The sequence below is a fragment of the Homalodisca vitripennis genome, unplaced genomic scaffold (genome assembly GCF_021130785.1).
Source record: "Homalodisca vitripennis isolate AUS2020 unplaced genomic scaffold, UT_GWSS_2.1 ScUCBcl_8414;HRSCAF=16520, whole genome shotgun sequence".
Classification (NCBI taxonomy): Eukaryota; Metazoa; Arthropoda; class Insecta; order Hemiptera; family Cicadellidae; genus Homalodisca; species Homalodisca vitripennis.
This window is the reverse complement of record NW_025784599.1, coordinates 1-59,690: the sequence shown is the minus strand read 5'-3', so window position 1 is coordinate 59,690 and position 59,690 is coordinate 1. Positions and strand designations below refer to the sequence as shown.

Here is a 59,690-nt window from a genome sequence, read left to right as displayed (position 1 = left end):
CCTAGACCATTATCATATCACTTTATTTAAATCGTCTTTGTTTGAAGTTTATTTTTTGACGATGGAAGGATTGCGAAGGAAATAGGATTTTCCGGACATTTGCCATAGTTCATTGATACTTCAATGATACTGATTATTTTTTAAATCGTCTTATCACTAAAGCAAATAGCACAGACAATTTTTTCTTAAGTTTTATGATCACTAATTGAAAATTACATGTCATTATTCAATTGGAGCACCATTTAATTCCGAGTCTAACTACAATCCTTACAGTAATGTGATATTTGATGATTTTCAAATTATGCTGGATTTTCAAGTAAATTTAATTTTGTAACCCTACAATAGGCCATATCATTCTCTTTGTGTCATCTCCAATGTTCAACTGGAACAGCAACGTCTTATCGGTATACCCTTTGGTAGTATACCCTCCATTTTTAAACCCCTTGTCGTAAAGACGTTTAAGAGCACCATACAAAAAATAATTACAGAAAGCGCCGCGAGATGGAGTGAGCGTGAGCGTACCAGACCAACCGACTATAACACCCATCCCTCTTCTTGCACACTCCAAAGGGTAATGTTATTTATAGCACATAATAGACCCCACTTCCGGTCACCGCTCCGGCTCACCCGGACTTCATACTTCCGCCGCGCCAGTGTTGCCATGAACTTTATTTGTCCTTATTTATATTTAGGCCTTTGTATTACGCGTCGTAAACGGTTTAAACAGCTTCGCGTTCTCGCTGAACATTTAAGAGAAACCGCGAACAGTTTCCCCATCCTGTTTTTCGCCAGTCTGTTCTGATTTAAATTCCAGCAAAATAGATAACGACCTGAATCCTGCAAGAGATTTCAAACAAAAACTGCACGATGATACTGATATAAAAAACTGGAACTTAGATCTCCGGAATTAATGTCAAGAATAAGTAAAATAATGCTATCAGCAAAGTTTTAATTGATTCTACGCCAACATGTTGAACCAAAACTGGCAGAACCATTAACGCACTTCCGCAAGACATATTAATTAGCCAACCATTACTTAATAAAAAGTTGAAACATATGCTTAATAGTTACTGAAATTCTCATATTTTCAATAGTACTTTCATCACATTTATTTTCACCACAATAAATATAAACTTGAGAATATTTTTTATGTTCAAAGAGTGTATCAACAAAAAATTAGTACGACGTACAAATATTAAGTAAGTACGGTATTAATGCAAAGGATAGGGATGTAGATTACTTACTAGATTGATACTTACTAGATATATAATCAAAAACGTTAACCACTAAACTGGCTGCCTCTACTTCAACAGTGAACCGCCTCTGTCTTATTAATAAGAATGAGGACTTTTAGTACTTTGGATCAATCTAGAGATGAACAGGTAGGGAGAGTTTGTCAACCCTAGCTCTGTCTTATTATTTATGGGAATGAGTACTTTTAGAGGTTTGGATCAATCTAGAGATGAACAGGTAGGGAGGGTTTTGCAGCCCTAGCTCTGCCTTATTTATAGGAATGAGTTCTTTTAGAAGTTTGGATCAATCCAGAGATGAACAGGTAGGGAGAGTTTGCAGCCCTAGCTCTGCTTTACTTATAGGAATGAGTTCTTTTAGAAGTTTGGATCAATCTAGAGATGGAACAGGTAGGGAGGGTTTGCAGCCCTAGCTCTGCCTTATTTATAGGAATGAGTTCTTTTAGAGGTTTGGATCAATCCAGAGATGAACAGGTAGGGAGGGTTTGCAGCCCTAGCTCTGCTTTATTTATAGGAATAGGTTCTCATAGAAGTTTGGATTATGCTAGAGATGAACAGGTAGGGAGGGTTTGCAGCCCTAGCTCTGCCTTATTTATAAGAATGAGTTCTTTTAGAGGTTTGGATCAATCCAGAGATGAACAGGTAGGGAGAGTATGTCAACCCTAGCTCTGTCTTATTTATAGGAATGAGCCCATTTAGAAGTTAGGATTATTCTAGAGATAAACAGGAAGGGAGAGTTTGCAGCCCTAGTTCTGCTTTATTCAAGGGAATGAGGGCTTTTAGTAGTTTGGATCAATCTAGAGATGAACAGGTAGGGAGAGCATGTCAACCGTAGCTCTGTCTTATTTATAAGGAATGAGCCCTTTTAGAAGTTTGGATTATGCTAGAGATGAACAGGTAGGGAGGGTTTGCATGGTTTTAGTAGTTTGATCAATTTAGAGATGAACAGATAGGGAGGGTTTGCAACCCTACCTCAGCATTACTTATAGGAATGAGTTCTTTTAGAAGTTTGGATCAATCCAGAGATGAACAGGTAGGGAGAGTTTGCAGCCCTAGCTCTGCTTTATTTATAGGAATAGGTTCTTTTAGAAGTTTGGATTATGCTAGAGATGAACATGTAGGGAGGGTTTGCAGTTCTAGGTCTGCTTTATTGAAGGGAATGTGTTCTTTTAGTAGTTTGGATCAATCTAGAGATGAACAGGTAGGGAGGGTTTTGTGACCCAAGCTCTGCTTTATTTAAGGGATTGAGGGCTTTTAGTACTTTGTATCAATCTAGAGATGAATAGGAAGGGGAGTTTGTCAACTCTAGCTCTGTCTTATTTACTGCATTATTTATAGGAATAGGTTCTTTTAGAAGTTTGGATTATGCTAGAGATGAACATGTAGGGAGGGTTTGCAGTTCTAGGTCTGCTTTATTGAAGGGAATGTGTTCTTTTAGTAGTTTGGATCAATCCAGAGATGAACAGGTAGGGAGAGTATGTCAACCCTAGCTCTGTCTTATTTATAGGAATGAGCCCTTTTAGAAGTTTGGATTATTCTAGAGATAAACAGGTAGGGAGAGTTTGCAGCCCTAGTTCTGCTTTATTCAAGGGAATGAGGGCTTTTAGTAGTTTGGATCAATCTAGAGATGAAAAGGTAGGGATAGTTTGTCAACCTTAGCTGTGTCTTATTTATGGGAATGAGTGCTTTTAGAAGTTTTAATTATGCTAGAGATGAACAGGTAGGGAGGTTTTGCGTGCTTTTAGTGGTTTGGATTAATTTAGAGATGAACAGATAGGGAGGGTTTGCAGCCCTAGCTCTGCTTTATTTATAGGAATAGGTTCTCATAGAAGTTTGGATTATGCTAGAGATGAACAGGTAGGGAAGGGTTTGCAGCCCTAGCTCTGCTTTATTTATAGTAATAGGTTCTTTTAGAAGTTTGGATTATGCTAGAGATGAACAGGTAGGGAGGGTTTGCAGCCCTAGCTCTGCCTTATTTATAAGAATGAGTTCTTTTAGAGGTTTGGATCAATCCAGAGATGAACAGGTAGGGAGAGTTTGCAGCCCTAGCTCTGCCTTATTTATAGGAATGAGTTCTTTTAGAAGTTTGGATCAATCTAGAGATGAACAGGTAGGGAGAGCATGTCAACCGTTAGCTCTGTCTTATTTATAGGAATGAGCCCTTTTAGAAGTTTGGATTACGCTAGAGATGAACAGGTAGGGAGGGTTTGCATGCTTTTAGTAGTTTGGATCAATTTAGAGATGAACAGATAGGGAGGGTTTGCAACCCTACCTCAGCATTACTTATAGGAATGAGTTCTTTTATAAGTTTGGATCAATCCAGAGATGAACAGGTAGGGAGAGTTTGCAGCCCTAGCTCTGCTTTATTTATAGGAATAGGTTTCTTTTAGAAGTTTGGATTATGCTAGAGATGAAACATGTAGGGGGGGTTTGCAGTTCTAGGTCTGCTTTATTGAAGGGAATGTGTTCTTTTAGTAGTTTTGGATCAATCTAGAGATGAACAGGTAGGGATAGTTTGTCAACCCTAGCTGTATCTTATTTATGGGGAATGAGTGCTTTTAGAAGTTTGGATCAATCTAGAGATGGACAGGTAGGGAGGGTTTGCAGCCCTAGCTCTGCCTTATTTATAGGAATGAGTTCTTTTAGAGGTTTGGATCAATCCAGAGATGAACAGGTAGGGAGGGTTTGCAGCCCTAGCTCTGCTTTATTTATAGGAATAGGTTCTCATAGAAGTTTGGATTATGCTAGAGATGAACAGGTAGGAAGGGTTTGCAGCCTAGCTCTGCTTTATTTATAGTAATAGGTTCTTTTAGAAGTTTGGATTATGCTAGAGATGAACAGGTAGGGAGGGTTTGCAGCCCTAGCTCTGCCTTATTTATAAGAATGAGTTCTTTTAGAGGTTTGGATCAATCCAGAGATGAACAGGTAGGGAGAGTATGTCAACCCTAGCTCTGTCTTATTTATAGGAATGAGCCCTTTTAGAAGTTTGGATTATTCTAGAGATAAACAGGAAGGGAGAGTTTGCAGCCCTAGTTCTGCTTTATTCAAGGGAATGAGGGCTTTTAGTAGTTTGGATCAATCTAGAGATGAACAGGTAGGGAGAGTTTGCAGCCCTAGCTCTGCTTTATTTATAGGAATAGGTTCTTTTAGAAGTTTGGATTATGCTAGAGATGAACATGTAGGGGGGGTTTGCAGTTCTAGGTCTGCTTTATTGAAGGGAATGTGTTCTTTTAGTAGTTTGGATCAATCTAGAGATGAACAGGTAGGGATAGTTTGTCAACCCTAGCTGTATCTTATTTATGGGAATGAGTGCTTTTAGAAGTTTGGATCAATCTAGAGATGGACAGGTAGGGAGGGTTTGCAGCCCTAGCTCTGCCTTATTTATAGGAATGAGTTCTTTTAGAGGTTTGGATCAATCCAGAGATGAACAGGTAGGGAGGGTTTGCAGCCCTAGCTCTGCTTTATTTATAGGAATAGGTTCTCATAGAAGTTTGGATTATGCTAGAGATGAACAGGTAGGAAGGGTTTGCAGCCCTAGCTCTGCTTTTATTTATAGTAATAGGTTCTTTTAGAAGTTTGGATTATGCTAGAGATGAACAGGTAGGGAGGGTTTGCAGCCCTAGCTCTGCCTTATTTATAAGAATGAGTTCTTTTAGAGGTTTGGATCAATCCAGAGATGAACAGGTAGGGAGAGTATGTCAACCCTAGCTCTGTCTTATTTATAGGAATGAGCCCTTTTAGAAGTTTGGATTATTCTAGAGATAAACAGGAAGGGAGAGTTTGCAGCCCTAGTTCTGCTTTATTCAAGGGAATGAGGGCTTTTAGTAGTTTGGATCAATCTAGAGATGAACAGGTAGGGAGAGTTTGTCAACCCTAGCTGTGTCTTATTTGTGGGAATGAGTGCTTTTAAAAGTTTGGATCAATCTAGAGATGAACAGGTAGATAGGACTTTTATTTCTAGCTCTGTTTTATTTGTGGAAGTGAGTGTTTTTCTTAAGTTTTTTGGTCTAGAAATGAAGAGAGGACTTGTAAGCTCTAGCTCTGCCTTATTTGTAGATCTGAGGATGAAACACTTCTTAAGGTGACATTGTGTTTTTGTCCACATGGAACTCAATAGACTGTTTTATAACATGGCTTCAGCATCATGCGAAACTAATACAACTAAAGTAAAGTTTATTTCTCTTTACGCTATTTCTCCAGGAGTTCCGCTTTATTAATAAATCGCCTCCTACAGCTGATAAAAGTTAAGAGATAATAATGTGTAGATAAATAGAACTATGAAAATAAATAATTTTCCAAAAGAATACTGCAACATAATTTTTTTGTTAGAAATTTCCCAAAGAATACTGCAACAATTTAAAAATTTTTTTTGTAATTAATTTTTGTTGCAAGAGAAAATTTGGTATATTATTAGAAGTTTTATACATTCCTGACAGGAGGCAGGCTTTTACATTGTTTCACCCATACACTCCTGACAGGAGGCAGAGGACACCGGAAGGGTGTCAAACAGTAATTGGCAGCGGTGGGCAGCAGACAGCACAATGGTCAAGGTCACACCCACATACACCACACACATTACCTACAGCACAGGATGAAAGTCGATACCAGGGATTGCTGCCAGACACTCCTACACAGTGTACAACTCGTGTCCTTGGCGTTACTCCGTACCTGCTGTGTGTGTGGTGCTCTCGCAATAACTAAATTTATTAACTTCCTCAAAGTTTTTTACTACAATGCATTCTGGGTAATCCACATTATACCAATGTCGTAGTGGGAGCTTTACTTGTTCGTAACACCACCCAATATGGAATATGTTCAGACCTCAAAGTGTTTTAAGGCATTTTTATTTACTACAGTGCTTGTGAGTACTTTTTTCCAAGGTAAATAACATTTTCTTGAATCGGCAACCAGGAAGGCACTTCTAGATTATGGTTGGTTCCATGTTCACTGTGCAGTAAAGGTCTAATGGGAGATACTCTTCTTCTTCTTCTATGGGGCGACCTATTGCCATGCACTTCCGCCTATTGCGCACCCCACAAGCACACCATAAGGCCGACTACGGTTTCAGCAGTTCTACAAACCGCCGAAAACAAACCGATCAGGTCCTCCTGGGGAAATTCCACCACCCTTGTCCAGACTACCAAAGATGGTGTATCGTTCCCTTGCTCATGTTACCTTCACTGAGAACATCATGCATAGTGTCATGCGAGCTGTATTAACTGTTCTCGCAACCCGTGCAAAGGCGCTTAGATAGATTTTACTGTACCCTACTCTTTGTACTCTATAAAAAATATAGGTGAAAGAAACATATAATTTACTATGAAACCATATGAAACTTAATTCACACCGAACTGATGTTTAAAATACTGAAACACTAAATATAATTTTGTTATGGTAAGTGTTTAAGAGAAACTTTTTATTGCAGTGACAGTAAAACAGATTCTAGTTTTTGCACAAGCAAATATACGTACAAATATGATGTATTTTTATTTATAATACAAAGTTTGTATGCCAATTCTCTCCTGAGTACTTCTAAACTTATATTGCAACATGTCATGGTTCTGAATAGAGTATAGGCAGAACAGGAAACAATCTATGATCTTATCTGAGAGGACATGACTTATCTATCTGTTATTAGAATTCCTCAGCCTAAACATGACAATAACAGATGGCTGGGGATAAGAGCAAGGACTTATAAACAAAGTCAAAAGTCAAAGTACTCATTGGTTTGGTGGAAATGTTAAACTCTTGTGGACATATTTTGTATATGCATAATTATTGTGTTTATAACCTATAATTGCATACTGTAAAATATTTTTATACTATTTGTTCTCAGTGTCGATTTGATGTTTCTTAATTAAGTATAGTATGTGTTATGGTATAAAGAGCTGCAGGAAAACCTATAAAAAGTGATGACTGCAAAACATAAATTTTCGATAAATTTATTTGTTTATACATTTTTAAATAAATAAAAATCCATTGAAATTTCGTTACGCCACGACAAACACCACATAAAATAGAATACAAAATAAGAAGTAAACTGAAATACTATGGGTTTGTTGTTGGTCTTTTTCAGAAAATAATGCATTCTTTTTTGGCCAGAAATACCCACCAACACTTACTGCAGTTTAAAAAAGAGCAAACAAAAATCAAAACCTTTCCAATTTTAAAAGAACTAAGTTGTGGAGTTTGCTCAAGAAAAATGGATTTTGCTTTGGAAAATGCAGCAGACAGTCTTTATTGTTGAAAATAAACGATTTATTTGTTTGTTGTCATTCTTACTTATGATCGATGGCAATTTGGGGAACAAAAGAGAAATATTGTTTTTATAAATGAATGCCATGGGTAAATGTTCGGTAAGTGACTTTGAAAAAAAAGGAGAGAGATCAAACTATCAAAAAACAGAAAGATGCTTTCTTAGCTGTGCTCATGAGAGGTTTGAAAGACCCAACTCTACGAGAAGTTTGTCATTGTGCAATCACAAAGGAGGGACAAATCAAAATCAAAAATCACTTTATTGTCGTATAAATCTCATGATCATTGACAAAGTCATAAATACAGTACATTCTGGTAGCCAAGTCCAACATAGATAGTTAAAAGTTTCAACACAGTGGCTTTGTTGAAAACTGCAGCTTGTATTTTTAGCAAAAGAAGAAACAGCCGATTTCCAGGCTGAAATAGAGATTTTGCTATTATCAGGAGGCTACTCTGTCCTTATCTACTAGTGTTATTAGGCTATATAAGTAGATAAATACATAATATAATTATTATAAATAGAAAGAATTAAAATCAACATTTATGAGCACTCACGTGGTCTGAGCTCGAATCTAAGTACTATCTCGAGGGACGTTTTTATTCTTTCACGCCAGGTGGCACTGGAGCCCAGGGGCATTTCCGATTGGTACGTCAGATAATTGGAAATACCCCTGGCCATCAGTACGGACTTCGGTGGCGCACCATCCCACACGTAGTGAAAAAAAAAACATTCCTTGAGATAGTACCCAAATTCTAGATCAGATCATGTCGTAAAGGTTAACTTTCACTTTGGTACTACTAGTAACACATTTATAATAACCTAATCTAAACCTACTTATATCGCGTAGTAACAAGTAATAAATGAGGACAGAATGACCTACGGATAATACCACATTACCATAAAAACACCACAGAACGCATTGTGGAGAAACAAAACTGCACATAATGCATAATTGGTTTTATGCCCATTACACCAGAAAGGACACATGCTTACATCACGTTTGAGAATTTCCAATTTTAACATTTTAAATAGTTCAGAAAACGTTAAATACAAATTTAGTGCAGTGGATGGATTCTAATATTATAAATAAGAAATAAGTGATTCTGTACAGAAAGTTCTTCACCCATGAGACAGAAAATTATTAGAAAAAATAGATACTCATTATAAAATATCATTATAAACCTATTTAATAAAAAGAAATACATTCTGTAATACTCTTTTTGACACTAGTCTTTTACAGAATTATATGAAAAATACAAACCATATGATATATTGAATTCCTTTTTCTTTTATACTAATATTACCGGTGTACCTTTCTAATGTACTTACTTACTTACTCTTACTTACTCCTGTGGCCACTCGAAAACCCAGATGGTTTTTGACCTCGCCAACAATGTCTCTCCAACTTCCTCTATCTTGAGCCACTTCCAGTGTAGCGCCCAATCGTTCTTAAATCCTTCTCCACCCAGATCTCTCTCCATCGCATCCTAGGTCTGCCCAATGGCCCTCACTCCTTCTGGTTCCCCTCGCCAACACCTTCTTTATCATTTTTATCTTCTCCCCTGCGGGTAACATGGCCCATCCTTCTCATTCTTTTACTCCTGATCAGTGCAAATCACATCGGGATCTTGGTATATTTCTCTTAACTCTCTGTTCTTCCTGATCCGCCATATGTCTCCTTCTTGAACTGGTCCAAAAATTCTTCTTAGTATTTTGTTTTCAAAGGTTTATTAAACTTTTTTTGGGATTTCTTTGTGAGTGCCCATACTTCTGACCCGTACATCAAAACTGGCAAGATCATGGTTTTGTAAAATTCTTAATTTAAACTTTCCTCATTAATAGTTTGCTTTTGAGAAGTTTTGCAAGGCTCCAGTATGTTCTATCTGCTGCTGCTAATCTACATTGGACTTCAACTTCTTCTCTATTGTCATGTGTTATCGTCACTCCTAAATTACTTAAATTCCTTTGTAGCCTTGAATTCATGGTTGAGTACTTCTAGCTTTTCTCCTTCCTGTTCCATTCTTCTGCTTATTTTCATGTAGTGCGTCTTGTCTTCGTTTACTTGTAATCCTACTTTTGCAGCCTCAACTAAAAAAGGCTTCTACTAGTCTGTTTAAGTCCCTCTTTCTCTCAGCTAGAATGGCTACATCATCTGCAAATGCCAGGATATTGAACTTATCTCCAATTTTACTCCTTCAGGCATCCCCTTTATCTTTTTTAGTGCTTCTTCCAGAGCAAAGTTGAATTAGAATTGGTGATATTCCATCACCTTGCCTCACTCCTGTATTTATATTAAACAAGTTTGTGTACTCCTTTCCCACCTGTACTTTTCCTTTGGAGCTGCTTACACAGAGTCTTGCTAGACTTATCATTTTTTATTTGGGATACTAAACCTTTTCAAAATGTTCCATAATGTAACATAAAGTAACTCCTTTCTAATGTAAGCCATTGTAAACGAGAAAAGTACAACTCGCTAGTCACTTTACATTCTACACTCAAGGTTGGCAGACAGCTTGAGTTGGGATAAATGCATTTTATTTGAGAGTGGGAAATTTTTATTTTCTACAACAGATATTGGATCTGAAAAATGGAGAATAAAATAGATTTGCATAAAAAATTCCTTTACTCCTTGTTTAGAACTTCACATTTTTAATTTCTGGAAACAAAATATACACTAATGATACTGAGATATGTATAAAGAAAGGAAAAAAAATAAGACACTATACTAAAAGTGGGAAGTGTTGGTTTAATGTGAATTTTGACATCAGCACGATTTCACCCAAGTCCACTTAGTCTTACGTGTTGAATGGAGACAATAAGAACACTTCTTCATTTAGATTACACTAGGATGGCTGCGGGGTAAAACATGCAGACCTTTTTAGTAGCCTAGGTATCTCTGATGTTGAAACGAAGAGTTTGTTTTGAACGTCTTAGTTTACGACTTTCTTTATCTCTTCAGAGACTTTAAGAAAATTTAAAGTCTGAAGACTATAAATATGGAATGTTAATATATAACAAATGGACATTTCATTTTTTAAATAACTAAAACTGTTAGCACTGTTGGGCTAACGAAATGGTATATTTTTAGAGACCATACAAATAAAATACATAAAAGAAAGTGGATTTTAACACCAAATAATCAGCATTACCAGTAAGACCACCTCGAATGTGAAGTGTGATAAATGAAGACTTTTACTCACCAAGTAATTGAATGTAGCCTGGCTTTCGTTGTAGTTGTAACTCATTACGCACAAATCTTAATAAATTTGCACAATCATTACCAGAGTTCTGAGGTTCACAATCACAGCCTGTTTATTAGTGAGTTTATTTATCTGAAACAAAAATTTAACAGTTGATATCAACATATCATTGTACAATAGTCATTAAAAACTACAAAAACATAACAGCACAAGGTTTCAAAAATGTTAATGTAAGAAAGTCACTTTCCCGCTACAAAACCTAAATAATTGCAACAGCAAATATCCATTTAATTAATGCTTATCCCTATTGTTTATATACAAAACATGTTATAGTTTAGTTAAAACTCAACTTGGTTGAACTCTTATTTAAGTGAACATAGACCAAGTAAAGATTTAGTGAAGAAATAAATGTATCTTAGTGGAAAAAATATATAATAGGCTAAAAAAATGTATGATAAGAGTCAAATATGCTAGATAAGTATAATGGTTGAAAAGATATTGCATTGAAAGCAGTTCTTTGCATATCACTCATCAGTGTTATAAAAAACGAGGTTACTCTCGATAAGTATAAATTTTAAAGAGGTTTTCAATATGGAATTGCAGCCTTGAATAAATGTCCCTGACATTCCATCAGTAACTAAGTCTAGTGATTTATAGAACTTTATACACTTTTTGTTATTATGATTTATCTTAGACTTAAAATTAAAAAGATAACTCTAAGATATTTACCAGTATGTCATTTTAATTTACATATTTGCAAATGTTTTCAGGCATTTTCATATTTATAATCGTCAATGAGACCAAAATGATGGCAATGCATAACCCTCAAATTGACCACCTTAGGAAAATCATGACTAGGACTCACAACTTCACACACCTTTTTTTTGTGATTTTTTAAATTATTAATTTAACCCTCTTTGCGGCAATCAATGGTTATCCATTACAGAACAAGTGCTGACTTTAATTTCGTATACATAACAACATGAAATTAAACTTAATTTTAAACATGAATGTATTGACTTGATTGAAACACCACATAAAATGTTAGGAGATATCCTAATGTTAGCTATCTTTTTCTTACTTTGTTAGTTTTATGTTGTGATGTCATTGCATGTTGAAGTATGACTTGTCAGCTATTTTGACAGATCAATTGTTTACTTGGCTAACAAATGTGAATTGCATTGTGTTTATTCAGTAATTTATGGTGTAATATAGTAATTTACTACAATAGAAGATTTTTTAGCATATAAGTTTGGCAAAATGTCAAATCTTTGACAATTCATTGAGAAATAAAATTATACATACAAGATGAAACCTTTTCATCTGTATTTATATTTGTACGGTTAGAGTTATCTAAAAAAAATACTAACATTAAATTTTTTCAATTTTATGCACCTTAGTATAACATTTTATTTGTAACTTTTGTACCATTCTACTTAATGCAACAAATCTTATATCTTTTAGAACCTATAAATGCCAAAGTTAATGGCTACTAAAGATTTTTCAATTTTTCAAAATTATTTCAATTCTAAAGCATAAGCCACCTTGTTTTTTGTATTTTTATATAATTTGTTATGAATAATTTATTAATAATTTTGACATGGTACAATTTTTCACTCTCGGAAAACAATTATATATAACATAATATATATATATATATTAATTGTAAGCTTCTATTTTTTAAGTTTTTTTCAATAATCAAAAGCCTGTCCATAGGAGTGAAATGAGTACCACAAAGAGCGTAAAACATAGACCAATTCAATTGATAACAGGTAGATGTACTTTTCATTTCAGATACTTCATAAAGCAACAAAAGATAAACCTTTTGAGATAGAGAAGAAGGCATGAAGAATACTATCGTGACAGTTCAGAGAGATGTACCATTACATCCTGTGTTGCAACCACGATTGCAAAATGTAAGTTACAAAGATTCAATCCTGTTAATATTTGTATTACGTACCTTATAAAATTCAAAATAAAATCAACAAGTGTGCATCTTAAATAAAGTGGCTAATGACCAAAATGACACTGGAATTCTTGAATATGACAAAATCTATTAACAAGAATTCTAATGAAATTAACTTAACTTAATAGAATACACAACATTTATGAAATTCTTATGTGGATCTGTATTTTTTGCAGATCTTTGCTTGTAAGAAGAAAAATGAGAAATTTCAATAAGGCAAGAGGATTCAAACTGTAAAAATTGTTACTGCTACCAGTAAGAAAGCTAAAAGAATAGCATTACTTAAGCTATCAGCAGAAGCTATAGAAGACACAAGTTAATAATGAAGATTGAAAACAATCCGAAAGATCAGAATAAATCAGGGGGTAAAGAAAGAGACAAATGTTTAAATCAAAGACAAGAAAGAGCCGTGAAAAAAGCCTTCAAAGCGGAAAACTGAAATCTTGCTTTACAAAATGGCTTCTAGTGTAGAAGTGCCATTTAAATTTGCATACTGAAGTAAAATAAAACAATACAACATCTTTTCTTTCCATTCTGACACAATGATAAAATGAGTATATGTTAAAGTGCGCTCACAACAATAACTTTTTACATTGAACATACAGAAAATCACCACTCACTAGCACTACAAAAGAATTAAACTATGGCTATATTTTTAAATGGCTATACAACTAAATCTAACCACTATATTTGTAAATGGCTATACAACTAAATCCAACCATCAGGAAAAGCAACGTCGAGATGCTCGAAGAAGTTACATAGTAGCTAACAAGACTGAATAAACAAAGGAAAAACAATGACTAATCTTCACAATAGAGGTAGAGACTATGAATACAATTATCCATGAAGGAATAAACTATGGTCGAACAGGGAAAAGTGTTGAAAACTCTTAATTATATTTAAATGCAGTTGGTAGACACAATATTTCTGCTGAAATTCTCACATAAAGATTGATAACCCTGTTAATCCCTTCTCTTAAACCTACCCCTCCTTGGTTTGTTGTTATTTAACCCAACAAAAAAAAAACCTGAATCATCCCATTCCTTAACATTGATGAACAAATTGAAATATAACCTAAAATAAAAACGTTAATAACTATTATTGTGCAATAAATTCGTGATATCTTCAAATTCTTTTTGGAATTGCAAGTATATACTTATTATTTTGTGAAATTGGTACAAGTAGTTTAAGATGTTTTGGGTAACGTGACTAAAGTAATTATCCAAAGTAGCAATTTTACTTTAAGTACGACAATACAAGTTAATTGTACACGCAACTATATTAAGAATGTTTTTGTATCAATGGTTTAGGTTATTCTGATCGGTAATTTGGTTCATTGATTTGATTGTCGTGGTGATGGCTGGAGTATAGTAAGTGGGCACCACCACAATCGAATTAGGGTATTAGATTATCAATTAGAAATATGTAAGCTATTGAATACAAAAATATTCTAATTACAGCTATTGTATTTACAATTAAATATTGGTAGCCTTTTTTGAGAAGAGACCTTGATAAATAGCCTACATACGTATTAGATTACCATTATCAAAAAATTCATAATGTTAATAAAACTTAACAGAGTAACTACATGTTGCACTGTTTTGATTGTTACATTTTTTAAATACACATAAACTAGGTAGGTTTTTAGAGATCATTAAATTATTACGGTAGACTTTAATATGCAGCCTACACTTATTATTTGATTGCTATTATCAAATGGTTTGATTGTTTTTACCCAAAGAAATTATTTTATATTAGGGCCTACAATTAATTTATTTAACTTAGCATATGATTTCAACTTATTCGTTAACAATAAACAATAAGAAGTAACTAATATTTTGAGACTTTGAAAATGGCGATGAGTATGAGGAAAATATGTGAGATATTTCTCAAAAGGGACAAGATTTGTTTAAGTGGCTTCAACGTGTGGGTTTCGCGGGTAGGGTACGATAAGCGGACCTGATTTTTTATATCGAAGAATGTAATCATCGATACCTAATATTCGCATCTTAAATCCAAGACTATCAATCGATATAAAAGTGTCTGTAGTCCGCAACAACAAACATATGTTTTAAGTTAAAATGTGAATTTAATATTAATAGTGATCAAACAAATTATTATAACCAAAATTAGGAAAAATGAAGACGACCATATTTACTCCTCTCACAGTTACATTTGTTTCTTTCCCACAAATTTCACATAATGGGTTTTTCTGTACGAGTCCTACATGTTGAAGCCACGGAAAACCTGTCTAATCACCTTTCAAAGCAATGTTGTGTAGTTTTCTAAAATTGACTGCCATTCTTATTAATCAAATGTTACTTATGTAAAATTGAAATATTACCTTACGTAAATTTTAACTTGAAGTGTTTACAGCTGTAGATATGGATTATTTAAGTTAATTGTACAAAGTAGGATTAATTAGTATCGATTGATTTTATCAATGGTTATGATCGAGTAATATATCGTACCCTACCCGGTTTGGCTCCTGGTAACACATGGGGAGAATTATTTCCTCCATTTCACAAAAGCTATTTTACTCAATGATATAAAGCTGGGGGCAAGTTATAAATATTGTAAGGTTTCTTTGATATCTTAGTCTAGGCCATAGTTGGTTTGGTGTTTTGTAACGTTATATTATGAAGTTTATATTTTTAAATTGTAATGTACAAGATTCTTCTTGTTACGGTAATTTATTATAACTCTTATTGTGTACGAATTTTACATATCAAAGTTGGACAAATAACGATTGTAGGAAGGTTGCTCATTAAAATCTCCCCAATTATTATTGATTTAGATACAAAAACAGCTGAGCTATACTGTAATTGTAAATAACGTAATTTGATTTTACATTTTGGCTTTGATAGTTTAAATGATCATGAATATCGATGATTTGATAGTGGTGGTAGCAGCTTATTATACCGCATCTATGATGACTGCTTATTGTACCGGGACCCGATATTTATAATGGTTTGATTTTAAATATCAATATTTATAACCTCTTATGGAAACATGAAGTGTTAAGATTGTTTAACCCTTTTACTGCCGACGTCCGACATATCGGACGTCAGCATTTTTGCCGAAAACGCCAACGTCCGATATGTCGGACGTCTGTTTTTTTTATTGTTTACTGGCTACTGTTATGTTCAAATGCCGAAATATTTGGTATTTTGGTTGTTTAGGAGGAAAGGATAATGAAAGAAGCCATTTGAAGAACTTTGGATTTCTATTTTTCGTCGTCTTTGACTAGAATTGACGAACTACCTAGACAGCTGTCAAAACCAGATGATCGGGTTAGATTACTGAAATCTTCGTTCGTTGTTGTTTACAATGTTATCGAAAGTTTTTTTGAAGTGTTACTTTTGTTGATCAAGGATAAAATGAGTAAAAGAGTTACATCTAACTCTCCTGTGAGTGAGGGGAACAATAATTAACAGTCTAATCGATGGTGGTGTACAAGTGCAAGACGAACTGAGTGACGATTTCCTTCAGAATTTGTCAGATTCAGATGCCGAGAACGATTCTGATATTAGTGTTAGGGCTATTGATGACAATCAAAGTGATGTGGATGACACTGATGACGATGACGATCCTGACTTTATCTTACCATCAGATAATGAGGGGGATATGGCACAGATAAGTTTACCTAAACTTCCACTGGTAGGCCTAGAGGAGGCCTACCAGTTTTGGGAAAATCCTCATAGTGCAGCTATGTTTCAAGGTAGCACCTTCAAATTTGGTATATGTTCTAAGCAATTGCTCTAGTTTATAATGATATCATGCTCAAAATTTTAGTATAATTTTAAAAAATAAATTATCAGATTCCAAACACAATTTTTATTTTGTTATTTATTTTTTATAAACATAATTTTTAAAATTAAATAATGAGTTTGTTTCAAATTAAAATTTCTTTTTATTATTTAAAAAACAGCATTTAAATACGAGTAAATAAAGTAAAAATTCATGCAAATCTAATGAAATATAAAAAAAGATACAGCATTTTTTGTAAATGAATGCACAACAGCGATTTTCCCCTTGGCAATTTTGACTGGTACAATAAAAAAATGGCCGGCAGTAAAAGGGTTAAGTAGGTGTCCCAAAACCCAATATTTACCAATTTATCAACTAATTTATTATTGATTACCTTATTAAATTTAATAATGTTGTTAAGTTTACTTCATGGTATCCAAGTTGAAACAGGCCTAGTTTAGTTGGAAATGTCTAGAAAGGTTTAGTCCTTATTTCAGAATATTATTGGTCAAATACTAAACAATTAGACTTTATGACTAAATTTAAGCCTATAGCAAAATAAATGTTAAACGTTTTAGGGTAGTAAATTTTAACTGAAATACAAGATGGCAAAGCCAATTGACCATAGCTCAAAAAGTTTGACAGAGGGCGTTACTTACGTTTCTTATTGAGCAAATGTACCTTGAAGTTCTGTAAAAGTCATACATATAACACTAAAATATCATGAAGCACCATGAAGATCAGTCAGATTAGAAACTTAATAATTATTTTAACTACAATACAAACTAAACAATAACTTTACCCCACTAACTTATTACAGAAATATCTCACGTCAAAAAACAACATGCAATGGAGTGGTTGCTTTCTGTGATTCATCTGGCATACATACCACTACTAACTAGATACTGTCTTGAAACTTTACTCAGGATACATTCATACTATACAATAAAAGTTTATCATTACAATGAACAGATTCCTCAATAATTATATAACACCAGTAATAAAAATATAATTTATTAAAACGTCATCCAGTTACTCTTTTAAGATTTTTAATGAAATATTATTTATTTATCTAACATTTCGATTGCAAACCAATAAAGTTGTATTTATACATAAACTATATAATAAACTCTGGTATAGTGAGGCAATAAATATATTTATGATATGTGTTTCTTAACGGAAATTGTAAATAAATTGTAATTTATTTGTATTAACAGATGGTTGTATATTAACCATTTTGATTGTTCTACATTAAATCTGATTTTTTTAAATGGATTTAAGACGTGCTACTTTAGCCCTATGGTAGAGGGAAGCCTTAGATAGGTGGTCGGCAACTATTTTAATATTTTCTGTGTGCACAAAGAAAATATTAAAAATGCTATGAGAGCATTTTGTTGCAAACAAACAATTACACAGGCTGCAAGGAGAATGCAGTTGAAGTTCTAATCCTGAAGCCTATCACTATTGTGATAAAGAAAAAACACAAATTAACATGTTTGGTGGTGGATGGTGCATGTGTCGTGTGGTGTCTGCTTGAGCCAAGTTACTTATCAACATAACCTTAACTAATAAAAGTTCATCATTGGCTTTGTGCATTTTATTACAATTGTTTATGAAATATTTTTAAAATGGGAGTTACTGAGTTTCAAGGTGTTATAATGGCCGGTGGAAAAGGTTCAAGGATGACTGAATTGACAGCTAAAAGACCAAAATGTCTTCTTCCAATCGGAAATTTTCCTATGGTCTGGTATCCCATACGCTTGTTTGAAAGATCTGGGTTTGAAGGTAACCATATTCTAGTATGAAAATTCTGAAGAATTTTTACTTTCTAACATGTTACTATTAGTTACCTTCGTGAAACTGCCTGTAGATTCCATCCACGGAAACAAAAAGTATTCTGGCCTTGTTCCTGAACTAAACCCTCACGAAATCTATATTTGTTTTTAAAGGGAAGATAAATAGTACACATAGATAAGAAATTGTATTGAGTGTATTTAACTAGAATTCTAGAACAGATTTAATGGTACTTTTGTATTATCAGAGACAACAAAAGTTTTGTATTTATACTTTTGTATTTGTGGAGATTTTCTCCCTTGGATCTAATAAAACTAAATTATTAGAGAGAGAGAGAGAGAGAGAAAGCAGACTTTATTTTTACATACTGAAAAAATTAGTAGCTAATTATATGTTATTATGATGATCGGTTCTTGTTTTCTGCTTCCTAAAAGGAAGCGAGGATGCCTCTCTGTTCCTATCTATTATTTATTATTTGGCTATAAGTATAGAGGGTAGAGTACAATAAGCGGACCCGGTTTTTTATACTGATATTACTTAATTATAACTTTTGATATACTTAACTGATACTGAATTTTGAACAATAACTAGTAACTTGTATTAGCTATAAATACTTTTTCTTATAGTAAATGCATTTTCTTTTGTAGATAAGCCCTTAACTCGTGTACTGCAGGTGAAAGATCTTGGTATTACATTAGTACCTTCACTGAATCCTGAGTTGCATGTGCGAAACATTTGCAGCAAAGGAAACAAAATGCTTGGATTTGTCTCCCGCTTCTCAAAAGGCTTAAGTGACACGGCTTTAAAAACTTTTTATTGTGCTTTGGTACGCCAAATCCTTGAATATGGCTCTCCAGTGTGGAACCCCCACCAGAAGTTTCTCATAGATGAACTAGAGACTATTCAAAGAAGATTTATTCGAATAGTGGGTGTCAGGAGTGGTCTTCTCTATCGTCAGGTTCCCATCGGGGAAGTGTCTCGTGATCTGGGACTCCTGACTCTTGCGGATCGCAGATTCTCCGCTGACGTTGTACTGCTGTCAAAGATCCTTAACGGCAAGATCGACTGTCCTGATATGCTGAGCCAGATCCTCTTCAGGACCCCTTCAGCCACTCGCTCCAGAGACCTGTTCGCTAGGCAGCAACATCGCACCAACTACGCAGCAAACGATACGATGTACCGACTTCAGAGTTCTGGTAATAGCGTCGCCGACATCGTTGACTTTTTTGTGGACAGTATACCAGTGCTGAAGAGGAAGATCGCCGGTCTGCAGGAGTTATCTGCCTAGGAGTTGCCCAATGAGGGAAGACACTCGTTCTTACACTTTACCTGTACGTCTCTCATTGATGTTATTTATATATTGTTAATTCTTGTCTATTCTTGTTTATTCATGGTTTTATTCTCATTGTTTCGTGCTAATTTATTGCTGTTATTGTTCGTTGTTTTCCATAGTTCAAATCACGGTACACTTATAATTAATTACGTTATTGTCATTCATAGTTTATATCCGTTTCGTCACTTAAATAGTTTATTAATCGTTATTGCTCTATTTGTCACTGTGGTTGTTTACTTTCATTGCTTAATTATTGTTCAAAACTGTAAAAATGGAGATGTCCGTTGAAATGTAAAATAAAATAAAATAAAATAACAGGCAGTCCAAAGCTCATGGAAGACCATGAAACGAATTTTAAAAAGTGGCATATCAGCCAACCTACTTACAGATCATCTCTGTGAGTATTTGTACAGAAGAGAAGTACAGCTTTCTAGAGAAGATGCTTTAACAATTTATCGAAAGCGGTTAATCATTGATACCCAGGAGAAAACATATAAATAATTACGCGTATTTCATATTTTCTGTTATGAATGTTTGTTATCATTTCATTATTATTTAGGTTTTTTGTATTTCCAGTTCTAACTGTTTGTTTGATTGTTATATCTCATTTAGGCTATTATTTGTGGGATTGTCACTATTTGTATTTTATTGATTATTTTAATTTAAAATATGATTGTTATTATGACTATAGATATGTTGATATGATTTATAGATGCGTATTGGATATATGAATATTTAGTATCATACTATTCGATATAAAAACCAAGATATTGTACTCTACCTGAAATAGGAAAATATACATACATGCATATTATAAATATAAAAAGTTAATAAGCTCTCACATGATCTGAGCTTGATTTTAGGTACTTTCTCGAGGGATGTTTTTCTGTTTTCACCAGAAGTTCGGGGTGGTACTGAACCACAAAAGTCCACACTGATTGCCAGGGGCGTTTCTGATCGGTACATTCCCAACCTCCGATAGGAAATGTCCCTGGCCATCAGTGTGCATTCAGAGACGTCTTCAGCGCCACTCTGCACTTTTAGCAAAAAAAGAAAAATATCCCTGGAGATAGTACCCAAATTCAAGCTCAGATCGTGTGAGCATTCATAAAGGTTATCTTTAACTTCGGTACTGCTAGTAACATATGTGTAATAACAATGTCATCGTGCCCACTCCCATGCAGAATGCCGACAATGTCGTCGTTGTCGTTGTCACATGGTATTTAAATAGGCCTCTTACACTTCAGTCAACTTAACACGTTCGCTGCTGCAAAACGGACAACCATACACGACGAGTGCTGAGAGCACACTGACTGGGTTTCTAAACAATGGCGCTGTGCAGTAGATCTACGTCATGCGCGCGCCTGGCGCGAGGCAGCCGTGCAGTAGATCTACCGCAACCGCATTGAACGTGTTAAGCATAACTTAACTCGGTCGAATTTTAAAGTAACACAATCCTCATTTTATCTGACTTTTGTTTGATTGATTGAATTACAATTATTTACATGAATGTTTCTTTTATTTGCTGACCCTTGAAGCTTGTGCCCAAAAAATAAGAAGATTAAGTATATCTTTCTTTGTTTCTTTAAAATTTCTATCATTAACACTTTTTACATACTTTATATTAAAACAAAAAAACGAGAAAGAAAATCGTAAGAAGTGAGACTTGTAAACCATTATATGCAAAATATTCCCTATTTATTTGTGATTACAGACATACACAACAAACAGACAGTTATCCCAAAGGATAGAATTAATAAATGTCATTATATAAAATACAAGCTGATGATAGACACTCAACTACATAAATACAACTTACTTAGCAGTTACAGCTTTCTATATACGATCAATAAAACATATCAATTGTGTTATATTTCGATAGAGAGTTTATTTCCGAGTAACACCATACTAAATATTTCTTCACATGAAAAGAATAAATGACAATGGAATTAGTAAATCAATGTTTTAACCTTTCTCGATTAGGACTGCAACTCTGGGAACTGCACTCTAAGTGTCCTGTTCGGGATGGTTAGCGCTTGAAGGGTTAACAAAATGAATTTATAATTAAATTTATTCAATTTTATTACAGAAGTAATCATTGTTGTCCTGGAGTCAATTAAGAATGAAGTTCAAACAGCATTAGAACGTACTGGTTTGAAAATTCGCCTAGAGATTGTTGGAATTCCTACTGGAGAAGACTGGGGTACTGCAGATACACTACGGCATTTGGAAGATATTAATAGAATTAAGGTTTGCTAATAAATGGTTTTGTTATAAACACTGCTTATTTAAGTGCTAATATGGTTTAACAGTTATAAATGATTATTTATAAAATAATTTGTAGTAAGAAACGATAAGTCTAAGTAATCTCTTAAAAAATAATTAATTAACCCTAGAGGTGTATATTTTAATTCTCCAGAGTGACATGTTGATTTTGTGTTTTGTGCTTAGTACTTTATATATCATTCTAGAGCTAAAGTTGTTTATGAATTGTGAACAAAATGTATATAGGCTACAAATGTTTGTATATGTTGTCTGTTTATATATCACAACTGAAAAAAACAAATTATAGTTTACATCATATCAAATAAAATATGAATATATATTTATTGAACAATATGATTTCATGCTTCAAATTATACATCATCATGAGATATAATTTTTTTATTACATCATCAAACTATAAACAACCTGCTTGACTCTGGAGTTTGTGCATCGTGTGATGTAACAACCTACAAAATGGTTCCTTTTGAAACAGCTGTGTCGTAATAACTACTTACTGATAACAATTTCAAAGGTAATCAAATGAGATTACAGATCATAGGCTTTTATTTGGTATAAATAACATTACTAAAATATGTATATTATATCATACGTATAAATAAAATAAGAATTGTCAGTTTCCGACTATTGAAATTTTGATTGTTTGTAAGTTATCCAAATAAAGACATATTTCAAAAATCTGTTACATTAAAACTGTAACCCCTACACAAAAACACTCAGTTGACCATAGTTGCTCCAGAATTGGAATTTTTCAATGGATACTACACTGAAGTTTCAACAAAAAATAATAACTCCTATGGAATTTTTCAAAGTTACTGAATTTCATCAATGAAACTGTTGAATTGTTGTAAGTCTAGGCTTTTACTTATAGTTGTAGTTTTTTTTTTTACTATTCATAGCCAAATAAAGGACAGTCAGTTATGTTTTATGTATGAAAACGAAAGTTCAGGTATCATTTGGATCATAGGATCACATATTTTCAAAACAGATCCTATCCCCCAAAAATGTTTTTTGGGTATGTAACGAAATTAAAAATAATTCCCTGAATCTATGGGGTTATAATTGGATTAAAGATTCTATTTAAATTAACTTGGCTGAAAGATTTGAACCAGTGGTCTGTACATCCTGTCCATGCTGGTATATAAAATGTAAATATCAGTAGTTCCTAAAACATATTTGTATGAAAACACCAATGGTAATAGAATAATAATAAACTCTTATTATAGACTAATAAACACTTTCATTGTTAGTTTTTTTTTTGTTTCAGTCCGATGTGATTGTGGTTAGTTGTGATCTAATCACAGACGTTGATCTGTCGGCTGTACTTAACTTGTTTCGTCAGCATGATGCATCCTTGACCAGCTTATTTTTCCAGCCAACGTTAGCAAAGTACCCTCTACCCACACCTGGGCCTAAGTCCAAGGACAAACCTGGTAAGGAGTAGTTGAGGAATAATATATAACGTGAAAAAATTATCCCCATTCAAGGTTGTGATGTCATAGTACAGATTAAGTTATTAGTAAATATACCACTGATTTATAAATGAATGCAACTAAACAAATTTAGCTCTAATGAGTTTTAATGAATTTTCGTAGAACGAGACTTGGTAGCAATCGATCCCACCACATCTCGTCTGGTATTCCTGGCGTCTGCAAGTGATTACGAGGAAACTCTGACACTCTCACGCGGTTTGTTGAAGAAACACGGACAAGTTCGTCTGTATTCTCGCTTGTTGGACGCACACCTCTATATTATGAGGAGATGGTTATGTCAGTACTTAACTCACAACAGGTACTTATAATAGTGACACTCAATTTCACAGAGATCTCCTAAAGTATCTGATTCCTTACAAAATGATAGAAGACATGTTGCTGAATTTTACAAAAATCCAATACAACTCATACTGGTTATGATCCACAATTCAGTATGAATTTCAAATCACAACCTTATTTTTAACATTTTTGAAGTGTCAATAGCAAACTACTTCCAATCTTTGTTGAAATTTTCAATCGCAATTTTGGATCTAACTTTTTTTTCAAATGCAATGGTATTGTGACTTGTGAATCCAGACTACCATTGACTCTTGACAGTCTGAAGGTTACGAGACTGGAAGTGTTGTGGATTACTGGAAATTTCGGACTACCAAAGGTTAGCTGTATTTTACTGAATTTAAGTCATGAAAATTCTATTTATGATGTACTATGATGATCCCTTCGATATAAGTAAACAATTTGTGCATTTTTTAAAACTGTACTGTACTTAAGAAAAAACACAAAATACAATATGATTTATCTTTTATATACTGTACTGATGGCACATATTGCATCAAACTGCTGAATATGTCAGATTCTCAAATAGAGGATTAGCAAGTCTTAAACAATATTTATATGCACGGACGTGGATGCTGCAAACCGCTTTTGATCATCTTTTTTCATTCTTAAGATAAGGATTTTTTTTTAATGTATCATTAAAGAATATAGCAGTTAAGAAAAGAATTATTAATCACTAGTTATGACTCATGAGTCATTTTCTGGTATCACTTAATGTGAAAGTTATACAGATTAGTCTGTCCATAGCTAGTCTCAGTCACAAAGTAATTTTATTCTGCAAAGTTTGTTTATGTGAGGTTTAACGTTTCTTGTTTTAATTTTTGTGTTTATATTTATTTCCTGTTTGTGTGTGTTTAGTTTTTTAAACTACGCATTATATTTGGATGACTCCCATTAACTGATGCCTGAAAATGACTCGCTAAAGTGAACAGTGAGCGTTATTATTTTGCCTATTTTGCAGTCAAGGCTGTAATAGTATACAAGATAATACTCTATTTATTTCAGAAATTAATTATTATGCTAATAGAAATGTATCATAATGTTTATTTGCCATTGTAGATCTGGGTGTATTTGTTGGGTTTTGTCTCCGTGACATGTTTCACTGTAGATTGCACCATGTTCAAGATGTGATTTTCATACACTACAATATTATGTATTGCAGTACACAGTATTGTAGTATAAATATTAAAAAAATAAAGTTAGAACTTAAAAAGGCTATAATTACTTTGTATTTTTACTGTTTTTATATCATAAAAGTAATAAAATTTGCATGCCAGATAATACAACCCTTTTTATCTTGAAGACCATACTTTCAGTCTCATAAGTGATAGATCATTGAGGTTCTGGTATATGTCAAAGTAAAATATTTTCTCATATTATACTCAAAGAAATGTAAACAAATTAGGGGAACGTGCATTTACAAATCACCCACAACAAATTCACCCAAAAGTGTATTAGTAACCACAAATACAATTGAAAGTCAATTTCTTATCTCAGAGATTCTCCACTTTTTTCTGTTTTAGCAAGATGTAGTTCATGTAAGGTAATTTACTTGTGAAAGAAATAAATTTAATGTCAGATTTTTGTTAAAGATACACGAGGGGGTACCCAAAAGAAACCGGAATAGCATTGCCGTAGGCAGAGCTTGTGTAGTATGCATTTTTGCCACTAGGTTTGTAGCACAACTCATAGCCAGTTCAGTGCCACCTGTATTGTCAATCTGGCTTGTTCCGTTCATTTGCAGTATTATTCTTGTTTTGTTTTTTTTTTAATGGCAAGTTTAAGTGAATAAATATAAAATTTTATCTTCTATTTAGTAAAAATACTGCTGAATATGTTTTAATGTTGTAAACGGCTTACCAAGATGATGATATGGGAAAAAAACTGTACAAGCGGTTTGCTCGAATTAAAAATGGTGACATGTCGATTGGAGAAAAACCTAGTTCTAGACGTCTTTCAACTGCCCGAATCGACGAAATTATTGAAAATTCAACAGCTTGTGCTTACAGACCGTCAACAGACAATTGATCCACTGTCAGAGATTAGTGGGTTATCTTGGAGCTTGGTTCAGCGAATTTTAACGGAAGATTTGGGGATGAAAAGGGTTGCTGCCAAGTTTGTTCTTCAGGTTCTAACTGATAATCAAAAGGAACATCGAGTTGAAACATGTGGTGTTTTGAAACAACAGCTTGAAACTGATCCAGATTTTCTGGCAAAGATGAGTCATGGTGCTATGGTTAAGACCCAGAAACAGAGCACCAGTCAAGGCAATGGAAGACGTCATTGTCACCCCGTCTAACAGAAATGTTGTCAAGTCAAATCAAACATCAAAACAATGCTGATTTGCTCAAAACAAAAGTGATGCCAATGGCGTTGTTCATTCAGAGTTTGTTCTCCCATGTCAATCAAAACTTTTTATTTTGAAGTTTTAACCCTTTGAGGTCTCAATAAAAATTGCTTCAACTGTCCTCAGGTCGTATTTAATTTCTGTTAGTTAACAGTTCTTTGATAAATACACAAATGCAATTTTTAAATCCCTTTTTCTGCAACTTTTCTATTTTTTTCTCTTTATATATCAATGTAAATAACCTAAAAAGAATATTTACATTATTTTATAGTTTTTTTTTGTAACTTTAAGAAATAAAAAAATTTAAAAAATATAAAAAAGTATAAAAAATATAAAAAAACACAATTTTTATTTTTTTATACATATGTAATAAACCAAAATTACACGAATTTAGGTGAAAAGGCACTAGGATCTCATCAGATACATGTTATTCATTATATTATATTATATATAATACATTATATATATTATAATTTTGCCTTGGTCCAGCCCTAGGCCTACTTTGGGTAACATGTCTAGCTCTTCCTCTTAGTCTACTAGTTTGTAGCCTAGGTCTGCCTCTATTATTTGCATCTCCTTGTCCTACTTCTATCACAATATCCACGAATTGATCAAATTCTTCCCTATCATTACCTAAAGTTTCCAATCCTAACACATCACGTTCGTCCGTCTAGGTTACCGGCGTCCAGGTTACCGCCATTTACCACAATGTTTTCAAAGAATTTTCACTATGATTCAACTCACAATCACTATCACGGTCTTCTTCAATAATCTGTTTTTCATTTTGGATACTAATTTCACTGAAAATACTATCACAATCTTCTAATTCATCTAATATTTCGTCATTGTCAGTAAAACTTGTACTTGGACCAGCCATATTTGTAAACACGACGCAAGTGCAGACGTCAGTTGTTTTGGTCTTCTATTTTCACTTCCAATGCCTCCTATATCGTGAATAAAGATCTACGTAGCATTCCCGTAACCAAAATAGAAGTCCAAAGTACTGAATAACTCAAATACCGAACAGCAATAGGTTAGAAATGGCCAAACAAGCAGTGACATTATCCTGTCGACCTATTGTCGACATGCGAGCGTTCCGCGAAACTGCCGCGGTCGACCTATAGTCGACGACCGATCGCAAAGGGTTAAGAAGGTTGCACAACAGTGTTTGTAAAAAAAGAACCCGATTTGTGGCTGACAAGAGACTAGTTCTTCCACCTCAATAACACACATGCACACACAGCCATCTCTGTTAGACAGTTTTTGGCTAAAAATGGCATGGTTTCGCTGCCCCATATACCTTACTCGCCTGACCTGGCACCGTGCGACTTTTTCTTATTCCTACGCATGAAAAGGGGCATGAAAGGACACCAAATTGACAACATCGAAGAGTTCAAGAAAAAAAACGAGAGAGTAGCTGTCAGCCATTTCTAAAGACTAGTACAAAAAATTTTTTGAACAGTGGAAACACGGGTAGGAAAAATGTATTAATTGTAATGGAGAATATTTTGATTTTTGTAAAAGATTTGAAAATGTATAGCTTTTAAAAACTAATTCTGGTTTCTTTTGGGTACCTCCTCGTATTACAGCAGATTAGTAAGATAATTCAGTTTATTTAGCAACTATTAGCAAATATAAACATTATGTTTGTAAGTCAAAGTCAAAATCTCCTTATTTACATAGTCTTGAAGACTAGTAGTGGCGTCAAAACGATATAATAATGTACGTATTTAAGTTTGACCTGTAAATTTATTATTTCAGGATAAAAATCCATCACATGCGTATAAAATGATTTGAATATATCCATTCATCATTATTCATAGTCTATTAGGACAGGGGTGGTGAATTTTCCCAGGAGGACTTGATAGGTTGTTTACGGCGGTTTGTTGAACTGCTGAAGTTGTAGACTGGTGGGCCTCATGGTGTGTTTCCGGGGTGAGCAAAAAGCCCTTGAGGCTTAAGTGCATGGCAGTAGGCCACCCCAAGGAAAAAAAAAGAAGAGTTACAGGCTTAGATCAAACCAGAATCAAATTCACAATTTGAAGTATTAGCCAATATTTGCTATCCAGCATTTCATTATATGGGTCATTTTTAGATTCGTTACTGATTAAATCAACCTTTCTGTCTGATTTGTTGTCAGGAATATGAGTTCTCTGAAGGGAGAGCTAGTGCCTTACACAGTCAAGAAACAGTTCACTCGGCCGTTGTCTAAATTTGAGCAGGAGAAGGCGCCGTCAATAGTCATCTCGCGCCCTAAAGTAGGTAAGGAGTTTATTTTAGTCACTATATATATTACATGTATAAAGTTCGGGATTTCTTAAAAAGATATACAAATTTACAAACAAACAAAAACCGGAAATTAAACATATCTAGGAAATCAAATTAAGAAAACCAGATTTATGAAACAATATGACAAGGATTGTTTGGACGCCAGAACTCATACAGGTGTTTTAACTTTAAGGAATTCTTTTCTGCAAAATTATATAAAAGTTATCTGTATCCAATTTTAACCCTTCCCACGCCATAGATGGATATATTAGAATGGTATGCTTTGATCAAAATGCCAAATACAGTTATATCTGATATTATAGATTATGTCTCTTGAAGAGTGTTTTAGTTCACAAAAGGCCTTCGAAATGCTCAGTGCACGCTCCATGCTTATTGCAGTTGCCAAGGAAGTATTTATAAACCTCGGCAGAGGGAGGCAAGCACCCTTTGTCTTACTCCAACCACCTGCTCGTCAGTTCTGCGTCTCCTGCAGAGCCATAACCAAATATATTCGTGGCGTGTATTACTGTTTTCTCGGTTGTCACGATTGTGCATCTACTACGTATCTCGTTAATGTTCTTCATCGTGTGGTAGTGTTATGATTAGTTTGAAATATTTACCTTGTTTTATAGTAAAATGTAATTAAACTTTTCAGTAAATGAGATTAAAATTTATTTTAAATAAACAGTTTTGAAAATAATTTTTTTATTTTTATCAATAAATATGCTAATTTTAAGTAAAATGCCCTGTTTTATTCTTTTTGTTTGTTTTACCTTTTATAATTTGGTTGTAATAAAAAATAGCTTTGAACTTAAAGAAACAAAATTCTTTTAATTGCCTTGGCGTTATAGAAAAGTTAACGGATTTATTAGTGGGGTGCAGAGTCAAAATAATGTCTTGTGTAAAATTTGGGACGATTGATAATGGTTTTTAAAATTAATTACAGAACTAGTAGAAATGGCTGAAGAGTTGAAGCTGGCTCTAAAGGTGAGAGACATGTCCAATTTCACCGATCACCATGGGGACAAGAGCGGCGCCTACCATGGAGATGAAGTGCGTTGCTACGCGTTCATCGCGCCTGAGACCTCCTTCGCTACTAGGGCCAACACTCTACCAGAGTACTGTCGGATGAACAGAGAGGTGAATGCTATGGGGATTGCCTTCATATAAAAAGACAAATTTCTGATCGACTGACTAATCATTAATTTTTCTTCCTCCCATGTAACTGGAGAGGTGAATGCTATGGGAATTGCCTTCATATAAAAAGACAAATTTCTGATCGACTGACTAATCATTAATTTTTCTACCTCCCATGTAACTGGAGAGGTGAATGCTATGGGGATTGCCTTCATATAAAAAGACAAATTTCTGATCGACTGACTAATCATTAATTTTTCTTCCTCCCATGTAACTGAAGAGGTGAATGCTATGGGGATTGCCTTCATATACAAAGACAAATATCTGATCGACTGACTAATCATTAATTTTTCTTCCTCCCATGTAACTGGAGAGGTGAATGCTATGGGGATTGCCTTCATATAAAAAGACAAATTTCTGATCGACTGACTAATCATTAATTTTTCTACCTCCCATGTAACTGGAGAGGTGATATTTAGCAAGTGAACATTTTCAGAATAAGTATATTATTACAGTATTAAGATATTTGGTTTGATTGTATTTTGAAGTTATCATCCCATTTTTGGCCTTATAAATGGGATCATTTAAATGATTGTGAGATGACAAATATGTAAACAATGAGTTCCTGACAAATTTCTGCTCAGGATGCTTCTGGAATAAAGCAAATTAATAAAATTATAACGTAGTACTTACATACTATCTTATGAAAGATGGTAGTAAGGATGAATTATTCTTCCATAATTATATGACAATGCTCAGATAACAGTCAAAAAATTACTATCCTGATAGGACCCAATCATCCAGATATGTTCCATTAGGTTGGAATGGATTTTTAAGATGGAAATGTTGTACCTTTTGTAAGTATAATATACAGTAAGTTACTGAAAATCTCTAAAATTTGTAATGTGGTAATTTAAAAGGAGGGAAATTCCTATCCCAAAGAATATTTGTCCTTGCGGAACTGAAGATATTTTAAATGGGGATATTGACTATAAACTAGGAACTGACGATATTTTTAATGCTGATATTGACTATAAACAAGGAACTGACCATATTTTAAATGCAGATAGCTTTACTTTTGAAATGGCGAAGAATTAATTCTAAAATCACCCTTAAGAGAGCAGGTCGATGTTTCTTTCGACTGTTGGGACTAGATTAAGTACTTTGTTATCGTTGTTGATGTGTAAAGTCGGATAGAAAGCAATGGTCACCAGCAATGCTCTGTGACTCGGTATGCGCCTATAGACATGTTCAGCTAAATCATGTGTGTTTGCAAAGTTTTCGTCGGTTTAGAAACAAACTGTTGTTATTCTAATGGTGTTTAGTTTGTTTTTACTGAGTTGTAGTGTAGTTGTTTGTTACGATAGCTAATCCAGACAATCCAAATTTTGATGAACTTGTAGTTAACATTATGAACACTTCATTCTCAAGTGTGATCAATTTTGATACTGTGAGCAATAAAGAAGACAAAAATATAATTCTTCATAACTTAAGTGAAAGTGATGAGGAGATAAATGTTAATGAGGAACCTCTTTTATTCTAAATAAAAAACCATTATTAGTCTGATTTTTCAATTTCTATAATTTTACTGACTGATAATTATATGTACGAATAATACACAAAATCGGCAAAATCAGACACATAAAAAAATTACATGTTCAAGGTTCCCTAAGACTACTCCACCAAAAACGCTCAGTACGCAACCAACAAATTGGATGAAATTCAGCTGATGTGTGAGGAGCTGAAATCAGACATTCTCGTTGTAACCGAGAACGGTTTTTAACAACGAAAACCTTGAATCTATGCAAAATTCCAAATTACAAATTGGCAGAAGCGTACTGTCGCCAGACCTCCAAAGGAGGTGGTGTAGCAATTTTTCTGAGACAAAAATTTAGTTTTCACAAAATTTCCAATCAAAGTAACGACCGCGAAAGATTTCGAAGTAGTTGGGATCAAAGTACAAACTAACAGGTCAACATTAATTGTGATAGGGATTTACAGGTCTCTCCAGTGGAAATGAAGATCAGTTTTTTTCAAAATTCGAAGCGTTACTAACTGACCTGACTAATCATCAATACGATTACGTCTTGATGGGAGATCTCAACGTGGATGCGATGGACAGCAACCATCCATCCACCAAGCGACTAGTCGATCAAGGCTGAGGTCATTTGGCCTTGAACTCCTGGTCAAAACTCCAACGAGAGTGACGGCCACAACACAGTCGGCTATTGATAATATCATTACGAACATTGAAAATGTCACAGTGTCGGTGGTCAACACAGCTATCTCGGACCACTATGGCCAAGAGGCCTTGTCATTAGTGGAAAACAAATCGTGAGAGAACCAAAAAACTATCAAAACAATAAGAGACACAAGGCCAGAAAATATCGCTCTCCTCAACGCTTCCCTTTCAAAAGAAGAGTGGAATTTTCTAAATTTGTCACATCCCGTAGAGCAGCAGTTCCAAATTTTCCAATGAATGTTTGAGTTTCCACCTCAACACCTGTTGCCCTACAAAAACGGTTAAAGTTCGTCCAAAGAAGGTAAACAATACTTGGATCACCAAAGGTATTCTGGGTTTCGAGAGAAAAACTCAAGTTTTTCTCTGAAATAAACAAAAAATCAGCCAATGAACAGTTCAAAATCTTTTTTCGAAATTATAAAAAATTTACAGAAAGGTGATCCCAAGCTGCAAAAGCGTAATGATATCAATGTCTCAAAAAACGTCAATTAATTTCTTCAAAAAAAACGTTCAATGCGGTTGCAAAAAACTGTATGGGGCATCATTACTGCACAATTGTTTAGAACATCAGGTGCTCTCAGAATGTATGGTTAAGCAAATCACAGTCAAAATTGGGGACACACTTGTGAGTGATGCTTCGAGGGTTGCCGACGAGTTTAACGGCTTTTTTGCGTCTGTTGCTTGTGGATGGGGGCCCTCTTCCATCAATGCCACAGGGGAACCCCACGCGTAGACAGAGCCCAATAGCCTCAATGGCTCTGACTCCCGTAGTTGAGGAAGAGCTCGATAGAATTATTCAAAGAACTCCCAGCCAAAAAATCAAATGATCTAGAATTGAGATCCATGTGGTTAATAAAAAAATGTTCAAGGCATATTGTAAAACCACTCACTCAATTAGTCAATTTGTCTTTTAACTCAGGAGTTTTTTCCCTCACTCCTAAAAATTGCAAAAGTGCATCCAATTTTCAAGAAAGAAAACCCTGTTCAATAAATAACCATCGGCCCCGTCTCAATTTTCCCTATCTTAAGCAAAATATTTGAAAAACTTTTTCTAGCGAGAATGCTTTACTTTTTAAATAAAAACAACCAGCTTTCTGAACACCAATTTGGATTCAGGAAAAATAAATCGACAATAGACGCAGTGGTGAGTCTGGTTGATATGGTTGTAGAGGGGCTAGAACGTCAGGATCACACATTAAGTGTGTTCCTTGACCTTTCTAAAGCATTCGACTGCGTTGACCATGAAGTACTGCTTGACAGACTACAATCTCATGGCATCAGAGGCGTGCCGCTCTTATGGCTTAAATCATTTTTAAGTCAGAGAGCTCAAGTGGTTCAGATCTCAAACCAATTTTCCAAACCAATGCAACTGAGTTATGGAGTTCCCCAGGGCTCTATACTCAGCCCAATCCTTTTCCTGTTGTATGTCAACGACGTTATATTCATCGCTGCTGCATGGAAAATCGTGCAGTATGCTGATGACACGACTCTCTGTTTCAGAGATAACTCACAGAAGGTTTGGAACTACAAACCTTTGTCGAATATCAACAATTGTGTTCAATATTTCAATAGCCTCAACCCTTCAAACAAATTTCTTCGAAATCCAACGTGCTAAATTTCGCACTGCGCCCAGTGGACTCCCAGTGTGGGTCAGCTATCATGTTGGCAGATTCCATATTGGAAAAGTCTACTCCGCAAAATTCCTTGGAATACTCCTCGATCGAGGGTTGACATGGAATAACCACATTGACCATGTGTGTACCAAACTGTCCTCAGGAATATATGTTTTGAGGTCCTTTGGCCCGGTATTGCCCCAGTCAAGTATTGATTGCGGCATATTATGGGCTAATTCACTCTCACCTTTCCTATGGGGTAGTGTTGTGGGGGCCTGTGCAGGCAATAATTTCCTGAGGGTGTTCAAATTACAAAAAAAAGCGATTCGTATTATCGCAAAGTTGAATTTCAGAGAGTCGTGCAGGACAGCATTCCAAAATTTGAAACTGTTGACTTTGCCAGTCTCTACATTTTAGAAACATCTTTGTTCTGTTTGTCTAAATGTGCCCTTACCAGGGGACGTGACATACACGGGTATGAGACTAGAGGCAGAGATAACTACCGAACTGGAAGACACAGAATGGTAGTTTATGAGCACTTGCCTTCACAGGCAGGTGTTCACTTCATCAACAGATTGCCAAATTCTATGAAAAACGCCCAAACGCCCAAGGCGTCAAAAGCTCGTCTTAAGCGCTTTCTGGTGTCAAAGGCATTCTACAGCGTTGACGAGTTTCTGGCGTTTAACTGGGAGACCGCCCAATTCGATAACTGACTCCAGCGCTGTAAGTGGGTTGAAATTGGGCGAAGGATGAATGAGACTGGAATGTATGAAAAAATTATGTAAGTTTGAATGTGGTAGTTGTGTGGTATGAGAGTTAAAATTTAGAAATAATTATGACGTTTGCCATACAATGTGAACAAATTGTTGCGAGCAATTAAAGATTTGATTTGATTACTAAGAACATCATAGTTTGAGTATGTATTTTTTAAAATATTTTTACGTGCAATATTTTGTGTGTTATTTATTTTGTATATTATAACGATTTGTTTATACAACTCCAATTCAGTTATTCTAAATAAACAAGGTTTTATAAGTACAGTATTTTAGTTTTGCCTTTTTATCCTATCATATGAACTTCACATTTTTACATGTAAACTATCTATGCAAATTGTTACTGAACTTAGTAATTTTGTTGTAACTAATTATATGATTGTGATTGAACATCATCATCTGAATGTACGTAATTTAAATTTGTCTCCAAGAGTAATCTTTGAACAGATTGTGGAGCGATGGTCAGCACTATCAGGGGGACAGGATATAGCTGCAGTCGCCTCAACAGCCACAGTGGCTAGCAACCAGCTGGATCCATCGTGTCTGGTGGGCGACCCGAGCAGTGGTGTCCGAGCGTACCGCGGTCAAGGGCTCCGTACTTGGACCGCAGACCACGATCAGACCTCGTACCAGGGTCTTCAACAGCATCCTCATGGCTGGCGCCAGCGTCGGTGAAGGGTGAGTACGGTTTTATTTTTTTTAGTTATGCTGTTAGGTACAGTGTAGGAGAATGTTCAGTGATAAGAGATTGGGAATGTAACAATCCATCTGACAATGGTGTGTTTGTGTGTATTAATGGACTTTGAATATGGAATCCTCCATTACCAATGTCCACCAATAGTTGTTGGATAAACTAACATTAGAGAATGCGACACAGGATATATAAGAAGTGCAGCACTTAAACTGCTACCTAAATGACTAACAAAATAAAAAGATTCCAATCATTGGTGTCTTCAAAAAGGTTCAAATTCAAATTCAAATTCTTTATTCAGCATGTAGACAGAGTTAACAATGTATATGCCAAGTCAACAAATCATAACAAAAATATAATAATGTCTCTCAATAAAATAATTTTACTTTTTCAAGTTTACACTATCTTATCAGCTAAAAAGTCCTTAACAGAATAGTAAGCCTTCTCGATCAACAACCATTTCAATTTTTTTCTAAAAACTGTGTAATCTCGGACTAATCTTAAGCTTAATGGAAGACTGTTAAAAAGAATTTACTGCTGAATATTTTAAATGATTTTCAAAAAAGGAGGTGGAGTGTGGCGGGGATATTCATAATGCATCTGGGTTTACTTCTTGTTCCATACATGTGAGTCAGAAAAAATCTATTAAAAAGGTGAAAGTTTTTATGAAGAAATGATAAGGTTTCCAGAATATAAATGGAAGGAAAAGTTAAAAGTTTGTTGGAGGAAAAAAGGTTAGCACATGAGGTTTTGGATGGGACATGACAAAATTATTCTTAAAAGCTTTCTTTTGAAGCCTAAACACAGACTTAGTTTTGGTGCTTTCAGAACCCCAAATGGAAACCCGTAACATATGAATGGATAGATGATGCCATAATAAGTAGCAGTAAGAATTTCAGCTGATGCGAACGAGCCAGATTTCTGAGCACAAAAATACCCTGACTCAGCTTCCTACATACATGCTCTATATGGAGATGGAAAGACAAATTGCAGTCAATAATAAGGCCAAGAAATTTTACGGAGTATTCTGAGAAAACAGCTTCATCACCCAAATGAATACTGAGCAAACTTTTGCTTGAATGGCTGTTAATTTAAAAATTCAATGAGTGTAGTTTTGAGACATTTACTTGAAGACTGTTTTGCTCAAGCCAATTAACAAGTGCATTCCCTTCTAAGAATGTGTTCGAGTTCCAGGTGATCTCTGGAGGAATTAGAAAACGTTAGTGACGTGTCATCTGCATATAGGCACAAGTTTGGCACAGTTAAGCCCTTACAAAGATCGTTGATAAAGATTAAAAAAAGGACAGGGCCCAAAATTGAACCTTGGGGCACGCCCTTGCTGATAGTTCCTTTCGTGGAAAAACTATTGCAGATGTTATTTGACGCATCAATAGAACTAACCTTAACAAAACTGTGCCCTTTTGACCAGATATGATTGAAACCACTGAAGTGCGACACCTCTAATCTCCATGATAGACAATTTATTTAGAAGAAGAACGTGATCAACTAAATCAAAGGCTTTAGTTAAATAAAAAAATAAGCCACTAGACCGGTTACCCGAGTCAATAGTATCAACAATGTTCTGCACGACACAGAACATTGCGTCAACAGTACTTTTCCCTTGGGTGAACCCATATTGATGTTGAAACATCAGCTTGTTGTGCTGTAGGAAACTCCAAAGCCTTTTTAATACTATTTTCTCTATAACTTTAGAGAGGTTGAAACTACAGAAATCGGCCTGTAATTTGAACAGTCCACATTGCAGCCTTTCTTGTACAAAGGGGTGACCATAGCGAGTTTCAAACAGTCAGGAAATATACCCATTGAAAATGAATGATTAATCAATTCACTGAGTGGCTCTGCCAGCTCTAAGACTACGTTTTTCAACAAAGCAGATGATATTCCATCTAAACCAGCGGAATTCTTTGATTTTAGGCTGCGAACTGACTCAGCAATCTCCATAGGATTAGTAGGCGACAAGAAAAACGAATTCAGAGGACATGTGCTCAAGGCAAAAGAGCTAATATTAGGCGGAACCTTGTTGGACTTATCACCCACATTAAGAAAATAATCATTGAAAATAATCATTGAAAAATATTACACACTTCTGAGGGATCATTAACAACCTCTCCTAAATTATTCCTGATTTCTGGTTTTTGGTACTTTTTTAAAGGTCATGTGAACCTTGACTCTGATTAACGATCCCCAAAGTGTTTTGGTTTTATTAGATGACGTTCTGAGCCGCTTAGCCACACTATCAGACTTGAGTTTCAGAATAAGCTTACGATACAAACTTCTTGAGGCCAAGATATCTTTGCCTAAGAGGGTGGACAGAAGGCAAATCTTTCGATTCCAAGTAAGAGGATCTTAACTGTTTCCCTAACCTTATCGCCTCACCATCTAGCTTAATCCTACACTTGTCCCTACTCTCTGAAGTACTTCTTGTGAGAGTACTCTCTTGTACTTTCAGAGACACAGATTGTTTTCTTGACTTTTGACCCCAAAATAAACAGGTGTTTGTTTTCTTTGGACCAAAAGGAACCCATGTACCAATTTTCAAGTTTTTACCACATTTCTATCAAGTATTATTGCACAGATGGGTCAGACACACAGATAGATGGACTGTCCTCAGGCCTTTTGATCTTAAAACCAATAAGATTCTTGGACCTTTTGACCTTAAAACCAATAAGGTTCTTCCTTGGACCATGAGGAACTTAAGTTTCAAGTCCCTAGGACCTTTCTAGCAAGAGTCATTGCACAGATAGACGGACTTCTCTTTGACTTCAAAATCAATAGGGTCCTTCATTGAACTAAGAGAAACCCAAGTGTCAAATTTCAAGACTCTAGGACCTTTGTATCAAGAGTTATTGCTATACAGACAGACGACATGATTTCAATAAGGCCCTGTCGGATCCTTATTAAAAGTGAATGTACAAAAAAATAATGGAACTGCCATTGATAAAACTACTACTAAATAATTGGCAAAATTATATTTAATGAGTCATACATTACTACTTTGCCGTTTCGTTAGGGAGTAAGATAGGTCGTGTATTACGACTTTGCTAGTTCTAGGGACCCTACCTAATATTTTGAGCAGGGAAGACATCAGCTGTTATGGTTTGCGGTTGTCTGAGGAATGGCCGAATTGAATGTTGTGTAGGTCTAACCGGCACAATGTAAGAATTTATAAATAAGACTGTAATTAGTTCTCCGTAGTCAAAAAAATGCTCTTCTACAGACTGGTATCACTGTTACAGATGTGCGGTGGTCAACTGTATTCTCTGTGATGAGGCTGTTGTTGAGGATGGGTGCGACCTAAAGGATTGTCTGGTCGGAAGTCGACAAATAGTGCCTAGTGGAGGTGAGTGATGTAGCCTACTGATCAATATTGCGTAGGGCTTCACCTCTTCCACAGGTTGGACCTCGAAGACAGGAGTTGGGATGGTAATGTCATCAGAAGTTCAAGATAGTGATGGAAACTCTAAACTTTTTAGTGCCAAGAGCCTATATATAGGCTCAACCTGTTGTTATAAAACGCCAAGAGCCTTTATTTAGGCTCAAACTAGGTTGGTGGTGAAACGTCAAGAGCCTATATTTAGACTCAAACTAGGTTGGACGTTAAGCGCCAAGAGCCTTTATTTAGGCTCTCAACATTTTCATGCAGTACACAACCATTTATTGACTATATCAATAAAATTAGTACTGATTAATGCATTTTATGTAAAATGTACTATAGCAAGTAGCACTGCATATACATTCATATAATATTTAAACAAAATAACAATACACATTATAATGTTTTATCTAACGATATGCGTTTCTATGGTAAAAGTCAGTTTTGTACTTTGTTTACTAATAAATAATATATGAACTGTGTGTATTATTTTACCAAATTTTCACAGGTCTTTCTCAATTAAATATATTACACTATATACAGAGGTTTGTTGAGTAAATATTTTTCAGGCATTTATTGAGCTCTTAATTTACGCACATAGAATGGAAAAGTATGACAAACTTTTAAAGGTACACAATTATAACAGATCAAAATTTCATAAATTCCATTACATGTCATTGTTCTCCTATTAATAACGAAAAAAATGAGGTCAAAATCATTAGTTTATCATAAAAGTTAGTGTAATGAGAACGATTTATATCTATGTGTGTCTAATTCGTAAAATTACTCTGGCGCTACTGCGACATACCTAGCGGCTATGCTGCCATGCCTGACAGGACAACCCGGTGTTATGTGACGTAACCTGCCCAATATGCTTGGCACTAAAAGGGTTAACCATACGCATTCAAAGGCAGTATTTACAATCTGTCCTTGCAGCTAGTATGGCCAGCTCTACTGGCCGTCACCATTTTGTCGGAAGTACGGATTAGTTATTGCTGTAATGTTATCTCAGCTCGTATGTCCAAGATATAATACGTCCATAGCTCGTTTGACCATCACAGGCCACTAAACATAACGGTTATTTTCTAATATTCTCTTTGTATTATAATGGATAGAGAGTGCTGAAACCTATCGAGGAGCTTTATTTTTAAATAACTTTTTTAAGAAAAGTAGTACATTTTTAATAAGCCTATAATTCTTCTCTAAACATTGACTTTGCAAATAAGACAAATAATGCGTAGTGGGCGTGTACACTGAAAGTGATAAAAGGAGTAGAAACCTAGGAAATTTTACTTGAAATGTGTGCTAACTATTTTTGACTACACATAGGCATGTATTTTTAAAAGTTTTATTCCGTAAAAATATTTAAAGCTGAGAAAAATGAAAAATATAACATAACTTTAAAAGCCTACTTTATAACATTTTATTTACATATCTTTGATAACAATATACATATAAGAGTTAAATTTGCCAAATGTATGTTTATCATTGTATTAGAAAGATTCATTAAAACAAATTTAAAATTATTTTTAATTTCTTCTTAAAACATTTTAAATTACTATGCAAATACAAGGAGGAAACTGAAAAGTAATTCCGATCTGGGGAGGCATACAACAAGTATGGCCACCGAACTGCCAATGAGAGTAGCACAGCCATCTGTACTGGCTTTACGAGTTGTGAGGACAAACTACGGCAAACCTAACGCAAGCTATCTGCAACTTTGGAGTGCTGCTTGGTGATATGGTCAGTTTTGAATACTGTAAGGCAAAGGTAGGAAAACACAATGGCGTACTAAATGTTTGCAACAAAACGTGAAAATTAGTATTTTTGGCGCCATTAAAAGGACAATGACTTGCAACATTGTATAATTGTTTGGTTTGTTTACCTTAGGAAATGTCGTGAAAGTAAATAATGCTTTTAATTCGAAAAAAATATATTACACTAAATATAAACATGAGTTTCTTCTTACATTTTATGAACAGTCTTTTATTCTTGTTTTTCAGAAAAACATTCCAATGAAGTTCTGACAGATGATGAGCATCTCATTGAAATCCTGTAAACCATCTGCATCTTATGTTGACACTGCATCTAGGGTACGATGATTTGTAAAAATTTATAGAATAAAAAAGTTTTATTACCTTGTAGCTGTCTGACAAAAACCTTTATAGTGAATATCCTGTCATAGAGTTTTATCAATTACTGTAATTAAGAATTTAAAGGTGCTGTTATAAGTATAACTAGCAGCTTCACACACAATTCCATAGGTTTTGCACCTGTATGAGCAATTCTGGTTCGAGTGAATTGTATTTGACACCAATGTTGAGTTTTCTTTTTTCCCACGATCAAGAAAATATGTTAAAAGTGTGTATTTATGGTCATTGAAATTTAATCCGATCCTATTTTTTTTTTGTTTCATAGCCGATTTTGCTTCTTTCCAGATTAATAAAATATATTATACATACACAGCACAGAGAAGCCTACTTTTGTCAAAAACAACTAAGATAGGTGTCATAATCGTCTTTATATGTATAGTAAAAATTAAACTACATTGTCTCATATCTGCACTGTTAGCAGTTACCCACTGCTTTCCACGCAATCCAGAGGTGTTGCTCATGTATGACCACTGCTGGTTCGAGTGAATTATATTTCCTACACCAATGTTGAGTTTGCCTTGTTGCCACAATCAAGAAAATACATATAAGTGTATATTTCTGGCCATTGTAATTTACGTTGTTCTTAGTATGTTTTGTTCCATACTTGATTTTTACCTTTTTTCTTGATCAAGAAAATATACAGGGTGATTCAAAACTAAACAGGCAATCTCTCGCGCGCTTATTTATAGCTCAAAACAAATAAAAAAGTTCATATAACCATATGCCCGGAAACGCTTCGTCTAGGCGAGTTACTTCCTAGCGAAGATTTACGCCAGGATTTTCAGAACCCTTGGTGAAGTCAGGCGGTATAAAAATGGTAAAGGTAGTTACAAAGATACAAATACGATTGTTTTTTATGTTTTTATATCTGACAAAATTTATTAAATTCGTTCCAGAGCTGTAAATGCAATACTTTCAGTGATATGTTACGTAAACACAAGAATTGGTGCAAAGAAAATAAACACATTTTTTGTGTTTAACGTAAGAACTTCCATAAATGTTAAATAAGGTCATTTTTTCTTAAAACAGATTTTGTAGAACATTTAATTCTGAAAAGATCATGTGAATTACTTAGGAAAAAAAATATAATAAGGTATTGAAAATTTAAGGGGGGGGCTTTATTTAAAAATAAAAACAGACGCACAAAAATGCATATTTTCTATATGCATAAAATATTAACTAATGTTTAGGTGTGGAGTAACAGTGATCATTTATTCAACACTTTTTTATCGTCATATTTTTCTTTGCAAAGGTTGGCAATTATCAGCTGATCAACAATAAGTTCATGAAGTAATATTTGAATAACCTTTATGGAGGGTTTTGGTATTGTGCTGAGGAGTCGTGTGAAGATTGTATTTTGTGGATCTGTGATTATTTGGAAATATTTTTATACAAGTGTATAAATATTTTATTAAAATATTTATTTTAAAAATTTTATTAAAATTTATTTTTAAAATTTTTTATTAATATTATTTTTATAAAAGTGTATGTAAATTTCTTAGTTTAAATAATGGCAGATAATGATAAATGGTATGTATTTGTTTGAAGAGTTATACGGAATGATACTGTTTTACGGCAAAAAGTTACAAAGAATGGTTTAGCTGCAGTTCAGGAATATCGTGATAACTTTTCCACATCGAAAGAACACTGATCGCAAAACATTTGAAAGCTGTGGAGAGACGACTTAGTGAAACTGGTAGCTTTAAACCGAAGCTGAAATAGATACTGGTCGTCAACGTAGCGCAAGGAACTATAATAATGAACAAGCAATAATAAATGCTGTAGAATTATCACAACCACAAGCACAAGACGATTATCACGATCAGTTAATATTTGCCAGTCAAGCGAGTATATATATTATGGCGGGACACCTTCCATGAAGCACAGTTGTACCCATTACATCATAACACGTGTTCAAGACGTATTACCGCATGTCTTAATTAAACGGAGATTGTTTTCTGCGCTGGTTAAGAAGAAATTATTTACGGAACATCAGTATTTTCATTCAGCGGTATTCTCCGTTACTGTTGAATCCTGTTTTTTACTGTTAGCGGAATTTGTAAATTTTCGTAATAGCCATTACTTGGGGTACCGACACCCACAATGAACTGCGACAGGCATTTCAACATACATTTTCGTGCAATGTATGGCTTGGTGTTTGGGGGATAATTTGATTGGTCCATTTTTTACTCCCCTTATCGACTTAATGGCTAGTAGCGTGAGTAAATTTTTTAAGAACAAACCTGCCTCCCTCTTGGAAGATTTTCCTGTTCAAACAGAATAAATAGGCATGGTTTAGCTCGACGGCAGCTCCGCCGCACATTTTTCTAATGATGGGAAAATACGTATTTTAATGATACATACGGGTGTTCATTGGTATAGGTTCATATTAGGTGTGGAATGGGGTGGAGGGGGAGAGGGGGGTAGGTGCGGGGGGATGGTCGGTGCGGCGGAGGTGGAGTGGCGGTAGGGGAGGGGGGAGGGGGGAGGGGGTGGGGCGGTTGGAGGTGTGGGGGAGGGCGGGGTGGAGTACGGTGGGAGGGGACGTAGGGAGAGGGTGGGAGGGTAGGGGGAGGGGGCCGGGGGAGGGAGGCGGAGGAGATTGGGGGGCGGAGCGTGTGGGGGGCGGCGTTTGGGGGGGGGGCAGCTCGTGTGCGGGGCACAGATTGGGGGAGGTAGGGAAGGTGGTGGGGGCGAGTGTAGGCCTCCGCTGACAGCGGGGGAGGGGTGTGGGAAGAGGGGGTGGTCGTTGGTTCCGTTTTTTTTGGATTGCGAATGTTTTTTTCCTGGGGTTTTTGTGCTTGTTTTCGTGGTTGATTGTTGTTGATATTTCTCGAGTGGGTTGTGTTGGATTTCTCGATAGTTCGGTCTCTCATGGTATCGGGGATATCGTGTTGGTGGGCGGTGGTTCGGGATGTTTTTCTTTCTGAATACGATATTCTTGCTTTTGTTTATTCTCGAATTTTTCTTATCTTGTTTTTCTAAATGGACCAGTAAAATGGCCACCACGTTCTCCTGGACCTCACGCAAGCAGACTTTTTCTTATGGGGTTGGTGAAGTCTATTGTTTATTCAAAACAGATTAACACCATAGAGGAGTTACGTATCGAATTACAGAGCGGCAGAAACTATCAAGAATGCTCCAAACGTTATAAACGCGTAGAAAAGGTGGATTCGTGTAGCGAAAACGTGCATTGCTACCATACGGAGGACCACTTTGAGCAACTATTTTAGGTGATTATTACAGTTTTATAAAGGTAAATACATTTTATGTTAATGTTCAGTCTAGATATAAGATGATCAGCATGTTTACTCACAACCTAAATCATTAGTTAATATTTTATGCAGCTAGAATATGCATTTTTGTGCGTCTGTTTTATTTTTTATAAAAGTAAATTTCCACATACCTATTATTAATTTTTTTCCTAAGTAATTCACAATGAAATCTTTTCAGAATTAAATGTTCTACAAATCTTGGGTGGGTTTAAGAAAAAAAATGACCTTTATTTAAACAATTTATGGAAGTAATCTTACGTTTAAAACACAAAATGTGTTATTTTTCTTTGCTCCAATCTGTGTTTTTTTACGTAAGATAATCTCTCGCGGAAAGTATTGCATTTACTGCTCTGGGGACGAATTTTAATATAATTTTGTCAGATATTAAAAAACATAAAATAAAAATCGTTAGTTGTATCTTTGTAAGACTTTACCATGTTTATACGGCCTGACTTCAACAAGGGTTCTGGAAATCCGGGTGATGAAATCTTTCGCTAGGCGTAACTCGCTAAACGAAGCGTTTCCGGGCATATGGTTTTATGAATCTTTTTTCTCTGGGTTTTTTGCTATAGATTATAAGCTCCCGAGAGATTGCCGTTTTGTTTTGAATCACCCTGTAGATCACAGATCAGAGAAGCCTACTTCTTTCAAAAGTAAACTAAGATGGATTTTATATCAGTCTTCAAATTTATAGTAAAAGTTAAAATAGTATCAGTGTCTTTTATATCTAATACAAAGACACATATTTGCTAAACATGTACAGCTAAAAGTACATTATCAATGACATTATATAAGTGTTTGTTTCTTTAAACTGAAAAATATTGTTAATATTTTAGAGCATTTAGAGCTGGAATTGGTATATTAGTTCAATAGCAGAGTGCAGCGAACTATCATCTATCTAGCATTGTTATTGCCAACTGCTTCAAAGGGGGTTTTTGTAGTCAAATTCAGACCATCCTGTCTTAGGATATTTTCTGAGGTAAATGAGTACTTACCTAATCGCTGAAATCTAAAACGATGTGAAAAATAATCGTTGTTTCTTAGAAACTTTACTCACTATAAATGTAAACAAATTGGAAATAACAAACAACGTTCACACATAACTTGATTATGTTAGACATGCCCTTTTAATTAACCTTTCCCACGCGGCAAATGGATATATCCGTTAGGCCTAATTTTGACCGAAATGCGGTAAACGGATATATCCTTCAAAGTCTATTTTGTGTTATTTAATAAATTGTAGTTGCCGTGAAATCTGCTAGAGTTCAAGGAGTGTTGAATACTTGTTCCGAAAATCAGATGTTACAGTTTGAACCTCATTGGCACGTCGCAGTGGTGGGAGGGCGTGGCATTGTCCCTCGTAGCGTGATTTTGCCTCAGTCTGCGGTGAACCATTACGCGGTAAACGGATATATCCCGGCATGGCATATTTTAGTGTTTAACGCCGTTTTGCCATATTTCCTTATTTACTGTTCGTGTTCCTGTTGTATTTAGCATTATATTATCTTTTTATTTTGTTGTTATTACTTTATTTGTTGAAAATATTTTTAGAAATTCAAGTAAAAAGGTTGTTTTTTCTATTTTATGTACATTTTGAAAATTTGTAAAAAAATATAGGGGTCTGATTATTTTGTGATACTGTATTATTTTTTTATTCCTAATAGCCACCACTAACTAAAAAAAAAATTAGATTTGGTAAAATCTAGAAAAAAATTTTTAGTTAATTACACGTTATGAGTCAAAATTGAAAGATAAATTCCGCGAGGGAAGGGTTAATATTTCACAACTTTAGAGACAAAGATGGGCTGTTTCGCTACTTTAAAGACCAGTGGGGTGTAGCTCGGAGGGATTTTTGAAATAAGAATAGGCCTATTATATTCATCCCAGGGACTGTAAGAATGCCCATGTAAAATTTCAGTACAATCGGTAATAGTGAAAGCAAAACAAACAAACAAAGGGACTTTTCCATGTATAATATAATTAGGATGTCCAAATTTAACACATTCACTGTACATGGTAAGCTGTCACCCCATGGCAGTATTGTGGACCAGTGTCTAGCCATCACCACTTTGACTGTATATACTCAGAATGATGTATACTCTTTCAGTTCCAATATGGGATTTGTGGGAAGTTGTTACATAAAATAAATCTATTCACCAAATCCCTTTTATAAGGATGATTATGTGTTGAAATTTGTCAAAAGCAAATTTAAAAACTTGCATACTTTTTAGATTTACTTAACTAAAGAAATTTAAAAATTATACTTAATTGTTGCTTGGTTACACTTTCCTTGAAAATTTCACTGGTACACTCATTGGAATTTTGCCCATCACATCCTTCGTCACCAAAAATGTTCAGTAAGTACGTAATAAATCATGACAGATTATAAGTGTTTTGGAAAATGCATGAAAAATTGTGAAAAGATTTGTCAGAATCCCTCGGACCACACAAATAAGAATTGTCATTTAAAAAGATTTTGCTGTTGCTATGATTCTTCCGCTTGTAAATTTGCTGAGAAAGAGGCCCCCGAGCCTAATGTGTGTGAAGTTTGCTGCTGTCTGTTGAAAAACTGTGTTTGCCAAAAGAAAAATCAACACAGAGAAAGTAGACATAAAAAGCCGCAATGTAACAAACGGTTGGAGAAGGAGAAATCACCGGAGCAAAGAATATGTGAACTGTGTTGTCACCTGTTGAAGAACTGCAAGTGCAGATCAAGTAGTCCCGGGCTGAGTAGTGGTATTCGTGGACCCAGAACTCTGTGCGAGGATCTTCCGTTGTATGACGAGAGGTCTCACCTGATTGGCTACATCAAGCGAGGAGCAGTGATTGATGACCCGTCATGTGTCCGCAGCAGAGACCCGGTTCAGACCAGCGGTTCGGTGTCGGAGACCGGTTTACGGTCACGGTTGCCCACCACAGAGCGAGGTTGCATGGCTAGCTGCCGCTACGCTGAGGGGGTGAGGAACGACAACCGAGCAGCGTATGTCTCGTGTTGGACTACAAAGTCGGCCTTCGAACATGCCTCCACTGGTGAGCCAGATACTCGACACAGGAAACATAAACGGAATCCTTGTCATTGTTCAAAATAAGACAAATATTGTTGACTGAAATAAATTCTACTTGTCGTTGAACTAAGTAACTTTTTACAGGACAAATTCACAGTTTTCATATTTAACAAATCAAACTCAACTGAGGAGATGGCAATTAGGGTACCATTGTAGGTTAGCAAATCCAGAGAACCACCTACTCTAAGCATAAGATAATTTTCTTACTTAACCTTTTGCTTTTCTTGTAGGCCCACTAAAGAACTGGAAGTATGAATTGTTTAGATCCACTGACTCCTTGTGGACTGTCCCCAGTATGATAATAAAATTTGATATTTGCTCAAAAAACTAGATTTTTAGGTATAGTAATCATGTAAAGTTTTGTTGCTTTACCTGGAATAGTTAAAAAAATTAAATGCCATCTCCGGAATTTTTGTAGACTTATATATATATATATATGGTATCACAAACCTTTGTGGGTAATTTTATTCATCATTACAAACAAAATGTCATAATAAACATAGCTTGAAAATTTTCCCTTATAGCCGCTAGCCTCTATTTATTATTAGAAAAAGTTATCTCAAACTAGTTAAGCTAAAGAAACCCTATTTGGCGCATAGGTTTAAATAGATAAGATTAAAAAAAATTGTCCTATTTTCTTTAATATTAACAAAACGGTGCCTGTTAAACATTTTTTAAGTGAAATTACAAAAAAATACCAGGACAATTATAAATAATTATTAGATACCATCTATTTAAACATTTTTATTACAACTCCAAAGGTAATACAGCTCCTTGAATCAGGTGTTGATTAATCCCAAATATGATATTTTATTCAACGTGATTCATGAAACTGTGAATGAAGAACTGTGCAGCCAGACTCCGATGTTGTTGAATTGTGTACAGAGTCCATGGACTGCGCATAGTTACTACAGTGTGTGTGATCGATGATGTATATTGTTCTGAGAACGATTGCTCCACATGATCCGATTGGTCACCAGTTACATAGGTTTAAAACGAAAAAAGTGAGGTTATGTTTTGATACTTCGGTCACATCCAAACTTGGACTGAACTAATATTGTCGCCAGTCTGCAGACTGCTGGCCAAATTCCCCAAAAACAGTTTTCGGAAATTTAACAAACTCTTCAAAGGCTCTTCTGAGATAGTTCCTAGCTTCTTTCCTTACTAAAAATTAACTTTAAAAATGGCTAAGACTTCAATATAACCTTTACTTTTTATTTATACATCTATTTTATCTCAAATACAGGCAATACTTTTTTTACAATTTACTGTTTGGCTCGAAATTAGATAGAAATGAATGATAAGACAGGAAAAATAACAAATAGCACATAAAACAAGAAACTATATTTAGTTTGCAAAATATACAAAAATAAAAAATCTACAAAATATCACTGGAGTTGTGGAGATCCTCTGTTGACTAGATAGTGTGGAGGGCATTGACAGTTGAGGGAGTGTGTTACACGAGTATGGCCACCTGTGTCACACATATTTAAAATATTTAGAAAACACACTTAGTATTGACATAATTTTAGTGAAGTAATAGTACCAAAATTAGCATTTATAAATACAAAAAGGCATGCACAATGTTATTACAGGGTAGGAGTATGCCACACCACGTGTCGCGTAACAGGCTTCACTGAGGATGCATGGAAATTTCAAATCTGTACTTATTTCATTCTTGAGATGTCCTGTGGTCTCAAGACAGTCATATAAAGACATTTTTACCCCCTTTTCAGACAAAAGAGAAATTGTGCAAGCCTTCTGCTAAATTCCACGGTTGAAAATAATTGCCATTATACTACAACGCAAGAGTGAGCTGAGATGAAATATTGTTAACAATTAACTTTCTAGTCTATTATTTTTCGTATTTATACACATGTGTCTCTATGAATAAAAAGCCACATGTTAAAATCTTATATGATTGTACTCAGTTTATTTACAAATTTGTTTATTCAGCAATTTTCTTGATGCCGTCATGGTTACCCATAAGACCAATGTAATGATATTCACTAACGCTCAGCCAAATCCCATGGGATGAGATGCACCGTCATCGAACTTAGTGATGCCCTCGTAGAAATGAAGCTTCATGCCAATTTGAAAGTCTAGATCATCTCGTTTTCAAGATGTCGTGCAGAAAAACAGACAGAAACAAAATTATAGGCTTCTTCAAAGGTCCATCAATTACTATTTTTTGAATAACAAAATAATGTTGTTATTTTTTAATAACATGAAAAATTAAAAAAAATAATTAGACTCAAAGGAAGACATATAAAGGACACATTTATTAAATATTTTAACCTCCTAAACATCCTCACTTGATGAAATGGAAGAAGCCACTTGTAAAACTCTTACCTTGTGTTTGAAAGAAAATTAAGAATAGAAAAAAAAGTATAGTGTGAAGTATTACTCTATTATTTGCCCCACCTGATTGGGTTCAGCCTATTGACCAAATGCACATTGGTATGTGCCAATGGTATGTGTTAGGAACAAAGAAGAACATAACGCTAACCTAAGCTCAATACACTTGGAATTCTCAAGTTAATTGTTGGTTACCAGGTTGGTAGGCCTGGTCCTACACGGTAAACATGCTAGTCGCGTCGCTCCGTAATTTATTTAGAATTTAAACGGGTTTTCGTTTATTATTGACAGTTGCCACGTTCGGAACATTTATATTATTTATATTACAAGTGGAATGTGCATAAGGACTAAACAATATTTGTCTTGTAAGTAAGCAACTGATATAAAGTTCTTAACCTCGATTTAAACAAGGTTAAACTTGCTTACGAATACACCCCGTTTCATTCGTCTATTACGGAGCGCCGCACTGTATGAATTGACTGGACGCTTACTACCGTCAAGTGGCTGTAGCGTAGTCAGTATAGCTGCGGCAGTCTATACCTGAGATACCCGGTTCGATTCTCGGACAAGGACGTATATTTTTATTGCTCGATTTCTTTATTTTAATTTATAAAATTTTAACCCCATTGTTTTACCATTCATATTTTATCTATTTGTTATATTGTTAAAATTTTTATATTATTTATTATTTATTTATTAACATTTTATTCACTATAAGTCTATATATTTATTTTACAACTGAACGATGTTTTCAATAGAAAAAACCAAAACTGGCAAACCATGTATATTATTCAACAATTACAAATACAGGCTGCACAGAGTATTAAAATCTGTAGACAGTTCTTGGCAATGTTTAGGCCGTAATTGTGGCGCATCAATAAAATCAGATGTGAACATGACTAAGGTGACTGTGTGCAATGATAAACACAGCGGCGTGCATCCAGTGACCATGCGTACACTGTCATCACCGCTGCAGCGGCCTGCGACTGTTGTGTCACCCGTACCCGCCACACCACCGCCTGACTCTGCTGTACTGCCCGCGTCCCGCGCTCCTGCCTGCTCCACGCCCGGCCCCTACGTCGTGGCGCCGTCTACGTTGCCGGCTGCTTCGCCTTCAACACCACTCCAACCAGCTTCGGACAACACAATATTAATAGAAAACGCAAGGTTGAAAGCAGAAGTCGCCAAGCTGAAGACCGAGGTTAAAGTTATCCTCGATCACTCAATTGAATCGGACCAACGACTTTTACAATTCACGGATTCAATATTTACATCCTCAAAATCGGTGACACCTCTGAAAAAATCTTGCACGAACTATGTAAATGCATCAGCTCAAACCGAGGAACTCCCTGGCGTCTCTGAAAATGATATAGGCCTAGTGCAGTCTAAGAAAATAGCCGACCTTGAAAAAGAAATACAAGATCTAAAACGACCCTGCCGTGAATGTAAAACTCTCCGAGAAGAAATTAAAAAAATGATTGCCTCAATACGATGTCTAGAGGAGGAAAATAAAACTCTAGTTCAGGAAATCCCTAGGTCTGTAGTTTCAAATAACTATGAGGCGCTAGAAGATTTGTCCGAAGGTAGTGAAAAATGGGTTCACCAGAGTGGAAAAAAAGAAGAAAAGAAGAAGGAAAAAGAAAACACGTAAACCGAAGTTGCAGCACACTACTTTTAATAATAAACACATCATTAACACTGGTCACAAAAACGAATCTAAAATATCCCCTCATATCTCAACATCTACCGTACCAGTGGCTTTTTCGTGCAGTAACTATTGAGGCACCTGACTATGAGGGGAAAGCGGATGCTTGCCGAACTGGTGGTGGCCGGCCTGAAGAAGGCCAGCTTAGCCACTGATGACCGGTCACCATCACCACAAACGTCTTCATCGCTGCCCCCACCGCCTCCATCACCCCCACCGCCACCATCACCACCGCCGCCTCCATCACCACCACCGCCTCCATCACCACCAGCGCCTCCATCACTGCCGTCGCCGCCGCCGTCTCTGCTGCTAACAACATCTGCTGCCGATGTTGACCGTGTACCGCTTGGTCCTGATGGGCCTTGGACGCTGCCTTACAACAGCTACGCGGAGGCAGTAAAATCTCCTACCAATGGACGCTCTGCGGATCTTGTGCAAGCTGGAATTGACTCTGTTTTTTTTAGGGACCCCACTTTGAATCAGCGGACAAAATTAACTACTAAAAACCATCAGAAACACACAAACACTCACAGACAAACGGAAGTAAGGCTGCTTCATCAAAATTCCCAATTTGCAACCAACAAATTAGATCAAATCCAACTCATGTGCGAGGATCTGAAAGCAGATCTTCTTGTAATAACGGAAAACGGTTTCAACAAGGATAACATCGCGCTGTGCAAAATTCCAAATTATAAATTGGTTTCCGCGTATTGCCGATCCCACTCCAGAGGAGGAGGAGTTGCCATTTTTCTGAAACAAAAATTTTGCGTCTGCCCCCTTTCCGATCCAGGATTCAATCGAAAAAGATTTCGAAGCAGTCGGGATCAAACTACAAACAAAAACATCAAAATTCTTCGTGGTCGGAATTTACAGGTCTCCCAGTGGAAACGAAGACACCTTCTTTTCAAAATTCGAAAAATTACTGACATGTCTGACTAACCAACATCAGCATTTTTGTCATTATGGGGGATTTCAACATCAACGCGCTGGACAACACTCACCATGCAACAATTCGTTTGGTCGATTTACTTAGGTCATTTCGGCTTGATTTGCTAGTCAAATCTCCAACGAGAGTGACGGCTACAACCAAAACTGTAATCGACTACATAATCACCAATCACCCAAGTGTCGCAGTGTCTGTGGTGAATACAGCTATATCTGACCACTACGGCCAAGAGGCCGTCATTAGTGGGATACAACTTACAAGGGAGCCCAAAATTAAACAAACAATAAGAGACATAAGGCCAGAAAACATCGCTCACCTTAACGCTTCCCTTTCTAAAGAAAGATGGAATTTTCTAAATTCATCTCAACCCGTTGAGCAACAGTTTTTAAATTGTTTACCGACACTTTTAATTTCCACGTTAACACCTGCTGCCCTACAAAAACAATTAATGTCTGTGACAAAAATTCAAAAAAACAATTGGATCACTCCAGGAATTTTAGTTTCTAGAGAGAAACTGAAATTTATGTCCGAAATTTATAAAAACACTTCTAATGAACAGTTCAAAATATTTTTCAGGAATTATAAAAAAGTATATAAGAAAGTGATCCAAGCTGCGAAAGCACTCGATGTCTCCAAATCAATTCTCTCTTCAAAAAACGTTTCTAAAACAACTTGGGGCATCATAAACAATAAAACAAATGCATACAAACAAATCAAAATTAAAGTTGGGGATAGGCTTGTGGAGGATGAGACTGAGATTGCCAGTCGGTTTAACGAGTTCTTCGCATCCGTTGCTGACGGGCCAAGGTCCTCGGCCATCTGACCCTAAAGTACGCCCCTCGCGAAGGCAAAGCCCAGCAGCATCAATGGTGTTGGCGCCTGTTGTTGAGGATGAGCTTCACCTAATTATCCAGCAGCTCCCAGCCAAAAAGTCAAACGACCTTAATCTGATGTCCCCATGGCTCATTAAAAAATGCTGCAAGCATTTAGTGAGACCCTTAACTGAATTAGTAAATTATTCATTCCAAACAGGAGTGTTCCCCTCTCTCCTCAAAATTGCAAAAGTGGTTCCAATTTTAAAGAAAGACGATCCAGCCTCTATACATAAACTACCGGCCTGTCTCAATTTTGCCAGTATTCAGCAAAATTTTTGAAAAAGCTTTTTCTTATAAGAATGCTTCACTTTTTGGACAAATACAATCAGCTCTCAAATGAACAGTTTGGGTTCAGAAAGGGTAAATCGACAACCGACGCAGTCGTTGGTCTTGTCGATATGATTGTAGAGGGGATTGAATGTCGGAACCACACAATGAGTGTGTTCCTGGATCTGTCCAAAGCATTCGACTGCGTTGACCACAATATACTGCTCGACAAACTTGAGTCCCACGGCATTCGAGGCGTGCCTTTTAAATGGCTTAGCTCATTTCTAAGCCACAGATCCCAAGTTGTCCAGATATCAAATAAATCATCCAAACCAATAGACCTTACATATGGAGTCCCCCAGGGGTCTATCCTCAGTCCTGTGCTTTTCCTGCTTTTTAAGTTGTAATAATCCAACAAAATATTATTTACTTGTGCACAATACTTACCTTGGATCTCATGTAAGTTAAAAAAGAAATATTTTCTTTCATGGAAGCTTCAGAACTTTATCAAGAAACTTGAATTAAATACTGAACACTAACAAGCAAGTAAACTATCAAGATTAAGCCAAGTTAAAGACTCAATAATCAAGCATAACACTTCACAGAACTATATTATTCACTCCAAACTTATAAGCCTTTTAAGATTTAAAATAATATGAAATATAATTTGTGTATTACTCATCTATGAAATAACTAAACAACAGTGACGTCACTGCCAAGTCATAATCTAAACAGTGATATTCCACATCATACAGCGTTGGCACACAGCTGCTTGGCCACCTGTAACTAGACCAGTGACCCAGACACTGTGTCAGCATTGTCAGCGCTGACCTACAGCAATACAGCCAGCTGCTGTACTCATACTATTGACACGGCACTTGATTGCCATTTAATCAAGAGTTTTTAGGTCTATGTGTTTTTGACAAACTTCTCTCATTATTTATTTCACTATCTGACAAAGCAGTTGAATAGCACATCTAAATCAAATATAATATGCACATTTTTTATCATTGACAAAGAATTAATTATAAACTTCACCTGTATTTTATTCCACAAACTAGGGAAATACCGAAACACTGTTTTGACAGCTTTTTAAAAAATTCATACTGTTCCTGACCATGTCTAGACACCCCTGTGGAATTTGCAACATTGGAGTAAAATACCAGGCTATATGCTGCACTGGACCCTGCAATATGTGGTATCATTCCAGGTGCTTAACCTGGTCTGACAAAAAATTTAAAAAACTTACTTCGGAAGAAATTTCATCATGGGTATGTGATAAGTGTAAAGAAGGCCTGGAAACCACTAAAACAGATATTGGCAATCTTGAAACCAAAAATACAAAACCTCTCACTGTCTGATAGCTTGGACCATGACACATCCCTAATCCTAGCAGCAGAAGTTGGAAATGCACTGCTTAGTGAGAATTTACAACTCAAAGAGAAACTCCACATGGAAAAAGTTAAAAAAATCTGAGTACCATCTAGAACTAGAAGACAAAATAGTAGCTAAAGAAGAACTTATCAAGGTCCTTACAGTTGAAAATAATAAACTTCAAGTTGAACTCAGGCATTTGAAGAATAAATTGGACACCGAACACAAGCTCAAAAATGATTTGATTGAGCAAGCTGAATCTGAAAAATCCCAATTCTCAAAGCAGGTGAATGATCTCTTATCATGCAATTCAACTCTTAGGGAAAAAATTAAAACAAATTGAAGGGCAAATAAAATTGAAAAACACAAAAGTTTGACTCTCTAAATAAACAAAATGATATGATGTTAGGTAGCATGAAAACCCTTGAGGAAGAAGTAAAAAATAAAAAACGATCTGGTAAACCAAATGACTTCAAATTGTGAAAAACTGTCTGATAAACTGAGTGAGCAAGCAAGAACGGCAAGAGAACACCTTGAGGCTCTCTTTAAAGCCTCTAAGCCAATCCTTAATGCTGTGCGCTCATACAAGGCAGAAAATGGCTTTACAAAACAATACCGTTCTGTCAGACACACTGACGTTTTGTCTGACCGGGAAGGGAGAACCAGCCAAACTCCAACACAAAAAACTGAGCCTTGAATCAACTGGGAGAAACAGCCAAACTCCAACAAAAAAACTGAGTCTTGAATCAACAGGGAGAGCCAGCCAAACTCCAACACAAAAACTGAGCCTTGAATCAACTGGGAGAATCAGCCAAACTCCGACAAAAAAACTGAATCATAACCTGACCAACAGTTAAATACAGAAAATTTTACAAAAACTTCTCCTCAAAGAGGAGTGAGAGAACAAATTTTTTCAGTGTATCCCTCCAAGTCTCAAAAAAAGCAGCAAAATCCAATTTGAGAGAACACACTTTGTCTGCCAAATCAGATGTAAACCAGATACTCAAGGGAAAAAACTAAAAAACCACCCATGTATGCAAAAGAAAAGCCACAAAATCAAAGTGTAGAAGAATTTTTTACTGAAAACATTGAATATTACCTCAAAATTATAACCAAAAAACAGGACCATGCAGCTATGCATCAGCCACTATCACCGCGGATCCCATCCCTTTTGAAAACTCCACAGCAAGAGACCCCATGGGCAGGAGATACTTCTGATTCACACCAGACTGTATCCCCACACCTCGTACAAGAATCAGGGAAAACAGATCTTAACACAGGCCGACATTCACCACTCTGATTCTTTTTTAGACCACATAAACCTGATAAACAGCAAGATAAAAAACTCTCTCATAACTCAAGAATGTGCGCTCATTAGGCCCAAAGCGAACATAATTATTGGTCACCAAAATGTTAACTGGCTAACCAACAAACTGGATAGAGTAACACACTATTTAAATGAAGAAAACCCAGACTTATTTATTGTCACAGAACATTGGTCTCAACCAGGAAAACCTGCAAAACACCAGGATAACAAACTACTCCCTTAGTTGGCGGTTTTCTGTAGACAACTTCATACAAAGGGAGGTGTAGCTGCATTTGCTAAGAGTGGTATAGAAAATCATGTCAGGCTATTAAAAACAAGCAGCCCAGATTCTGAACTCATATGTGAGTCAGCATTATATGAAATTAGAAGGAAGAAAGGGCCATTTTTAGTATTAGGAGTTTACCGACCACCTAGTTCAAATCTTGATGCAGCACTGAACCAACTCTCAAGTATGATAAATGATGGCCTAACCTCAGAGAAACCAATAGTGATAGTGGGAGACATAAATGTAGACATCCTGAAAGAAAATAATGATAGTAAAAAGATCACAGAGCTGTTAGCATGCTATAACATTACCAGACATGAACTTCCGGCAACAAGAACAACACCAACCTCATCAACATCAATTGACTGGGTATGTACTAATCTGCAGCAAAATGAAATTATTACTAAGGTAGTTCAAACAGGCCTCTCAGACCATACCGCTCAAATAATAACCCTAATTTCCCAAAACATCTCTAAGCCAACACCCAAAGAAAAAAAAAGAGTTTTTAGTGAACAATCTGTACATCAACTCAAGTTACTCTTAAGCAATGAAGACTGGACAGAAATTCAAACAATACACAATGTTGACGCAGCCTATGACTCTTTTTGCAATATACTTCAATATTCTCTAGATATTGCCTGTCCACATGTCACTTCAAACAAAAAACGTTAAACCAACAAAGTACGTCTGGGATGAGGAAAGCAAGCTGTTAAGGAAAAATATATATAGAAGCAAATGAACAGTACCTGCGCTCTGGGCTACCAGAAGACAAAGCAGAAGTAGCAAGAAGGAAAAAGGACTATGACCTAAAGCTCAAAAAAACTTCGTAAAGACCAAAATGCAGCTTTCATTGACCAAGCGGACAACAAATCAAAAGCATTATGGCAGGTCATAAACCAAGAAAGAAAGGAAAAAAAATGGAAAACTAACCGAAATGGTACTACAGGTGAATGGTAGGGATTGTGAGAGAACCAAAAGATATTGCAAATAACTTCAATCAGTTTTTTTCAAACACTGCAGAAAAGAACATTGAATGAAAATAACCAAAAAAAACAACCCTGCCTCAAATTTCCAAATTTTACAACCAAACATCCTTGAAACACTCTCATTGTATCCTGCTACTCCTGAAGAAGTCAAGAAAACTATAGATTCCCTCAAACCAAAAACATCAACTGGAATTGATGAAATTTCAGCCAAACTGGCCAAGAGCTGTAAAGAAGAGATAGCCATTCCATTGACAACCATAATAAACAAATCATTTCAACAAGGCATCTTTCCATCAAAACTAAAAATTGCAAAAGGTCTACCCGAAATTCAAAAATGGGCCAACTACAGAGATTAACAGCTAACCGCCCCATTTCTCTACTACCGACTTTCTCAAAAATTATTGAAAAAAAATTGCCTTAACCAGATTACTACTACACCTGGAACAAAACAATCTACTAACTAATTACCAACATGGCTATTTGAAAGGCAGACAGATCAACTACTACAGCGCTAATACAGCTGATTGAAAATATAATTGACAAACTGGAAGAGGGCTCTAAGGTGACAAGTCTATATTTGGACTTCAGCAAGGCTTTTTGACTGCTTAAATCATAACTGCTTACTTGATAAGTTAAATACTCTTGGAGTCACGGGAACAGCACTAGCTGGTTTGACAGCTATTTAAGGAGCAGACAACAAATGGTGGAAGTTGAATGCCTCTCTAATAATACTCTGAAGAAAGCTCAATCAACTCTAACTCCAATGCAGAGAGGTGTGCCTCAGGGATCAGTGTTGGGCCCGGTCCTATTCCTGCTACTAACAAATGACCTACCAGACCAACTTAAAGATGCTTGCCAGACTGTTATGTTTGCAGACGACACTGTCAATTACAGTAGCAGAAAAATCAAATGAACAACTTGACATCAACGCCTACATAGCCTTTAATATGACAAAACAATATTGCTACTCAAATGACCTTGTGTTGAACGAGAAAAAAGACTCTGCAGATGATCTATAACATTCGGAAAAAGGAAATCGAGGCTGGACTACCTGAACTGAAGAGAGAAGAAAAACACAAAGTATCTCGGAATAGTGATAGATGAGAATCTGACCTGGCGAACTCATATAGACCAACTCTGTAAAAAACTCAGCTCAGGAACATATGTAATCAGACGAACCAAACAAACAAGTGGGATAAAAAACATCAAAAATTGCATATTTTGCACTTTTTGAATCACATCTAAGGTATGGCCTGGCAATATGGGGTGGAACAACAAGCTCAAATCTGGAAAAGAGTGCTTATAACAACAGAAACGAGCGATTAGGAGCCTTGCAGGGTTAAACTACCAAGATAGCTTGTCGAGAATCTTTCAAAGAACTTAAAATATTAACTGTAATAGCACTGTACATAAGAGAAATCATCCTGTATGCAGTAAAAAACCAACCAAAGACAGACACAGAGACCTACATCAACATAACACCAGAAACGCAATAGATTTCTCACTCCCAACTCACCACTTGAGTCTTTATGAAAGAAAGCCAAGCTACAGAGGAGCCTTGTTCTACAACAATATGCTCTGGACACTCTCAAGAAAAGTATCTGGACAACAACTGAGTAGACAACTAACAGCGTGGCTGGAAGACAGACCCTTCTACTCAGTGAAAGAATTCCTGGAGAGAGCCCTTGACTAAATGAAGACCACATAATGAATTTACAAACACTGACTATTACACTCATTTATAACATTAACACTTCTTCTTGACCTTTGTTCTTGTTCTCTAAGAATATGTACAATAAAGAAAATGAAAAATGAAAAAAAATATGTCAACGACATAGAATCATCGCTTCTGCATGGAAGAACAGTGCAGTTTTGCAGATGATACGACTCTTTTTTTCAATGCAAGATCAAGCGAAGTTTTGGAACAACAGGCTTTTGTTGATATCAACAACTGTGTCCAATACTTCAACAGCCTCAACCTCACAATAAACTCTTCAAAAACCAACGTTTTAAATTTTTCTTTGCGCACTGCGGGCAACCAGTGCGGGACCTGCCATCTTGATGGCTGACTCCGCACTGGACGAAGTCTACTCTTCAAAAATTCCTTGGAATGTACCTTGATTCGAGGGACTGACATGGAATGTGCACATTGATCATGTTTGCGCCAAAATCTGCTCAGGCATCTTTGTTTCTGAGGTCTTTAGCAAAATACTGCCCGAGTCAGGTACTGATTACGGCGTATTATGGCTTGATATACCCCCACCTGGCCTATGGAGTGATCCTTTGGGGAGCTTGCGCTAACACTCAGTTCCAAAGAGTTTTCAGGACTCCAAAAAAAAGCAATTCGAATCATCCGCTAAAATCAAATTCAGAGAGTCGTGCAGGCAAGTTTTCAAGAAATTGCAGCTGTTGACTCTGCCATGTCTCTACGTATTGGAAAACAACTATGTTTTGTGTGAATAAATGTACCTTAACCAGAGGACAAGACATACACATGTATGAGACACGTGGCAGAGCAAACTACCGAACTGGTAGACACAGAACGGTGGTTTATGAACGCCTGCCTTCACAAGCGGGTGTTCAATTCCTCAACAGACTGCCCAATCCAATCAAAGATGCTCCAACGCCAAAGGCGTTTAAGACTCGCCTAAAACGCTTCTTGGTGTCTCAAGCGTTTTATAATGCAGGTGAGGTTTTTTTGGCTTTCAACTGGGAGGCCGCCCAATTCCCAATTTGAAAGAATGACACCGCTGTTCGAAGTGGGTTGCATTGGCGATGAATGGAAAGAGGTGTGTGACTTTAAACATTGTATGTTCTGTATGTGTATTATAGTATGAATGACCGAAAATTTTAGGATATTATTATTAATTGACGTTTTGCCATACGATGTATTATTGTCTCAGCAATTAAAACAGATTTGATTTTGATTTGAAGTTAATCTGCGTCACAATGGATAGAATTCTCTATT

General features: G+C 35.7%; 2 protein-coding genes across 2 annotated transcripts; one reads left to right on the top strand and one right to left on the bottom strand.

Annotated features, from left to right (window-relative positions):
- Nucleotides 1-17,941: 17,941 nt before the first annotated feature.
- LOC124374448 (translation initiation factor eIF-2B subunit gamma-like) lies at nucleotides 17,942-40,270 on the top strand. The gene is given in 10 exon segments (XM_046832658.1): nucleotides 17,942-18,207; nucleotides 21,639-21,799; nucleotides 23,100-23,265; nucleotides 23,428-23,623; nucleotides 28,149-28,270; nucleotides 29,223-29,416; nucleotides 34,489-34,596; nucleotides 34,598-34,719; nucleotides 37,990-38,093; nucleotides 40,130-40,270. Coding segments are annotated over 10 exon segments (1,386 nt in total). The 5' UTR covers nucleotides 17,942-18,050; the 3' UTR covers nucleotides 40,186-40,270.
- Nucleotides 40,271-42,663: 2,393 nt separating this feature from the next.
- Nucleotides 42,664-43,155, bottom strand: LOC124374447 (extensin-like). The gene has a single exon (XM_046832657.1). The coding sequence runs from the start codon at nucleotides 43,153-43,155 to the stop codon at nucleotides 42,664-42,666; it is 492 nt and encodes a 163-aa protein (XP_046688613.1).
- Nucleotides 43,156-59,690: the final 16,535 nt, after the last annotated feature.

What these genes read in the sequence shown, in the direction of transcription:
- LOC124374447 (XM_046832657.1), bottom strand. Translation starts at nt 43,155, where the DNA reads ATGAGAGACCGAACTATCGAGAAATCCAACACAACCCACTCGAGAAAT.